General features: G+C 37.6%; 4 protein-coding genes across 5 annotated transcripts; 3 read left to right on the top strand and 1 right to left on the bottom strand.

The window, feature by feature from the left end:
- The first annotated feature begins 12,625 nt into the window (after window positions 1-12,625).
- LOC113321438 (rho GTPase-activating protein 7-like) lies at window positions 12,626-26,213 on the top strand. 2 transcript variants are annotated; one of them, XM_026569349.1, is made up of 22 exons: window positions 12,626-12,969; window positions 13,222-13,258; window positions 15,035-15,111; window positions 16,142-16,212; window positions 16,297-16,375; window positions 16,498-16,642; window positions 16,745-16,864; window positions 17,889-17,966; window positions 18,158-18,213; window positions 18,287-18,356; window positions 19,952-20,039; window positions 20,845-21,085; window positions 21,277-21,498; window positions 21,611-21,937; window positions 22,304-22,353; window positions 23,207-23,267; window positions 23,346-23,429; window positions 24,293-24,406; window positions 24,481-24,617; window positions 25,119-25,188; window positions 25,395-25,604; window positions 25,686-26,213. In XM_026569349.1, exons 1-22 carry the CDS (start codon window positions 12,925-12,927, stop codon window positions 25,872-25,874), a joined length of 2,571 nt encoding a protein of 856 aa, XP_026425134.1. In that variant the 5' UTR covers window positions 12,626-12,924; the 3' UTR covers window positions 25,875-26,213. The 2 variants fall into 2 exon arrangements, with proteins under 2 accessions (XP_026425134.1, XP_026425133.1); XM_026569348.1 differs by having other exon boundaries at window positions 24,481-24,650.
- Window positions 26,214-50,890: 24,677 nt separating this feature from the next.
- LOC113321435 (pentatricopeptide repeat-containing protein At5g52850, chloroplastic-like) lies at window positions 50,891-54,243 on the top strand. Its single transcript, XM_026569345.1, has one exon. It carries the CDS (start codon window positions 51,292-51,294, stop codon window positions 53,713-53,715), a length of 2,424 nt encoding a protein of 807 aa, XP_026425130.1. The 5' UTR covers window positions 50,891-51,291; the 3' UTR covers window positions 53,716-54,243.
- Window positions 54,244-55,244: 1,001 nt separating this feature from the next.
- Window positions 55,245-56,068, bottom strand: LOC113320847. The gene is made up of 2 exons (XM_026568744.1): window positions 55,719-56,068; window positions 55,245-55,619 (listed from the first exon to the last, which is right to left on the bottom strand). The coding sequence occupies exons 1-2, from the start codon at window positions 56,032-56,034 to the stop codon at window positions 55,597-55,599; spliced, it is 339 nt and encodes a 112-aa protein (XP_026424529.1). The 5' UTR covers window positions 56,035-56,068; the 3' UTR covers window positions 55,245-55,596.
- An 8,317-nt stretch (window positions 56,069-64,385) lies between these two features.
- LOC113324254 lies at window positions 64,386-65,108 on the top strand. Its single transcript, XM_026572574.1, has one exon. The coding sequence runs from the start codon at window positions 64,386-64,388 to the stop codon at window positions 65,106-65,108; it is 723 nt and encodes a 240-aa protein (XP_026428359.1).
- Window positions 65,109-72,089: the final 6,981 nt, after the last annotated feature.

Below are 72,089 nucleotides of genomic sequence, written 5' to 3'. Positions count from 1 at the left end.
TGTTGGTTTGTTTTCCTTCAAAGTTTGTCATCGTGGTAGGCTTTCACATGATCTTGCTTGGGCGAACCTTAGCCGTCCTGAGTGTATTGAGATTAATCACATTCGATGACGCTCCTGTGTCGATGAGGGCCCTCTTGAACTCTGAATCCTTGATGCGTGCAGTAACATGTAGGGCCCGGTTGTGACCTTCTTCCGCCATCATATATTCTTCTGTAAATGTAACATTATTCACAGACATCTCTGGTGTTTTTGAGGCTTCTGGACGCAAATGAGTTAAATGCACGTCTAGGGATATCTGGTTGATTGTAGCAAACGTCTCCGCCCGCTGATTCTTCCAGAGGTGTAAAAGTTCGCATAAACTTTCCACTAGAGAAGTCTCTTCCTGATCCACCGGCCTCTGGTTCATAGTGAAACTATTGACTTGAGGAGGATCGTTGCGAGGATCAGTCCCTAGTGTAGAAATCTCCGTGACAGGAGAACCGCTCATATCTGATGTCATCTTGATGAGGAGATCGAGTATGCCGTTTATTATTTCTTTGATCAGGTCCATGTTCTTCGTGTGAATCTCCTGCACCTGTGCTAACTTGATCAATGTTGGGATTCTTCCCATTACACCATCGGATACACTGTTGGGAAGAGGGGTATCTTCATTGGAAGAACTTAGACCGGGATTTGAAATTGGTGGGGGAGTCCTGAGACCAACCATTTTGAAATCAGCCATATGGGATGAAGAAATTGACTTTACAACCGAGAGATTAATCTCCCAATGTGGTCGCCAATTGTTTGAGGGTGAAAACTGTTTCTGCTGATTTTGGTAAATTTGGGTGTGTGTGGATGAGAAACGAATATAAACCCTAAATAAATGCACTGCACGGAAGTACTTTAGATTCGGGAGATCAATCTGTACAATTCTGGCCTAAACCAAGAAATGGCCGTTCCAGACTTGCTTCGATCACAAAGTGAAAGAGACGGGGTTGATCTTAGGGAGGGAAGCGAAGAAGGTGTTGAGATTGTGAAGGTGTTGGCTGTTTATGACTCGTATCAGAATGTTGAACTGGCTTGCATGATGTAAGCTATCAGTTCTGGGTGTTTCTGGATACGGTGTTAACAACAACTTGGTTTCTCGTCCCTGTTGGAAATAGGTGAAGGACATATTTATACAAGTCATTAAGCGCAACCCTCATCTCGTAGGAAGTGGAGGAGGTGAAGTGATGGAGTAATGGGGTCGTTTACGGATAATGATTGTCACACGATCACATCTTTGCCCACTTCCCTCATAACTGTTAACTTCCCATTGATAGGTGTCTAAAACATCTTGATATTTATCTATTGTTTATGCTTTCTTCGCGAGTTTTCTTGTAAATTAGGTATCTTATGTGTGTTTTTGAGTTATTCAGGTACATTGGAGTCATTTGGAGTGAAAGAAGAAGAAATTACTCAATTGGAGCTAAAGTGGCAAAGAGGTTGATCCACAGACGAGTGATCCATGGAGCCAGATGAGGTTATGCAGCAAAGGAGGTGAAGAATAAGCTGTCAGTTCCTCGCAACTGACAGTTGAGCAAGAAAAGAATGGAGTTGTCAGTTCTCTGGAATCGACAAGCCATTTATGAACTGCTTATCCCATATCCAGATGGTCGGTTGCCCATAGTAGTTCCAATTTTATTGCAAGCCTAAATCGAGAGATTTCCTTCTCTCAAGTCATTCATTTCACTCGGTTCCCAAAAATTGAGAAGGAAAGCAGCCGTTGCTGTTGTTGTGTCGAGAACAGCTGAGAGATCAGATCAAGATATTCAAGGAAATAAAGTGGAAGGGACTGAATGGGTGTTGAGTGTAAATCGATTCTGGTTTTGGGCGATTTGATGGAGAGATTGATGACATAATTTGGGAATTAGGGTTTCTGCTCTAGTGGAATCTGATGATGTTGTGACCATTCGAGATGGCGAGATTAGGGATGATGCAAATGCAGTTTTGAAGGTAGTTGTTGGTAATGAACCTGATTAATGAGTCTGTGTTGTTGTTAAGCTCAAGATGAGTTGGTGCTTGAACTAGTCAGATGGGAACTGCAGGATTGAGAAGGGTATTACTAGAAATAGGGTTTGTTACTGTGATTTGATAAAGATTGTAGTGAGAGGGAAACTGAGATTCAAGGTCTGTGAACAATGGGTTTGGAGTTTGAAACCGAGAAGCTTCAAAAATGGGTTTTGGTGGATGAATTAGGTGGTGATTGTGTTGTTGGCTGATGCTGATTATATGTTGTTGCTGCTATGGGATATTGAAGTTGAAAGCTGGTGGAGTTCTGAAGCTGCAAAGCAAGAGGAAAATGGGTGTTTGCTGTTGCCGGTTGAGAAATGGAGATGTTGCATTGCAGGTGGTGCTGGCTTGGTGATGCTGAGATGTTGGCTCAAGATTGTGGTGCTACTGAGAGCTTGTGTTGAATTGCAGAAGAAGATAGATTTGGAATTGAAGGTGGCGAAGCGATGATGATGCTCATAGGACCTGGTGGCTTGATTGAGATGGTGACAAAGAAGGATTTGCCAGAAAAGAATTGTTGGTTGCAGTTGGGTTTCTGTAGTTTGAATGGTTAGGAATTTGTTGGCTGAAAGAATGCACTTATAGAGAATGGTGGAGTCAGCTGTTGTGTGGTTGTAGAATGAGCTGCAGCTGCAATTGCAAGTAACTGAGCAAGTCAGAAAGAAGCTGAAATGTGGACTGAAGTGCAGTTACATGGATGTAGCAATGGTTATGCAGTGTGAATTACAGGGAATGTGCTAGCATTGTGCAGGTGGTGTTTGAGGCTTTGAGCTTATGCAGTACAAGATGGAGTTGATTGAGTGTTAGGAAGCTATAGGTTGATATTGGCCTAATTGTGTACTCTGGAGTTACAAGGATGGTGGTGCAGTTCAAAGCGAAGAAAGGTTGTTGGTGCCTGTTGAGCCTTTATGTGACAGGAATGGATGTAAGAATGGGTTTATAGATGAATGTTAGTATCCATGTACAAAGTGAAGTGGCAGAGATTCAAGTTACAAGATAAGAGGATGTTGTCGATGTTGTTCTTGTTGAGTCAGGATTGAGAAGCGCAGAAGATGTTGAATGAAGCAGTACTGGACAGAGCTGAAGGTGCACAGTCGAGAAATGGAATATGGCAGTACAATGAAAGTGTGGCTGAGGTTGTATGCTTCATATGTTTATGCGAGGATTTTCAAGGAATGCAGCGCCATCTTGGCGCGAGATTGAGCAAAGTCCTGTGGTGGTTCTGAGGTATGAACTGCAGGGGTGCTGGTAGTGATATATTGAACTTGAGTTAAAGCTGCAGAGTTGGGTTGAGTTTGGTTGCAGTTGAGCTGAACTGAGACGACAAAGGTTCTGGTGGAGTGATGCACCGTCATGGCTGGCACTGGAGCTGTTTATGGTGAAATTGCAATGAAACCGGTTGTGTGTGTGATGATTGGTTTAAGAATGAAGGGGTTAGTGATTTGTTGGGTTAGATGGAAACTGGATGAAGAACAAACATATGGGTGGACCTGAACTGTTGCCGTGGTTGGATGTGTACAAGGCATGATTGCCATTGGCTAGGAGTTGGTTTGAAGTAGGCTGTCGGTTCTTTAGAACTAACAAGTTAAATATTCAGTGAGCTAATGGGTTGGACCGGAATTGCCAGGAGTTGTGGGCCAAGTTAAGACAAGTATGTGGTCAAGTTTTAAACGTAACCAGTTGAACCAGTTAGGAGAAAAACAGGAAGTCTATAAAAGGATTTCACATCTCATATATGCAATATCTCTTCTTCTACTTTTGTTCTAGGGTTTAGACATGGAAACTCTTCTTTTCATTCTTGTTATGAACTCCAAAAACATGAGCTAGAATTTTATCATTGGTTAAAGAATAAATTGGATTTCCAAGCATGAGTTTTGTTCAATAGATTAGTTTTGTCTCATGTTTTATCGATTATGATTCGCTAGAAATATCGCCATGTATGATTGATTGTTAGTTTTGTCAAGTTGCAAATTGGTAGAACTTGTAATCATATCTATTGCTAGTTTAGGGTTTATATACGTAAACGTGATACACCTTGAATACAAGTAGCATAATTGTGATTATTGCTTGTAGTGATACATCCTAGTAGTCACAAGTGAGTTATAACCTTTGTTAAATCGGATTAGTGCTTTTACACGTTCGATTGCTTTGATTGGCATGATTTCATAGAACTTAATGCATCTAGGGAATTAAACTTGATTAGTGCTTTTACACGTTAGGTTGTTCTCTAAGGTAGAATTCATACTCGCATCTTTTAATGTGTTTTTTGATGAAAACAGGAGATTTGCGGGATATACTTGCGATCAAGGTATCTTAGGGCCTTTGATAAAGGAGAGATTAAATATCAATTCTAGTTATTGTTAAAAAACATGTTTGTGAATGAAGATGAATCCTTAACCAATATCTTTACATCTTAATTTGTGTGCGTTATTTGCTTTTATTTTAGTTTACTTTTAAAAAATCAGAAAATCCCCCATTGGTATTTATAGGAAACCGAAACAATTTGACAACCTTAATCCTCTCTGTGGGAATGATCCTTTCTTGCCCTTGCTATATTTTATATTTTGAGTAGTGAGAAAGTAATTTATTTTTGATGCGTACGACATCGATCACCCATCTTTTCCTGACACGTTCTTGTAATGGCGTGTTGCACGCTGTAAACCGCAGGCCAATAACCCAGTAAGTATCCCCCAGTTTGTGACATGTTTGATGTCTCGAATGAGCGGATCGAGTCGTGGGACCCACCCAGGAAATAACATACGGTGCTACTAAGTTAAATAACTAAATTATTTAAAGAATTGATATTAATGAAATATCATGTATGATCGATGCATGTAATGCATCGAAAACAATCAATATGCATGAAGCATCACTGTTTTAAAGCTTAACTGAATAAGTCGCAGATTAAGCGTCTTAAAACGGCAGCATGTCCAACCATCTTTAAGTGATCGTTTGGAGGCCGCATGGGCAGGCCACCATCTGGTCGATCACTCACTGTGGTAGAGTGGCAGACGGTGATCACTGATGCGCTTCATTGGTCACCTAACTTTAAATCTAAGCCGTCCGTCCAAGCTGGCAAAGTTGGACGAACGAGATGATTTACGGCGCATGTTTGCTGCAGTTGATGGATTTTAGGGTTATAAAGAGGTGCGCAACATCCCCTCTTTGGATTGATTCAATTCAAGCATGGGCGCTGGTTTTGGTGGGACCGACCGGTCATGCATGGAGACGGCCCAGTGCTGTGCACGTCTACACCTCTCGGTCCCATGAAGGTTCGATATAGGCCACTCGATTTGACCGGCGAAGATGGATGGACGTGATCGAACTATGACAGATGTACATTGCCGCAAACCCTAATTAGGGTTTTGAAACAGTCACGCACTCGTGACTTTGGACAAATGATTTGGTGAGATGCGCTTCTCCTTTGGGAAGACCGATCGTGTGGGGCACACGTTGGGTTAACGGTGAACATATGTGCACCTTCCTGATGGTCCTAGGTGCGATCTAAGCCATCCAAATATGCTGGCTAAGTTGGATGGTTGTGATCAATTTAAGACACTAGTGGAACTTCCACGACCCTTTAAAGCATCACGACAGCCATGTTTTGAGCAAACGTTTCATTGCTCCATGGCTTTGCTGTGAGAAAACCGATCGGGTAGGGGAGAAGTGGGCCTCCCAACGTATGTTTTAGCGCTTCCCTGATCATCCGCGGGATGATCTGATCCGTCCAACCAGTCTGGAGAAGTTGGACGGTCGTGGTGGTTTTAAGACTGCCTTAAACAGTCTTGCTCATTCGAGCCTTTCCCAAAGCAACGCTGACATCCTTCTTCGGACCGGTGTTTGACGGGTGTTGGGAGTGTAGTGTGGTGTTCGACCGGCTAGGGCATAAACGGGCCCACCAGTGGTCATCACAGTGATCGCCTACCCCTGCCAGGGTTTGTCTAGGCTGGTTAAATCATGCGGCCAACTTGTGTGGCAGTGATCGTTTCTGAGACTGACATGGACAGTCTAGATTTCCCTTAAGGAATTTAACCGCGTTCAATCGCGCAACTTTTAATTAAAAGGTGTGCGAACGCGCTGACCTCTTTGTCAGAAGGTGGTGTAGCATATGTGAGTGTTTTCATGCAGGTATCAATGCTGACACTTCGGGAAATTCATGCTACTCTGTTGCGAGCAAACATTTAATCGTCATGTCATGCAAATATTGAGAGTACGCTGGGAACATGGCATAGGAAAACACTAGGCAGGCCATACATTAGTGAATAATGCTGGTGCAAGATAAAATTTATTGAATATTTGGGATTGTTGCTACATGCACCATTCTGAGTAAATTTTATACACATACATATATTGAAATTCTCAATACACATATGAGTGAAGAGGCTTAGGCACTCAACACTTTTAAATGGCTCCATTTCATTAGTGAATAATGCAACTAGGAGCTTAAATACTCGTTAGGCTCTATACTAGTGAACAATTCATCTAGGAGCTTGAGTTTCAATACAATATGAAGAGCGGCATGGGCACTCATCAGATTTTGATATATTCTTCAAATTCCTTGCGGAATATGGACATATCAAGGTCTATTATTTTCGATGTCGGGTCAGGTAGATAGACTTTTACAATTTTAGCCCTGAACTAAAATCCACCATCAACATTAAGTCCCCTGCCTAGCACATAATGGTTGCACTATTGTGGGGTAGGCATTAGATGGTGACAAATAAAGATAAAACTTTTGAGACAAAGTTAGATGCTACCAGGAGAGATGGGTCGTCCTGTCCTTGGAGCATGTCACGTTCAAGAGGCGTCCCGGTGAGCGTTCCCCCTAGCATGATGTCGGTTGGCCCCAGGTAGATTAGGTATATGGTTGGTTGGATTCTCAAACTATTGATGACGATGTCGTAATCCTCGAATCTGATGAGGACGATCCCTGTCATGAGTAATATCCTTAAAAGTCTACTAAAACAATTTCTGAAAAATATGTTGAAGCAGCTCCCAAAGAGAACGTCGATGTAGCTTCCGGAAAGCGTGTTGAAGCGGCTCAAGAGGATGTTGAAGCGGTTCCGGAGAGCACGTAGAAGCAGCTTCTGAAGCGAAGTTCGAGGCGGCTCCTAGAGAGAGCGTTGAATCAACTTCTGGAGCCAACGTCGAAGTGGGTCCCGGAGAGAGCGTTGAAGCAGCTTCTGGAGCAAACGTCGAAGCGGTTCCCGGAGAGAGTGTTGAAGCAGCTTCTGGAGCGAACGTCGAAGCGGGTCCCGAAGAGAGCGTTGAAGTAGCTCCTCTGGAGAGCGTTGAAGTACTGAAACACCTTCCTCTGGAGAGAGAGCTGAAACACCTTCTTATGGAGAGAGAGATGAAACGCCTTCTTCTGGAGAGCGTTGAAGCGGGCTTCTTCAGGAGAGAGCGTTGAAGCTGCTTCTTCGGTTGGAGAGAGCGTTGAAGCGGCTTCTTCTTCAGTTTGATTTCCCATTGCGAATTACATGCTTCTTGATTGACCATCTCTCTTGTGTTGAAGAAGTTCTTGACTGACGGCGAAGGAGTTTCATGCTGAGCCTCAGTCCCCAAGCGTGATTTATATGGTTCTATCTTGTATGGTCGGTGGGTTTACCATAAAGATATCGCCATCTCTCCTCCGTGACTCTATTACTTCTCCATGGGAAAATAAAATATGCAGAAAATCGGATTACCTCTGTCCCCAACAGTTGTTGTTATGATGAAGCTCGGGCTGGTATCAACAAACAAGCAACAACGGTTCTTGGCAGCGGCTGTGATCAGAAAAGACTGGCAGGGAGAGGCGTGATATCTAGGGCACGAAGTTGGCAGTCTTCATATAGTGGTAAAGCTTGTCTCATTGTTATAGGGGGAAGCTAATGATGGAGCCGATAGCTTCCTTGATGTTGCCTCATGGAACGGAAAAGAGAGAGACAGTCCCCTGCCCACGAATATCCACTGAGCCTTCGATTTGATAGATGTTTCACGTTGGGTTCATGAGGTCGTCTTTACGTCTGCATTGCGTTTCATAAACGTCCAGGAATATCGCTGGTCTTTGACAATACGTCTGCTTTCTTGAGTATATCCCCGTCTTTGGACATCTTGGAATCCTGATGATAGCGTGCTTGCATCTTTCTAAATTCGGCATCTTTGAGATGGGCAGTGCTAAGCAGTCCCCAGTCACACTCCTTTTCCATTATTATCTTTGGATCGTGTCTTTGAGGACTAGGGAAGTTCCTTCGCGTGAATGATTTAACTAATAGGCTATGTAAATATGATGAAGCTCTTTTCCCATGGTTTTGTGGCGCACCTGGAAAGTCTCCTCCCATGATCTTCTGAAATTATCCTGGATCTCTATGTTGGCAGAATCCAATTGGCCGCTCTTCTGCTGCTCCTTTATGATGTGGTTGCGTGCTCCGTCAGCATCCTCATTGGTAGAGGCGCAGGCTTATTCCAAAGATTTAACATACTTCGTATTACTCTTTAATTTGGCGGGATCCTTCGGATAAGCCTTTGCTGATTCGTCCAATAATCGTCTTATTATACTTTTCAGGATACGAAGCGTCTCGTTTGGCCGCCTGATAATATCTACTTTGTTGGAAACCATATCCTCTAGCATTTTTTTCATGTCTTCCACGGTAGTTGGCTTCCAGCTATTCATTGCTTCTGCAAGGTTCGAATGACCCGAATACATCTGGAAAGAATCTTTGACTGAAATGGGTTTCAATTAACGACTGAATTGGGACTAACACCAATTGGGATGAAAATGAAATTGAGAATTGAATTTGCAACTGGGAGATTTAATCTCCCTCCGTGGTTGCCAATTGTTTGTGGGTAAAAACTGTTTCTTCTGGTTTTGGTCAATTTGGGAGTGTAGATGAGAAACGAGCCTAAACCTTAAACAAATGCACTACACGGGAGTACTTTAGATTTGAGAGATCAATCTGCATAATCCTGTCCTAAACCAAGAAATGGTCGTTCCAGGATTGCTTCGGTCACAAAGTGAAGGAGAAGGATTGGTCTTAGGCAGGGAAGCGAAGAAGTTGTTGAGACCAGAATGGTTAATTCTGAAGGTGTGGATATTTTATGACTTGTATCAGAATGTGGAACTGGCATGCGGAATGTAAGCTATCAGTTTTTTGGTGTTTTATGGATATTGTGTTGTTGTTAACCAAAAACTTGTTTTTGGTTGAAATAGGTAGAACCTATTTATACAAGTCATATTGAACGCACCCTGATCTCGTAGAAAGTGGGAATTATTGAGTGATGGAGAAGAGGGTAATGTGTAAATGCCAGAGACCACGTTCCCACTATGAAGGAGACGGGTTAGTTTACACCCACTACTTCTTGCCGCCACTAACTACCCTTCTTTATGACACTTTCTTGTAATGGGCGTGTTGCACGCCGCACGCTGTAAACCGCCAGACCAATACCCTGGTGAGCATCCCCTAGTTTGTGACATGTTTGATGTCTCGAGAGTTTTCGTGGAAAACGTGTAGCAGTTTGATATGTGTGGCAAGTCAAAGTCAGAAGACTTGCCGTAGGAAAATTGTACGTGACGCTATTTAGGCTTGCCTTGGCTGGTCGTCTAAGACTTGCCACAGGCATGTCAATTCGGTGACGAATTTGGACGTCTGAAATTGTAACTCATGAGAAAGGGTGGCCATTGATTATGACCACATTCTGTTGGCATCTTTTAATAGCATAGTGGAGCCATTGGCACATGCCAGTGACATGGCCAAGCTAGGATTTGGCACCGTGGCCAAAATTAAGGCTTGGCGGCACGACCAAGCTAGAATTTGGCACCGTGTCCAAAATTAGGTCTAGACGGCATGACCAAGATAGAATTTGGCGCCGTGGCCAAAATTAGGGCTTGGCGGCATGGCCAAGCTAGAATTTGGCGCATATTGGTGTTAGACCCAAATATAGCTTCGGCAATACTGGCTCCAGTTTCCATATCAAACTTAATGCCCTATGGAGCATTACTTGGCGTGACAACCTTAGCTAAGTTAGGGTTTGGCCGAAACCCTAATTTGCGTGTTTGGCATGTGACCGCGGCGCGGTGATGTTTTTTGTGCAAACGACGCCATGGCCACGCCAGAAGAATTATGGTGAATCCAAAACGTGGGGATGGTCACAGGAGCAAGGGCGGATATGAGTGGCCATAATATGACGCCATTTTTAGGGTTTCCCGGTCCTACATGGCTCGTGGCATGTAGTGGGGCCCAAAGTGGCGTAATTTGGGCCACAACCAAAGTTAGGGTTTCAACTAATGCCACTAAAGGAAATCGTGTTCTAGGAAACCTTGACCAACTCTATTATGGCGTTGGCCACTAACAGAAAGTGGGCTAGCACGTAGGCGCGCTATTTATGGCACGTTGGCACGTTCGGCATGCTGCTGTGGAAAAGTGACATGTTTGTCATGTTTAGTACATTGACGCGGCATGACATGTTTGGCATGCCATTAGCATGCGGAGCGGGATGGCACGTTTGGCATACATGTTTGGCATGCCATTGACATGTCAGTGCGGTTTTGGAAATCCAATTTGGCATTGTGACCATCTGGCGATTTTGCCTCTTTTAATACCGTGGAAAGTTTAGAGCGACCTGATTGGTCGATAAAAAGAGGGGCCGGCCAAGCATGGGCGTGGCCACACTTCTAGGTGCACGTAGAGGATTTAAAGCGACCTGATTGGTCGGCGAGAAATAAGGCCGGTTGGGCAACAAGGGATATGGCTATTTGCAACTTTAGTTAATAAATCTCTCTCTTATAAAAAAAAGATATCAACCAACTTAGTAGTTGATATACTCGCTAAATATGGAAGAACAAGTTTAAACCGTACAAGTTGTCCTGTTATTAATTGGGATACTCCTCCAGATATTGTAAACCCTGTATTAGAGGAAAATACATCTCATGTACAACTTTAGTTAATAAATCTCTCTCTTGTAAAAAAAAAAGAGAGACCAACTTCGAACTGCAATTTGGGGTACGGGAAAAATTCGGAATGACAAAGGTATGTTTATTGTTCGTTTTGGCGGAATGTAAATTTCGATCCACTATTCGGCCAACAATTTGTGATTCGAAGATAGTTCAGAACATCATACATATATACATATAACTCGTTTTAGAGATTCGAATTCGGCGTATATTAATATAATCTCTTCATAGATACTATGATTTAATGATTTAAATGAACTATACATATGATATATGCATTACAATCGACAAATAATGTGTATGTTGGTGGTATTAGAATTAGATTGGTGTATGTAAGATTTTAAAAGTCAGAAATATAATAAAAAATGATAATTTGGATATGACGTGACAAAATATATACGAATCGTATGATTCGGTAATTCGTAAATACACGTATAACTCGCTTTAGGCTGGAAATTCTCAAAACTAAATCGGGTTCTGGACGTAGCGAAAATATGTACGAATTCGATTTATACAGACATATCCGCCAATTATACTGATATCATCGACAAATTGACTAACTAGGATCCACATATTATCCAATCGAGATTGACGTTCCTACTTCCCACTTCCTCTTTTACCTGGGATTATTATTATTTTTCTAATTTTTTTTTATATTTATTTTTTTTGTCAAGTATACATCAAAATGTTGATACATCGTTGATGTGTCAGTGTCACGGGGTCATTGTCATCTTGAACTGGCCAGCTAAAAGAGTTTCATGGGGGTCCAGAGTTGGTTGTTTATGTGGCCTAAGGCCAAAACAAACAAAATCAGGTTGAAACAGTGCTAGCTGTCCGATACAAGAGTAAAACTCAATGCTCAATAGCAGAATAGTTTAGACTACGCACCACTAATACACCATTGCACCACTAGAAGAAAAGAATAATCTTCTCCTTATAAAAGACTAGGAAAAAATCCAACCATAACCAGACCAAATTATTACTTACTTGCACGGCTCTTGCGCATAAACATTATACTCCAATTATAACTTTCCAGTGGTTGAAGTGATCCAGTTTTTGACAAAGATACATAGTTTCTTCAAATGGTGAGAAAAGGTTTAAGAAAAAGTTTTCCAAGGAGTTTTCGTGAAAACTAAAATTACCTTTAGAAACCACAAGTTTTCTATGATAATTACGGATTGCTTACTTTATATTGCTCCACTCAAGTGTTTTAAGTGCTTGATTAGCTGCATTTGACTATAGCAAACTAGCTTATCTAGCTATTTGAAGTGGGAAAAGAAAATGATTTTAAAACAAAGTCCACCTAAACTTACTCGAGCACAAAACATACATTTTTAAACCGTACGAATGCTCGGATACATTTCAATAGTAGCTCATCCGAAAATTGGTTTAAAAATGCATGCTGATTTTGCAATCGACTGACGTGATAACACGAGCCAAACACTCGACGGACGTGATGACACTAGCCAAAATAAAATAAAATGGAATTTATAAATTCTTTACCCGTAGGTTTTGGAAATTATTACCGGCCCAGAATAAGTTGTCCAATTTCACGGGACAAACCACGGGTAGTGGTATAGTGGGATAGCAACACGTCTCGCTGAGAATTTGGTATACCATGCTGTAAAATACCTAGTCCACGCACTTTCCACCGAACCTACTGAAAGAAAATGAGAAAAAAAATAAAAAATACGATAAACTTTCTAACAAGCCTACTGAACTTTGAAACAACACACGCGAGTAGAGAGAGAAAGAAGACGACCTGATAAAACTTACTACCTGTTCTTCTTCTTCTCTCATTTAGTGGTGCGGATTAAAGATTGAAGTTTCCCCTGATTGATTTTGATACTTGGGAATCTAGAGTTTCTATTGATTCAAATGTTTGGTATCCAAAGTGGTTCTTCTAGTATTATTATAATCAATGACCATTTTTGATGCCCTAATTTCAGTTGTTTTTTTGAAAAATGTCGGCCGAAAGAATAAGACCTGGAGCTGGAGTTATGAATACTGTAAGATTTTTCTCATTTCACTTTGAAGATCTAGCTTTTCTACTCTTTCAATTTATGTTTGCTTTAGGTCTTAAACCTCTATAATGTAGAATGTATATGTCTTTGTTTCATTTTTCCTTTTTTTTTTTACTTTTTTTTTTTTTTTATAATTTTTTTTTTTACATATTCATTTGAAGCTTAGAACTGTTTACTGATGCTTGCAGTTTGTTTTTGAAGGTTTTGTTTCTAACTCAACGATATATATTTTTGCAGGTTTTCAAGAGTGGTCCACTTTTCATTTCGTCAAAAGGTTAGATGATAATCTTTAATTTTACTATGGACTCTAGATTTTCTTTTTAAAGAATTTGAATGTATCTTAAGGAGTATGCCCTAGTTCGTAAATGCTAGTGATTTCATATTTCTTTAAGAATCAGTGGACTATAGTTTGAGAATTGTTTGACAATATTATCTCAACTTGCAATTACAACTTCAAAATTGATTGGCCACTGTAGTTTGATTATTCATTTAAGTATTTGGTCGACAATACGAACGACTTTCTTTCTTTTGTGGGGGATTTAGTTGCAATGGCAGTCTGATGCCCTCCTTCGTCTGGGTTTTTGAAATCATCAGTGCAAGGCTGAAAGTCGAGTAGTTTAACTGCTTACGAATTGTGTTGAGAAAGGAGGATGCAGACAATAGCTAAGGAACTAAAGATATCAGCTATTCACTAAGATTAATTAGGTGGACTGACAACTTCAATCAGCTGTCATTTACACGCAACAAAACACCAACCCATTTTCTATGACCGGAAACAGTAATTTACGCCCAATTAGGGAGCAGGTTCTTGGAGAAAGAATCTGAACACTTCTATAGTATTCAAGTACTCGAATACTATTTGAGAGGATAAGAAATGGAAAACTATTTGATGGTCAAACACAAATATAATATTATAAGGACACCACTGTAGAATAACCATCTATTCATTACAATTAAGATATTGATTTCGAAGCGGCAACATATACCAGAAGGGGGAACCGAAACCAAGCAAGTCATCGAAAGGAAAGATGCTTACGTGAGTTAGAATGAGGTCTAACTTGAACAACTCCACAAAGGATTCGTTAGGGACTTATTGACGCAGACCTTGTAGTCATAATACTTACGTGGCGCAGACCTTGTAGTCATAACACATGGTAACATATTAAACCTATTAGATCACTTAAATTGATTAAAGCTGTAGGCATAGGTATCAGGTATGTATATGGTGGCAGATCCTTTAAACCAGCATGGTTTCTGTTGACTTTTGCTTAGGAATGAGTTGAAAATATTTTAAGTGATGTTTATATCGTGGCCCTTATATCTCCACTGATCATGTTAGAGAACTAGTTGTTACAGATTTGTGCACTCAAGTATACCATACTCGAGCAATAGTTGAATAGCTTGCCAAAGAAGTACTCTCTGTTGCCTAAGGTTGTTCAACTATTTAATTCTTGCATCATGAGATTTTTCTGAAATTGTCCAGTCTGAGAAAAGAGGAAGTTTTCTTGGGATTGAGAATTGCACCATGAAGTTAGTCAGTTATAGCTTCTACTAAGATCTTCTTTTGGATTGTAAACTGTTGCTGTAAAGAAAGGTCTGCCTGTTACTTGAGATTTATTCTTTTTTACCTATATTGATTTGCAACTTCTAACCAGTAAAATTCTTTATAAACGTATAAATAAATGTGGGAGTTCCGTGTAACATTTGTTATCTAAAAACTGACTCTGAGATCTCATTTGAATTTTATCCCATTGTCCAAGAGAAAACTAAATCAGTAAAGTTAGTTGAAATTTATCCAAGTTGTTTAGACCAGTCTATATGGATTATTTGGCTTAGGGTGGTAGTGATGGACTGATAAGCGGAAGCCATCTCCATATTGCTTGTTCAACTGTTTATGTTTCATCTACTGTTTCCCTTTTTGACTTGTATTGCTATGGGGTGAAAGTGTTAGATTTGGTTCTAGTCTAACTTTCTAAGGTATGTCATAAATGTTCTCTATATCTTGTTTTAGCTGCAAGGATCCTGATAAATTTTCTTGCTGCACTTGCAGGGATAGGATGGAAATCTTGGAAGAGGCGTTGGTTCATACTCACTCGAACATCTTTAGTTTTCTTCAAAAATGATCCTGTAAGTATCAGCTCATGATTTCCCTGTCAAAATAATAGTGTCACTTCGTTATGCTTTTCACTATCTTTGATTGCTTAATTATTTGTACTGCTATGATATGTGCTTTCCTTAGTGCTTGATACCGTGATGTCTAAGTCTCATTGATGTGGTGCACATCCCATCTTAGATAAATAATCATCATGATCTGCTTAGTGCTTGCCCATTTTAATTGTTTCACTTATTGGTTAAATGTCTTTATCTAATCTGTATCCAAAATATAAACACAGTTTCAAAAAGCCTATTCTTTGTTGCATAATTTAGTGGAATCACCCATTCTTGGTTACTTAAACTTTTCTACTTTAAAAATAAATAAATTCTATTAGGGTTTCTACCTGGGTTACAGTGGTTAATTATTTTGAATAATGGACTAAAGACACTTAAGTGTCTATGAAATGGTGGCCTAGCCTCTTTGCAACTTAAGATGACGCTCAATGTTTCATTGGAATCTGGGAACTGTGTTTCAGCTGCCAAAATTGTCTTTCAAGGTCTGAACATGGCATATTTGTGATTCTTTGAATTCCTGTATAATTTCCAATCATCTGAAGTATAAATTCTTTTCTGTTATCTTTTTAAGTTTTTGTTTCTACTTAGATATAGGGTTCTGTTCTCTCTAAAGCTTTTCCAGTTTGATTTATCTATTGATCCATGTTGAAGGATTACAGTTATGATATGGATCCGAGAGGGTTAGAGTTGCATCACCTGCTTACAGAACCTAAAAATGTCTTCATTCTTAAAAGAGAAAAGTTCCTGACAATTTCAAGTTAAAATTCCTTTTCTAGGTTTACCGTGATTGTATTTATCAAGGCTAGTTATATAACCACATCTTATTAGGGTAACTCAGTTTTCTACTTTCTAAATTTGTATCTAGCTTTGTTGTCTCTTTAGTTTACTGCATATGCTTTAGCTAGAGACAGATGATTAGGAGAAGAGGCAGTTTTTTCTGAAAGCTGCTTGATGCGGATATACATGCATTAAAATGGTTGTTTTGTAGAGTGCTCTTCCCCAGAGAGGCGGCGAGGTTAATCTGACTCTGGGTGGTATAGATTTAAACAATTCAGGGAGGTAAGCACATGAACATAGTGAGATATTTTAGTAGGAAGTTTGAATTCTTGGGCTGACACATGATAACATGAATATTATTTGCAGTGTTGTGGTCAGGGAAGATAAGAAACTCTTGACCGTATTGTTTCCTGATGGGCGCGATGGGCGAGCGTTCACCCTCAAGGTGTGGCCTCCATTCTTTTGTGGTCATGTTGTATTATGCGGTGGTGCAATAAGTACAACATGCTCCTCATGCCATCAGTGTACTTATGCTTATATTGATACTTTCTCCTTTTCTGGTTCTAGGCTGAGTCGTCAGAAGACTTGTACGAGTGGAAGACAGCACTGGAACATGCTTTGGCACAAGCACCAAGTGCTGCACTGGTCATGGGACATAATGGGATTTTCCGGAATGACACAACTGATACAATTGAAGGATCTTTCCAACAATGTTAGTAGTATTTAGTAAAGTTTTCTGTTAGTAGTTTTATGCCGGTCGGTTGCCTTATATTGTAATGTTAAATTACTCTAAAATTTTTATGCATTTAATCAGTGAGAGATAAGCGGCCTGTCAAGTCGATGGTTGTTGGAAGACCAATTTTGCTGGCGTTAGAGGATATTGATGGTGGTCCTTCGTTCCTAGAAAAAGCTCTTCGCTTTCTGGAGGTATTCGGTGAGTTTACATGATTATGGCCAAAGTTTTTGTTGTTCAGACTCCTCACTGGTGAATTATGTATTTTATTTTTGAGATCTGAAGCTGGCTTGATTTATTAATTGGTTGTAGAACATTCTTGTGGTTATATTCTGTGCCTTTATTTCGGATTAGAATGAAGAATTCTAGTCAAAATTGTCACTAAAGTCCATCCTATGCATTTCCACTGAACACACCAAAAGCACCCATGGTACTTGCCAGGTTAACAGCTAGGATCGTGCCATAGGGGAAAAAATGTGGTAGGATCCAACCAAGTTCCTTTCCAACAGGGAAGACTCTTGGATTTGGAAGCTTCTTTCTTTTGGAGAGTTTTTAGCAGATCATTTTTTCCGCTTGACCAAAAGTCTAAAACAAAGGGATAGTTCCCTCTGGATCAATCGCCTGATATTTATTGTTTAGAATTTCAATTTTAGAGTTGTTAACTGCCTAGTATAGCACGGTATATATCAGAGCACTATTCTGAAAGCCTTTATTGCCAAGTTTAATGTTAAATTATTAATTGTCTCAAATTTTATGTATAATTTAATCTGCCAAGACATCCCCAAATTAGGACTTTTCAGTGTCTCCATCCTTACTCCTTCTTAAGCTCTTGTCCCCGCTTCTGATTCACAAGGGTTTACCTCTTCAAAGGTATAAATGTTGGTCAGTGTGGTTAAAAGGGCATGCAGCTACGCCCTTCAAGTAATGTAATAGAATCAGAAAAGGTAGAATGCCTCTCTTCTTACATGGTTCATGACATGTAGTACGGACTGTTCTGCACTTGGAAGGAAGATAAGACCACATATTTGCATGCAGCATAGTATTAGATAAGTTGTATTCTCACAGATAAGTTACAGTGTTACTGTCATTCTTCCTCTTAACAGCCAACCTACTCTTGTGCTGTTTATTTTGGTTCTTATGGTACTATGCAATTATATAGTTGGCAAAATTGTATTTTACATTGCAATTAGGTTGTGTTGCAATTGCTAATTGATTTGCTTAACAGGAATAAAAGTTGAAGGAATCTTGCGGCAATCAGCAGATGTTGAGGATGTTTATCACCGGGTCCAAGAATATGAACAAGGTATAACTATTAATTGTTTACTATTAATAGTATGATCAGGACCTACTATTATTAGTCAAACTGTTACTTTTTTTTTTTGGGTCCTGTCTGCGGGAACCTAACTACATAAGAAAAAACAAAAGATAGAATGTAAATATTTGTTTGTAACTTCTTCCTGCACATGCCTTAGTTTGAGGATCCATTGTTTTCAGGGAGGAATGAGTTCAGCTCTGACGAGGATGCACATGTCGTCGGTGACTGTGTTAAGGTATGGTTTATTTCTCATTATCCTGTCAAGTCTTGTTTTACGTCATGGTTACCCATATTTTTTTTATCCACAGCACGTGCTTCGAGAGCTACCCTCATCCCCGGTTCCTGCATCTTGCTGTATTGCGTTATTGGAGGCATCCAGTAAGTTCGTCTTATAGCTATACTTTTCTAATTATACTTAGATGATAGTTTAGCATGCATGTGACAGTTAGGACCTTTAGGTTCTGTGGTTTGGTAAGTAAAAGGCTACTAATTGTTGTTTCCACTTCACTCGCGCTGTTGGTCTCTCGGTGAAGTGAATATAATGGTTCCATTTGAATCTCATTGTTGCGTGCTGCTTTGTTCACTAATTTGTGGTGGCATCATAGCACTTGTTGTTTCTATTTTTCACCTGCTCATTTGATCTCTTGGTGAACCCAATAATGGTGCCTCTTGTCGCATCTCATTGTCCATTTTACTGTTTTGCTAATTTGTGTCAACACCCTGAACATGTGAATGTGCTTTATTTGTTGGGAGCATATTATTGTATAGAAATCAGGGTCCAAATTCGCCACTCAGCTTTCATCTAAACCTTGAAATGGTCATATGCCAACTGTTGCCACCCTAGCAACTCGCCTCCTCTCTCTTTTTAGCTATTGCCTTAACTCTGAAATTTCCTTCTAAAGGGTGGCTGGCCCCATGTCTTATGCCGAGGTTTCCCACCATTGAATTGAATGAATTCTCCAAGTAGAGGGAGGGGGCATGCTGTAATTTGCATCCTGTGTTTCGTGTAACATGGAATGGACCGTCCTCAGGCTAAAAATCCGATCATACACCAGGTTTAAGCGGGAACACGTACAGCGTGTCCCTTAACTGTCCTTTATTGCTTCTTCCTTTTGAGAGGGGGTATGCGACAGGGAGAGACTGTCCTTCAGGATAAAACACTCTATTGCTCACTTGTGCCATGTATGCGATATTCATACTAGGTGTAGCTTCTTGGAAGAATGTGCACCTCCAAAAATATCGCCTGAAGAAAATCTGTACAACTAGCCTAATCTGAAATATCTGGCTGGTGAAGCTCTAGGACATCCAGATTGGCAAAATGAAAAAGAAAGTACAGAGGAAATAAGAGAAGGACCTTATGTGGGTTGCCGCAGAAAAGTTCCAGATGGAATAGAGTTATACGTGACTCTGTGGAAAGTGTTCCCAGAGAATCTTACATTTATTACTCATCTAAACCAGTATCATCCTCAATCCTCCCTCGTTTTCTAAAGCAGTTTCATGCCTCATTTTTTTTTTCCGGTGAATCTTCGAACGGAAAAAGAACATACCTATTGAGAAACGACATTTCTCGGGATTTCATACTTGTTGCACTGCAGTGTGCATTAAATTTTAACTTTGAATGGTAACCAGGTGACTTTGTTTGAATAAGAATGACTCTACAATATTAATGGTTATTGGTTTGTCGACTAACAGTCAATGATGTAGGTCACTTTGGTATTTGACTGCTGAATTTTTTCTGTGGTAAACCACATATTATCTGTCTCTTTACATCCTTTTTCCTTCTGCCAATCTGGATGTAACATCAAAATCTCAGCTAAGTTTTATAACATTTACATGGTTGCCAAAATTTGACAACTGCTGATCACTTATGATATTTCTTATGTTTCACCTTCGTCATTTGTGTGATTTTCGCGGTTATGACTTCTTACATCGTGTGTAATACTTTATTGTTATTTTGGTGTTCCATTTCATAGGGATTGAGCGAAAGGAGACTAGGCTTAATGCTCTGCGCTCTGCAGTATTTGAGACATTTCCGGAGCCAAATAGGCGATTATTACAAAGGTGATGCATATTTTGTTCTTCTAATAAAATGACTTGCCAACCATGCCCATTTTTTAGCAGTCTTTCTCTTTGCAGCCATTACACTTTAGGGGGGACATTGATGCATGAGACGAAGTAGCTTGTTGGCATCGTGAAGGGTCAAATTATGACATCTCTTAAGTTACTAAATAAAATACATTAATATTGTGCATGCAGTTCAACAATCGTTTTAGTATATTTCTGTTGTGGTTGTGTTATGAACAAACATATACTAAGAAACCTTTTTCGATAAAAGCACCGTTGGAAACCTAACAGATGGTCACATAGAGCTGTATGATATCTTATGTAACGATATGGCCGAAACCTAAAATTTAGAAAGCTAGATACCAGTATAAGAAAGTGCTATTGTATTGTTCCAACTTACACGAGATCAGTTCATCATTTTGAATAGGTCCATTTTGAAATCCAGTGGTCATCCTAAGAGAAGGTGTGCCTGAAAGTTTCTGGCTTTCAACCTGAACACATTAAATAGCGTACAGAATGCCTGACCGCATGTAGCATTCCCTCCATTTTATTTTTGACCATTAACTCGTCATTCATCTTAACTAAGTTCGAAAATGTGACCATTTTACCACATAGCATCTTCTTAAGCGTCTACTCCCATTCGTTTGCTGATAATTCTTCAGTGAACAATAGCTTGGCTTATAAAGTTATAATTATGCCTATGCAATCAGATGACTCTTCAATGATTAAAAATTTGACTTGACGCTCAGGCCTTTACCAGCCCCTTATATATATATCTCACTGGCATTTTACTTGGTTGCAGAATTCTGAAAATGATGCATATAATTGCTGCTCATTCTTCTGATAATCGGATGACTCCTTCTGCGGTTGCTGCTTGCATGGCACCCTTGTTACTGCGACCACTTTTGGCTGGTGAATGTGAGTTGGAGGATGACTTTGACATGAGTGATAGTTCAGCTCAGCTTCTTGCTGCTGCGAACGCTGCTAATAATGCTCAAGCCATCATTACAACTCTTTTGGAGGATTATGACAATATCTTCGATGTAAGTTTCGACCGGTTCATTGACTGGGTATGTAGATAGATAGTTGACTCTAGTTTATTACCAAATAAATTAAGAATAATCAGTTAGTCAAGAGTCTAAAAACTGTAAAATTATAATGTTCACGAAAAGGTTAGTTTGATTTGAAATTTCTCTCTCTTGGCGATGCTCACTTCATTTTTGTTCTGTTTCAGGATGATAATCTGCAAAGATGCTCTTTTTCAGCAGATTCTCAGATGGGACACAGTGAGTCTGATGAGTCATCTGATGACGAAAATTTGGATATGAAAGATAGTGCATATCATGATACAGAAAATGAAGATCCTCCAGAAGTATATGATGATCCTGACCGTGTGCTTAGCGGAAAGTTTAGTGGCAGCAGCGGCTATGCTGGCAATGATTTATATAGTTATAAGGTATTAAAACATAGTATTTTTTTTCTGCCGTGTTATTGTTTATCTATTTATCTTTTGTAAACATAACTTCTGCTAGTGTTAACTACTGTATTCATTATCTCGTCGGTTACAGGCTTTTGAAGGTGATGGTGGTTCAGATGTTGAATCTACTGGGGAGACTAGTGGTTTATCAAGCCATAAAGCCCACAGAGACTCCAACTTTCAATTTAATGAGAAAGATATATGTAAGAAAGAGAGTGAGAGTCCGACTGAGATGCATAGTCCCACTGATTTACCTGCCAGTGGATCTCACCAATCGATGGCAGACCTTCTGTCCTCTAAAGAATCTGGTCTTTCTCTACCCATTGCTGGTCCTCATTTATCTGCAGAAAAATCCTTGAGTAAACTAAGTGGTTACGGTCTCAATGTCAAGCGCCCATCCTTTTGGGGTAGAAATAATGTGAGTTGGTGTACTTTTTTTATGGCCAGTCTATTCTGATTTCTTAAAAGAGTTTTTTTTTTTAATTATTTATTCTTCTACACGTGGGTTTGATGATATTCTTGTGTAGTCTTTCATTTCGATCTTATAATGTCGAACAAAGCCAGGCCCCACAGATTTAGGTTCCATTCATGTCAACAGCCAAATTCCACCCGTATACCACCTTGTTTGTGAAGTCAGTGACCTTTGATTGACAGATTTAGGTTCAAATTTTACCTTCATCCTCTAGGAAGAGAAATCCGCTGTTGTCAATTGACTGTAGTGACAACCTCTTTTCACTGCTTGCTTCCTACTTGTCTGAGATTCATTTTATTTTTATTTTTACAGACACGGAAGAATACCACAGTGGAATCTGTTGACTCATCCGGAGAAGAAGAGTAAGTCTCTCTCGCCTGTATATGATTTTATTATTTTTCTTCTTAAGTATCCTGTAGTGGCTCTTTCTGTCTTGTTAAATGCTTGTCACTAAGGCAACCCAAACTAATGAAGCATAGTAATCCGTATTAATGCGTTTGGTTAGATATTGGGTGTCACTCATTATCCTCCAATTACCTGAACCTAATAACCTAAGGCTTGACTTGGATGTTGGAGTTATTTGATTTCTTACATTTATACCTGACATTTGTACATATATAATAACTAGGATGATACTTCATCCAGACTAATGTTTAGGACACTTGGAGATAGTTCAGTGGATGATATGCGGGAAGGATGTTTTATTCACATGTAGACCTTCCAGAATGACCCTAAAACTTCCATGCTTGCTAACCATCTTTCAGGGAATTCATGGTGTGGTTATTTTACCTTTGAGAAATGTACGATGTTTTATGGGTTTAAAGGTTAAAGTACGCTGCATCAGATAAGATGTGTTATATGGCAGGGATAACATCCTTAAAATCATCCCTTATACCATCTCCACGGGGCCTTAGTAAGACTGTTAAAGGATCCGTGCTCATAATTGTATATGTTACATAAATTCTTGTTAAGCATTTGGAACTTCGTCTCCTGCAACTTCTCAGTGATAGCTGAAGCAAAAATCTTATTTCATATGCTCTTACTTTCAAGGTTCCGAAGTCCCAGTTTTGCACACCATCACATCAATTCATAATTTTGACAGCATTCATCTAATGACAAGCATACATTTCTGCTGTATTTTTGAATTTCCTTTCTCGTTTTGCAATTTGTTATCATCTCCTATATTTTAAACTCATTGGATTACATGAGTTGCAGGCTTGCTATTCAGAGGCTAGAGGTTACTAAGAATGAGTTGCGCACCAGGATAGAGAAAGAGGTAACATTCAGTGTTTGAACTTTTATCTTGGAACTTACTGTGGGAGCCTTTACTTAGTTCGACCACCTTCTCTATCAGGCTAAAGGGAATCAGATTTTGCAAGCAAGTTTAGAGAGAAGAAAGCAAGCTTTGCACGAGCGACGATTGGCACTTGAACAAGATGTATGCAATTGCTTATCCTTTATCTGCTTTAATTTCTTTGTTTGAAAGTTCGAAAATTTAAAGGAAATAGCCAAGATGCTGGATAGATCGAGTAAGGTAAAATACAACTGCACATGTTTAATCAAGGTAGGATATAGTATGACCGGAACAACTGCGCACATGAGGAGATGGGTAAGCGTTGGAATATGCACGCAGAGTGGTTTTTTTTTTTGTGATGATCAGGTTGCTTTCCAAAGTTAGCTGAAAACATCTAAATGTACTAGGAAAAGAAGTCTAGTTCGACACCTAGAATGTTACTAAATGTTTGTACTGATGAAGATTAGAATAAGACGATTGTTCTACACTTAAAACGGCTTGTTTTCTACACTTGAAGATTCCTCTTTCATCTGTTCATCCACCACTAAAGCCTCCACATAACAAACCTTGCTAGTTGTGGACTCACAGAGTAATACACTTTTTGATACCTTGTTCCACATCTTGAGAAGTTAGTACAGTAATGGAGAGGCACCGGTAAAGAGAATGACTAGCCTATTTGTTAAATTTTGTCTAAGTGAGAAAAACCTTTCACCCTTCCGTCAAAGAGAAGGTCTTTGACAATTCAACCCCTCCCTTGCAAAAAAGTGGCTCAAACTAAATCAAAGATTACCAGGTTTATATATTACTTGCTTGCTTTGCTGAACAATCTGGGTCATTAACCTAAGACGCTGTTGCTATTTATCTCTGTCAAATGTTTGTTTTGCAACTGGCGTTCCTGCATGTAAGGAAGATTCCCTCAAACATGTGTTGGAGATTAGCCGAGATATGCAAGTTGCGTTTTTGAGTATGCTCTCCCTTGTCTTATATATTGTATTCAATTGTCACAGGTTTCAAGACTGCAAGAGCAGTTGCAAGCTGAGAGAGATCTTAGAGCTGATTTGGAGATCGGTCTGAATATGTCTTCAGGACAGTTTTCTAATCAACGTGGTATGAACTCCAAGGTTGGTGCTGTTCCTTTTTCTCTTGTCTTACGGTCGCAGTAGTTATCTTAATCCTAACAATCTTATTTCTAAAGACGAGGGCAGAGCTAGAAGAGATCGCTCTTGCTGAGGCAGATGTAGCTAGGCTGAAACAGAAGGTCACGGAGCTCCACCTCCAACTGAACCAGCAAAGCCAAAACCATTATGGTGCCCTTTCTGAAGCAAGCGATCGGTACCAGCATTTACAAAATCTACATTCACAACAGTGAGATGTTTAAATAGATCACTTTCTTGCCAGCATGCTTATTGTGTTTTTATGCATATGATGATGGACGTTAATCGTTGTCGCACCGAATTTATAAACTACTTTAAAATGTTTTATCCCTCGAGATACAGAGGGGTTGCTCTACTGGGAGCAGTTCAGACACTAAGATGGCCGCATCAGCATTTTGTGTTCTCTTAGATTGACCAAATCTACATGCTGACCAAAATTTTGCTATGTTAAAAAGCACTCATTATTTAACATGAAGCTCTTTGTTGCCTCTGGCAATATGTGTCAGGCATAATTTTGTCTGTATGTAACCTTGCCTGCTAGCATGACATTTCTCTTTTCACATTTGATTTTACTGTCTGTATAGTGGAGCTTTTCTCTCTTATACTATTGGGATCGATGGAAGAGTTTTTGTTCATTAGTATATTGAATCATGATTACATCTAAACTTGTCTTCTGCAGGAAGTATCTTCAGCAAAATTTCGATATGACCCTTGCATTTTGTAATCACGAAACGAAACAAAGAAATGAGGTATATCCTTGAACGTTTTCTCTTTATGTCAGTGTTGTTAGAATTTGACTAATCTGTAGGTGTCTGGTTTCCCAGTTTTATATACTTCGGTTATGTGTTTTATTTTTCTTTATGGATGACAATTCTTTTTCTGGAAACCGCTGTTATATTGGCAGCTAAATTGATTCTATTCTTTCAATAACTATTCATATATATGGTTGATACAGGACCGCTCATTAGGAACTGAGAGAAAAAACAACGTCAAGGACCAGGCAATGTCGTCTACCAGCAACGCCAAACAGCTGTTTCAAAAGCTGTATGGTGATACAATAAGCTTGAGTGATTCAAAAAGTACAGAGGCATCTACTAGTTTTTCTGCAGATGATCTCTCGGCAATTGATTCCTCTGCGGTGGCTTCTACTTCAAGGCCAATGGAGGTAAGGGCTAGTTTACCCGCAAGTGCTGTTAAATTTTGCCCATGGCCTAATGACTTACATATATTATAAACAATGTTACAGGCAATGGAATATACACGAAATCCATCCGCAGCATCTTCAACATTGGTAGAATTAACATCGCGTCTGGATTTCTTTAAGGAGCGACGAAACCAGCTTATGGAACAACTTCATAACCTCGACGCAAGCTATGCTACAGCTACTTCACAAGGCCTGGTGTATAAACAACCATCATCACCCCCATGGAAATAACATCATGATTGGTGTGAGAGGATAACCTCTGATGCATTTCCATTCTTCGCCTTCTGTATATCCATGTACTGTTGTTCATTGTTGTAATCTTGTTTATTGCATTTTCTCTTGGCTGAGCCGTTTTCTCCATTTCCTTTGATTTTTATTCCTTCTCTTTTGAGTGTATTTTTTTTTTTGTCCGATAAACGTTGGTTACATGTATTAATAATGTATATGTGACTTGCGGGTTCAATTTATATATCTCTCTAACATCAGGAGTGGTAATCTATGTATTAACTTTTCCTCTCACGAACCTTTCCTACTCTTTAACCCTATCAACATATATTTTGTTTGGAAAAATTCGAAATGCCTGAAGTACATTATTTGTACCTTTTAAGGTGCCATTATATTCTATAAGATTTGTTTTACTGGTGTAGATTGATTTGTTATGTCCGAGTTGTTATTTGTTTTGCAGATACTGTTATGAGTACTCTATTTTTTGGCACCCCTGATTTATACATGGTACTCAAATTTGATCGTTTTTACACTCCACTTACATCACCAAATGTGACCGTTTTTTCTTACCAAAAGGAAAATATACTCCGTATCATATAACAGCTACATCATTAGCCACCGTTATAGAGATATTAGCCGGAACATTCCACCATTCTCCTATGTTATAGAAGTTGCAAAATGATTTGGCTAGACAGGCACCAACTTTATCACACACTTGTGGAGTGTATGGCTATAAAGGCACTAACTTTGAGAAATCTTAGAGTAAAGAGGTGAAGAATAGAATTGTATTGAAAAACGATATTATGAAAATTTACAGATTGTCCTGTTTCAGACAATATTAATATCTAATATTAGAGCTGGCAAACAAGCCAAAATCCGTGGGTTTGCCCGGACCGGCCCGTAAAAAACCCGTACCCGGCTCGGTTGGTGTCTAAACAAGCCGGGTTAGGGTTGGAGAAATGCCGGCTTGTGAGGAAACGGGTTAACCCGTCCCGTCCCGTAAAACCGCGGGTGCAACCCGTTACCCGTATAAATATCATATATATACATATTTATGATTTCTTAACCCTAATTTTTCTTTTTTCTTCAGTATCTCATTCTCCACCTCTCGGTTGCGACAGCACAGGCTGCACAGCAACAACAACCTTTCTTCTTCTTCTTCTTCTTCTTTTTTTTCTTCACCACACCATTAACTTCTTCTTCTTCGTGTTCTTCTTTTCTTTTTTCTTATTTTCATTAAAATCGATTTGTGTTTTTGATTTTTTTAGGGTTTACTCAAATCAATTTGTGTTTTTGATTTGCCGAAGAAGACGCTATGGTTGAATCTGAGATGGGTTTTCTAAGATTTAGGGAAGAGATGATGCTGCCATGGATCTCAAACAAGAGAAGATGTTGATACTGAATCTGGGATAATGAGTCTGTGGTAGAATTGGATTTGGGGTTTTGGTAACACTAACATTTGTTAGATGTTTCTCAATTGGTTAATATGCATGCAACTCTTATACGAATTATTATATGTTTGCAAGTCTGTTTTGATCTTGGTTCTCATGACTCTTCAGATCGTAACTGGTAATTTTCACTTTCCCCCAATTTAATTTTTGCTGGTTTCGTTTCCAGGTTTGGATTTTTATTATTTGTTTGTTGTCAGAATTATGAAATTCTAGGGCTCTTGTTTGTTCTACTTTTGCTGGTTTCGTATCTGTTGTGTTGTGTTTCTAAGGGAAATTTGATGTTTTTGTTCGCTTTGGATGTAAATTGAGCTAGAAAATGAAAAATCTAATGTAGAGATGATGGTGGTTATGAATGATTGAATGATTTGTTATGTGTGAATTGTCTGCAAGGGAGGAGAACAAATATGGAAGAAATCAAATACCCAAGGTGCAAGGAAGCTCCATCCATTACCAGTCTGCAATAACAATAATATACACTACAGGTGTTTGAAAAATTGCCTGAATTACCATGTTCTACATGTTGTTTCAAGAGTTCACATCAGAAAAGTATAGCCCCCTATGGCTAGGTGAGAAGTGGAGCTTTTGAGATCAATGGCACTGATGGTTAGAGATGGTTGATGGTAGTAAATAGGAGGAAATGGTTGAGCTTGGTTATTGTTTGATGGAAGAAGATGGAAGCAATTGAGTTTGTCGAGTGGTAGCAGACATAGCATTTGGTTTATCATGATTCATGGACCATGGTGGTGAGTCTGGAGATGTGGAAGAACTCAAGTGGAGAAATGGCTTTTATTCTCCATATCTGTTTTAGATTAATCTTTGTAATTATTTTACATCTTGAAATTTGTCACAAATCAAGTTAATTTAATTTAATTTTTTTTTTAATTAAACAAGCCGGATAACCCGTAAGCCCGCAAGCTTAACCCATTACGGGTGCGGGTTGAGGAAATGACCACCCGTGAAGAATATCAACCCGCAGGTTTTGGCCCGTGTTAACCCGAATCCGTGTAACCCGTAACAAGCCAGCCCCGGCCCTCCCGTTTGCCAGCTCTATCTAATATATTACAATCACAGTCCTATTCAGACAATATTAGTGTAGTTGTGTAGGGCTGGACTTTGACTATTTGACTAGTATAGGAGACCAAGACCCGTCTTGACTATAACTCCTAATAGCTTCCGTCAAGATCATACTGGTAAAAATAGTAAGAGTTTGACCAAACAAACAACTTAACAAATAAAAGAATGAACATCTAAACCAGAAAATAAAGTTTCCTCAGTGTCAGAAGAAAGATTTTCTTTAACAACAGCAGATGAAGAATTCTGACACTCTGCAACACCATCAGAACTAAATGAAGTAGTTCCCATCAGTTGATGAAGCAATGTAGTAAAAATAGGTGAACATAGACCTTTGGTAAAAATGTCTGCAAGCTGACTTTCAGAGGATACATGTTGAATCTTCACAAAACCCTTCACAACCAAATCCCTAACCACATGATATTGTACATGTTAGAGCACTGCTCGGTCGAACTCGTAAGCGTTGCTATCTCAACCTTGTTCGTCAAGTTTAGGTGATCAAAACTATAAGTCTTGATTTCTAGCCTACTTATAGCTATATCTCGGACTAGGATATGATGTCTAGTTGAGCTTTATACTTCACGACATTCATCGATTGAAGACGAAGATCTACCTGGGAGAGCTTGGAGGAACTTCATCAACAAAAGGTATGTGGAGACTAAAACTTATCTATGACTCAGAAGTCTATTCTATTCTATCTCCTATTGAGACTAAATCGTATCGCTATATAGACTTTACATTATACACATTTGATATTTCAAGCTGAGCTATATAGACTTTATATTATACACATTTGATATTTCGAGCTGAGTTTAACTCGCTTATATCTTTCTCGAAATATGTGTTGGAAATCTTTTTGCTTTAACTACGTTCATCATTATTCTTGTCGAGTTTAGTTGGAAACGATTTATTTGTTGGAAACTAAACAATGAGTCAAAAGATGATCATGTGAAAATTGCCTTGAAACATCTTACATGATTTGTGTGATCATTTGATGTAGACTCAAAATGTTTTGTATTGATCATTCGATCATTTGAAAATTATTTATAAGCTAATAGTTTGTGTGAGACAGCTACTGTCGTCTTCTAAGGATGTTCCAATGATTGAAATGGGAGTTTAGAACAATTAATCATTGTCGGGATATACCACAGTATACATACCAGTATGAAAACTGTTGTAGTGTGATTCAGGTCCGGGAACCAGGTATGCGTACCAGTATGCGAACACTTTTAACTGTCAAAGTCCGGGAACCATGTTTTCATACCCGTTTGCAAAGGGTTTCACCTGAGCTCGGTCCGGAACGACAGTATGCGAACCCATTAGCGAACTGTCGTACATGACCAATGTCCGGAACTGTAGTTTGAGTACCCATTTGCAAACTAAGTTGGTTTAAGTTCTAAGTTGGGTTAAGTATGATTTCATACTCATGAACAAATACATATATAAATGTAGGAATGCAATCTTTGCAAACCGTGGCTAAAATGTTCATGAACTGATTCTTTTGAATCAATCCAATTTTGCTTCAATTATGTCTTGTATAGTTCTATGAGAATATAAACAATTGAACAACTCTATGAGTAACACAATTAGATTCATTTGATTATCATTTGATCTAGAACTGTTAGATGAATGAGGTTTATAGAAAAGTGTTTATATGGCTAACTTCGGTACTATTGTTGAACCAACTCAATATACACGTTTAGGTACGGTTACCCATATCTAAATGAAGGTATATTTCATTTGTGTATAACAAGCTAAGACCATATAACGGTAGAGAGATATTGCTTTGGGTTTAAGCAAACTTATCCTTGAATCTTAAATCAGGATTTTATCTAACAACGAATATTGATTGCTTTGTTTCAAAGCTATCAAACCCTGATTTGAAGACTATATAAGGGAGAACTCTAGCAACTGGGAAACCTGATACGCACACCTCATGTGTGATACTAGTTGCGTACTAGAGTCAATTCTACTTTAACCTAGGTTTTTCCTAAAACCATTATAGGTTAACGACTTGAAGACTTTATTAGGATTCTGAAGCCAGACCCGACTATTTTCTCTATAGTTGCGTGTTCCGATCTTACTTGTTCTGTCGTATTGAGTACCATCTTCTCTAAGATTGGCTCGAGATTTATCTCCGATATGTAAGATATAAAAAATAATCACAAAGCTCTTCATCTCATTCTTTCTGATTCCACAATAACATGTTCTACTACCATATATAGTTAAGTTATTGTGAGGTGATTGATATTTCTAGGATGTTCTTCGGGAATATAAGACCGGATTATCAATTCGTTTATGTTCACATTTATCAAAAGGCGGAACAAAAACTCCATAGGTATTTCCGCGGGAAATGATCAATGCCTAATAATGCATAATTCTAGATCATTTTGTTGTCGTTTATCCCATCTCTAGTGTCTTGGTGTTCTATTTTATGACAAATCTTGTATTTTATGCACATCTCCGTTAAAGGTTAATTTTATCGGAATAATCTCATTTTATAATGTGTTATAGGTGGTTGAGAAAATGGTGAATAGGAGATCAACTGGACGATGAATGGAGTGTAAGAAAATTAATTTGGATGCATTAGTTGGGTCAAGGAGTTGATAAAATGATGAGTTACAAGGGCGTGGAGATCTGTAGATTTGGTGTTACAAAGATGTTGGCACATGTTGGTTCAATTATAGATTGTTTTTGCAAAGTCGTGTTGTTAAATGATAAATGAGGCAGGGGAGCATTCTTGGCAGTCATGTGAAAAGAAGAAATGGAAATGCTGGTTCATATAAAGCTCCAGAGTCCGAGATATAAAAGCCAGTCCAAAAAGGTCATCAAGACCCACTCAACTTTGGATTCACACGTGTAATGTACCTTACCATTTTCTCTAGAAACCTAACTTCAGTACTCTACCAAATCATGTCGACAACACCCTAGCATTCACTTACCCAATTTCTTCCTCTCACTCTCAAACCCATACCTCCACCACCAGCCCCGAGAAAGCTATTCTTCCCCACTTATCTCAGATTTTGTCTAATAGCCTTTTCCCATCTCCAAATTCTAAACCAAAACCCATTCTAGTTTTATTGTTAGAACCATCAACTTCCTCTTGTCGTTGTAACTTAGCGATAGGTAGGGTGGCTTGATTGATTGAGCAAGAAGGAAAAATATATGATGGATTATGTCCGCTGACGTTATACTGGCAACAACAACAACACAAGACATGGCTCTCTGAATTAGTAATGGTGAGGTGTTTCTAGTGATCTAGTACTACTTATATTTTATTGTTTATGGATTGGTGAGAATTGGGAAATATGGCTATAAATTGGGGAGTAGTCTGCATTTTGAAGGAAAGTCCGGAGTCGGCGCATGCCGTAGTTTTAGGTTTTGGGTTTATTTCAATGTTTTTTATGTTCTAAAATCTCTGTTAGGGCAAAGATGAAACCCTTTAATAATTAGAATTCTCTTATTAGATTTTACTTGTTCTTCTACCTGAAATTTTATTGATTAACATGTCTTAATTTCCGAATTTTGTCAATTTGCTTTCACCTTGTATGTCAAGCATCCAAGGTAGTTTGGTTAATTTTTTGTCAAAATTCAAGCCTATGTGAACTGATTTTAGTTCAATCCTCGATTACTTGTGCTTTAGAAAGACAAGTAATGCTAGGGATTGACGTATTAGCCGATGTTAAGTCATATATGTGTACAAGTGATTATATCACATCTTGAAGGTAGTTTGAGGCTAGCATCTATATAGCTCCTTGATTAATAGAGAACTATTATATCAAATTAGGATTCTATGCATTTTTGGGGTGGATTCAAAGCCCCGGTTTATCTTTCACTGCTTTTTAATCTTGTTGCTCTATTATAATCATCAATCTTTTCGTCGTATCGACAAACACCATCTTTAAATTAGTACTGGTAGAACCTTAGAAGTTTAGTTTCACTAATCCAACTCCCCGTAGGATCGACCCGTATTTGCTATTGTCTGCGTTATAGATATCGTGTGCTTGTGGTTTATAATCCTAGGTTTCTAGTCCTACCAGGAGACATATTTATCTATCTGAGTATACTTTTTTGTGGGAGACAATTTTTTTTTATCAAGTCTTCGACTTTGGGTCGTAGCAAATCTTAGTTGTGGGTGAGATCAGCTAAGGGAATCAAGTTCGTAGAGTGATCAGATTTTATATAGTGGTAAATAAGGTTGTCGTTCACTCGGACTTTGTTGAGATTGATTCTAGGCTTAAATACTAAAAATAAGAAAATATATACAAAAAATGTCACAGGATGAAGAATTTACTGGGACTCAGGATTTCACTGTTTTTCATATTCAAGTGGTTCAGAAATTAATCCTAGACAATTATAGCTCAAAATAAAAGAAATATTAACTCTATTCTTTGCCAAAGTAGATTTCATAAAACATTAATTGTAAGTTGTGAGCATGACGCATCAAAAGTAATCAAAACTAAGCATGTGACATCAGACAAAATAACAAATAATTAATTGAAATCATAAAACAATTAAATTCTATGCACATAGTTATAAAAGAATTAATTTAATTACCAGATGGGTGAAAAACAACTTCATTCATCGTCCCAGTGATGGGTTTAGCTTCTCATGATGCAAACACACTCAAAAAGATAATTCATTGCTCAAAAGCTGCTTACAAGGATGATAATATTGGAGAAAATAATTAAAAATCGGGTTTGTAACAGTTATAAGTGTTACAAACCAGCTGTTACAGAGAACGATATATGTGAACTGTCACTGATGCTGTAGCATACGACCCTCACCCCTCTGTCATTGTCACTGTTGATAAACGACTGTCTCTGCGCGTCTAAAGTTCTTCGTGTTCTTCACAGCAGCAGAAATGGTGATTTCTTCAACTTGATTTTCTCGACTCTGTGATGCTCTGTAATCTCCCCAAACTCTCCATCCCCCTTCTGCTCGACCCCAACAACCTATTTATACACCTTTGGACCAAGAATAACTCCTCATTAATCCAAGAAATCTTCCCATTACTCGGCAGTCGATGAAAATATTCCTGAGAAGTTTTCTTCTCATTCTTGTCTTCTTCATGCGTCTGTTGTAGTCAACCTCCATCCAAACACTCTTCTATACATCCCAACATGTATCAAACACGCTCAGGCCACAAGAACTCTTCCCAAACATAACCAGAAATCCCGTGATATCCTCGAGTAAATATCCTTCCCCTGTTTTGCTTGACACAAGAATTAAACCCTGTTTTATCGAGTCTAGAGTGATTACCAACCCTGTTTAGTCGAAACAGGGTATATCCAATCCAAAGAACTCATTGAATCCGGCCAAAGCTCCAGCAAAATCTTGCCTGAAATACCCGTGAAAATTTCACACCTCTGTTTCCTTCCAACTCGAGTTATAGCCAAATTCAATCAACAAAATCACTCATACTATCCCTGTTATGCTCTAACAGATGCTTGCCATCAGTTTCAGCCGTTGAGTCTCCTCGGAAGAGCACCAAAACTCGAACCCTAATTCTGCCATTAAAACACCAAGTTTTCCCGCCAATTTTCAAATTCAAAGGTGAAGAAGTTGACCTCCCCCTAACCAAACCGGGGGTACAAATAGCAGGTGCCCAACTTAGGTGCCCCTTATCCAAAGTGAGGGTGCCTTTAGTAATTTTCTCCGGGTGTCCGAAAAGCACTTTTCGAGCAACTTTTTCCATACAAGTGTACTTCTCCAAAAACACCTAAACCAACATAAAAACACTCATAATAAGTATAAAATCAAGCACTAACAATACAGACACTGAGGACAATTCAAACACAAAATTGTGTCAATCAAATACACGTGCAGCAAGCCGTTAAAATTGTGTCAATCAAACTTATTATTTGCTAGTCATCGAGCAAAAATAATATAGAAAATAAAATGACTACACTTAGCACGTGCAGCAAGCCGTTAAACCGCTAGGTGGCCCTAGCGGCGGAGTGTTGTCTCCGGAGGGTTTACCAGAGGTGTACCCACAAAACCTTTACTCCAGACCCTAGCTATCTACGTAGAACCTTGGTAGGCACTAAAGAATATCCTTGGTTGGCATACAAACATTGACTATAGGAGGAAGTACCCTGATGCGAAATTTCAATTGTTGTACACGAGTTTGCACTCAACATACTATAATTCATATATAAGTGACAGAGCTCTACTCAAATAGTTTCTAGACATCATAACCGGAGTCAACCAATCACATGGAAAGATTAAGAAGATGGATAAATAGAAAAATAGATGGGTTAAAGTGAACGGTGTTTCCCATATCTGTCTAAAGGCCTCTGCCAAGATGAACCTATCCTAATGGACTGAGATACCGGTCTGACTAATATCAACACAACTGGAAAATACAAGGGAAACACTGGTCGATAAACCTAACTCTAGGTCAACACAACTGGCATACACAAGGGCACCAGTGGTCGACTTTATTGAATTTATTCCGGTTGGTTTGATGGTCTGGTCTCAATTTTTTTTGTGGTATCTCAATCACTATATTTCACCCTAGCAATGGTAACAACTTGAATCGTGTGCCCCACCAAATCACTTTAAAAAATAAAAACAGAAGGATTATGATTCAACGAGATATGGCGAAAGTACCATGTTTTTTTTTTTTTTTTTTAAATTCTAACACCTGAGCTCTGTGCTTTTATGAATAGACTCTTTAGATGTTTCCATCTAATCAGATTGGTTCCTCAACTCCTACAACCAAGATGTTCCCATCCACTTAGATTGGTTAGTGCCATCCTTAATAAACATAAATTTCTAGGCTTTGGAGTTTATTTATTGCAACTAAAAAGTTTCTCCCATACCCCCAAATTTAAACCTAACATTGTCCTCAATGTTCTAAAAATAAAATTAAAAGCATGAACAAGGAGAAACTGTTTACCACTCGAAGCAAAAGAGTTAAGGAAAGATATTACCGTGTTGCATGAGATTGGGTTACCTCCGAAGAAGTGCTAAGTTTAAAGTCTTCAGCCAGACATCGGATGGAATTAATCACCTCATAGAATCATAAAGCAGTAGCCGGAATAACTGTGGGTTATCTGGATCAAAAAGTGCTAACCACAAGAAGAGAAAACTACAACAAACCAAGAGGACATCGAAATTCCCTTGTTTAAGACAACTACATCTAGTTGTGGTTCAGGTTCAGGCTCTATAAAAGGGTCTAAAAAATATTTCATCAGTTGGATTTCCTCAAAGGCATTCTGAAGATCAGGCTGAAGAATCTGGAAATACTCAATTAAGTACTTAGAAGCGCATAACAAAAGCCTGAATAATTGGGGATCCTCTAAGTCAATCATATTTGACTCACACAGCTGACCACAATGAAAGAGTTGGTCTTCCTTAAGAAAATGTGTCGACCCTATTTTCCTAAAGTAATTAGGTTTGGTCTCAAAACTTAATAACCGACACATCTGAAAATCATATGTTCCCACAATTGTAAGAAATGTTTTTGGTGGGAAAACAAAGTCAATCTTGGTATCATTGCCTGGGTTAACCATATCAACCAGAGGATGAGTTTCTAACAACTGAGCTCTCTTATGGACACAACTAGGTTAAGGAAAAAGTGTATTAAGATAATCTTGTAAGATGGTTGAGGCACAAATGTCAAGTCCTACACGAGGGAACTTTCTAAGAGTTAAAGGTAAGGCACCAGGAAAGTGATAGTCACCCTCAAACTTAGAGTTTTCAGTGTCTCTAGGTAGACTAGTCACAATTTCCCTAATTTCTAAATCATTAGATTCCTGAAAATGGTCAATTGATTCTTCTAAGTTGTAATAAGGTGCATCCTCACTCATTTTTACGAGTTCACTTTCTTTGTCTAAAACTGTTGTTTCTAAATCGCTAGATTCAAAATAAACTCGTTCCTCTAAACCATCATTGGCTTCATAATCAAAAGGAAGTAAAACTTCGTCTAAAACGGTATTATCTCTAGTCAAATCCCCTTCCTTTTGAATAGGTGGATAATAATTAAAATTATCGGGATTTGAACCAGAAATATCATTATCACTATCAAGCTCAATAGGAGTAACAAATTCCTGATCACCATGCCTAAATACTTCAGATTCTTCATCAACATTGTCCACATCATACTCATCATTATCATAACATGGAAATGTCTGAACCTCATCTACACAAGGAGTGTCACCAATTCTAACCTCGATATCTTGATTATGCAAATAACTATCCTCATTTTCAAGAGTATTATTGGATACACTATATCGGAAATTCAAGTAATTTCGAGCAATACTTTCGTTCGTCTCTAACTCAAGTCTACGTGTCGACTCAACTATCCTCTCTTCTAAAGAAAGCTCCCTAAGTGTTGGATCTAAGTTTTCAGTTAACCTATTGAGGATATCTTACAAAGAAGATTCGGTCGTTGCTGCAGTTCTTTCGTCCATAACTATGTTGTTCACCTTATCTAATTTGTATGTCGATTCAGCTAACTTACGTGATGACTCAGCTAAATTCCTGAGAGACTCTTCTAGAGAAGGAATAGGAACTGAAGGATCATAAAAAGGACTACTTTTCAATAGTTTGATTGTATCCTCTAAAGACGAAGAACTAGTATTATAATCTTCTTGCCCGTATGACCGATGCGCGTGTGGATAGTAATTGGGCTCACCATGGTATGACCCAAAACCTTGAAAAGGTTGGCGTGCCCAACCACTATTCACACTATTATCATAAAAAGAGTAATGTCCATGTTGTTCAGTTGGATAATCATTGTATTGGCTATACCAGTTCGACATCCTAACTGCAAGGGAATTCTAAAAAAGCACAAACAAGGCTGACTCGACCACAACAAGCCTATTTTATCTAGAAAACAAAAAGCATGATGGATCCACTTAGATTGTTTCTAGACTATCTTCTATTCTTTCGAAAAGGAATTCGTTACAATATGAGCAAACCTCTCTGGAATCAATCCGAGTTAAAGTAAGTTGAATAGAGACGAGGGAAGCTCAGTGGAGATTTGATACCCAAGGCCTCACCGGCGTTACAAGGCGGCGTATTCAACTCACAGAAACTATCATGAACTTCAAAGTATGCTCAAAAGAGTAACCAATATTTTTCGAACGACTTTCCTAATAAGCTCGTTACCCTATCGGTCTCGTTCTAGTCCAAATTTTAAGGCTTAGTTTTGCGTAGGTTACGTGTTCCTAAGGCGTGCAAGAAGGAAACGGTGATGAAATACGAGTCCTTATCTTGATTTGGACAGGCCTTTCCCTTTACTAGAAAATTAAATCCGATTTTAGGTCCTCAACATATATGCATACAAAATCATCCAGTAAACCCGCTGACAGGGGTTTCACGGGTGTTTAGAATTCTTACCTCCCGTTCCAGACGGGGGATGAACTGTTGAAGTCGACTCGGGCCACCGACTCCAATGTCAGTGTACGAACCCGAGGGGCCGAGGCGATATCGTAATCGCCGTCCTTCCCTGTGCAGTTTATATTTAAACTAACCCTTCCTTAGGGTTTTAAAAATAAAGTCCAATGTTCAACGTCCAAAAGAAAAGAAAAAAAATGTCCAAAAATAAAATATTACAAAAATAAAAACCTTAATTACATTTTCTAAAAAAATAAAAATAAAATTATTTACAAAATCTTCTTCTTCACTCCTTTTGGATTTATCTTCTCTTTCCTTTTTGGGCTTTTCCTTTCTTTTCAGAACTTTCTCTTTTCCTTTAGCTTAGATCCAAAACTGAAAGCAAACAAAAATACCAAAACGCGTAAAAAAAACAAATAAAATAAAACCTAAAAACAAATCTATAAACAAATCCGCGTCGGCGGCGCCAAAAATTTGATCTGATTTTATATAGTGGTAAATAAGGTTGTCGTTCACTCGGACTTTGTTGAGATTGATTCTAGGCTTAAACACTAAAAATAAGAAAATATATACAAAAAATGTCACATGATGAAGAATTTACCGGGACTCAGGATTTCACTGTTTTTCATATTCAAGTGGTTCAGAAATTAATCTTAGGCAATTATAGCTCAAAATAAAAGAAATATTAACTCTATTCTTTGCCAAAGTAGATTTCATAAAACATTAATTGTAATTTGTGAGCATGACGCATCAAAAATAATCAAAACTAAGCATGCGACATCAGACAAAATAAAAAATAATTAATTGAAATCATAAAATAATTAAATTCTATGCACATAGTTATAAAAGAATTAATTTAATTACCAGATGGGTGAAAAACAGCTTCCTCCATCGTCCCAGTGATGGGTTTAGCTTCTCATGATGCAAACACACTCAAAAATATAATTCATTGCTCAAAAGGTGCTTACAAGGATGATAATATGGGAGAAAATAATTAAAAATCGGGTTTGTAACAGTTATAAGTGTTACAAAAGACAATATATGTGAACTGTCACTGATACTGTAGCATATGACCCTCACCCATCTGTCGTTGTCACTGTTGATAAACGACTGTCTCTGTGCGTCTAAATTTCTTCGTGTTCTTCACAGCAACAAAAATGGTGATTTCTGCAACTTGATTATCTCGACTCTGTGATGCTCTGTAATCTCCCCAAACTCTCCATCCCTCTTCTGCTCGACCCCAGCAACCTATTTATACACCTTTGGACCAAGAATAACTCCTTATTAATCCAAGAAATCTTCCCATTACTCGGCAGTCAATGAAAATATTCCCGAGAAGTTTTCTTCCCATTCTTGTCTTCTTCATGCGTTTGTTGTAGTCAACCTCCATCCAAACACTCTTCCACACATCCCAGCATGTATCAAACACGCTCAGGCCACAAGAACTCTTCCCAAACATAACCATAAATCCCGTGATATCCTCGAGTAAATATTCTTCCCCTGTTTTGCTTGACACAAGAACTAAAAACTGTTTTATCTAATCTGGAGTGATTACCAACCCTGTTTAGTCGAAACAGGGTATATCCAATCCAAAGAACTCATTGCATCCGGCCAAAGCTCCAGCAAAATCTTGCCTGAAATACCCGTGAAAAGTTCACACCTCTGTTTCCTTCCAACTCGAGTTCTAGCCAAATTCAATCGACAAAATCATTCCTACTATCCATGTTATGCTCTAACAGATGCTTGCCATCAGTTTCAGCCATTGATTCTCCTCGGAAGAGCACCAAAACTCGAACCCTAATTCTGCCATTAAAACACCAAGTTTTCCCGCCAATTTCCAAATTCAAAGGTGAAGAAGGTGACCTCCTCCTAACCAAACCGGGGGTGCAAATAGCAGAAGCCCAATTGAGGTGCCCCTTATCCAAAGTGAGGGTGCCTTTAGTATTTTTTCTCTGGGTGTCCGAAAAGCACTTTTCGAGCAACTTTTTCAATACAAGTGTACTTCTCCAAAAACACCTAAACCAACATAAAAACACTATAATAAGTATAAAATCAAGCACCAACAATACAGACACTGAGGACAATTCAGACACAAAATTGTGTCAATCATAGAGTCCTGTTGGGATTCAGAGGCGTGAGGAACGCAACTGTACCTTAATCGGTGTGAGACTTGGTTAGGAATCAACTACATTCTAGTCTGAAATTAACTTGTAGTAGGCTAGTGTCTGTAGCGGCTTAATACAGTGTGGTGTTCAAATCTGGACTAGGTCCCGGAGTTTTTCTGCATTTGCGGTTTCCTCGTTAACAAAACTTCTGGTGTTTGTGTTATTTCTTTTCCGCATTATATTTTCTATATAATTGAAATATCACAGGTTGTGCGCAGTTCAATCAATTGGTAAATCCAACCTTTCATTGTTGATTGAAATTGATTGACACTTGAACATTGATTTTTGATATTGTTCAAGTTATTTCTCATATCAATCAGGCTCACAGATTTCCATCTATTCAATTGCAGATTGTATTGAGAAATTAAGATATAACTCTTGGATGTTTTTTCTTGATTGAGTCTGACTGTCTAGTTGGTTCTCTTGGAATTATATTGGAGTTAGTCTATACATATTGCCGAACGAAGTATTGAGTGTGGTTGTTAGACCCTCGCTTTTTCAGTATCTCTATATGTTTGGCCCTGAAATGAAATACTGGATTAGATGCTAAACAAATTAACTTAAATATTATCACGATGCATCTGTATTGGAAGATTAAAGGAAATACGTAATTCTTTGAATAAACTGAATAACCACTCTAATTCAGAAGCTGTGACAGATAAGCATTTATATTCTGCTTCAGCATAAGACCTAGAAACAATTGGTTGTTTCTTACTTGACCATGAATTAAAGAATCTCCCATAAAAATTGCATAACCTGATGTAGACCTCCTAGTATCAGAACACCTTGCCCAATCAGAATCTATATAAGCCTTAATGGAATAAATATCACCCTTTCTCAAACTAAAACCAAGACCAATAGTTCCCTTTAAGTACCTTAAAATCCTTTTAACTAATAATAAATGAATGTCTGTAGGATCATGCATAAACTGTGACACATAATTGATACCAAATGCAATATCAGGTCTTGTAATTTTTAAGTATTGTAAAATACCAACCAGTGTTTTGTACTCAGCTGGATTCTGTAACAACACACCATCGTGTATAGAAGCTCTGGATTGTTTAACTACAGGAGTATCACAAGGCTTACATTCAAGCATACTGGCCTTGGTTAATAACTCTAAAATATACCTTTTCTGTGTCAGAACAATTAAATCATCATGCCTAATAGCTTCAATGCCCAAGAAATAACTCAAAGGACCCAAATGTTTCATAGCAAACTCAACACTTAAAGCTTGAATTAATGAATTCATAAGCACAATAGATCTACCAGTAAGAATGATGTCATCAACATATAATAGAAGTATAAGCATACCAAAAGCAGAAGCATAAATGAACATTGAATAAACACACACTGATCTGAAAAATCCAAACTTGAGCAAAAAAGCACTAAATATATCAAACCAGACCCTTGGTGCCCGTTTGAGACCATATAAACTCTTCTTCGAATTAAAATCATGGTCTGGAAAATCAGGATTAACAAAACCATGTGGCTGAGCCATATACACATCCTCATTCAAGTAACCATGTAAGAATGCATTTGACACATCCAATTTTTGTATGCTCCAATTATATGTAACTGCTAAAACCAAAACAACTCTCAGTGTGGTAGATTTAACTATACGACTAAAGGTTTCACTATAATCAATTTCATCTTGTTGATTATAACCTAAAGCCACTAACCTTGATTTGAGTCTATCAGTGGTTTCATCTGATTTGAGTCTATCAATGGTTTCATCTGCTTTGCTGACTGCATAGACATGGAGCAATTAGAAGAAAAGGGTGCCGAATCTTCCTTCCGATTGGAAACTGAATGGAGTGGCTACAATATTACCTTTCAAAGTGACTCGGAACCCACTCTAAAACTGCTGATGGGAAGATACACAAAGGCTAGAGAAGAACGTTACAACATTAATGAAGACTTTGAAAATAACATAAATACTTGTATTAACTTCAAAGCTACTGCATTTATCTTAATTTCAAGATTTAGTATCAGAAAGACAACAAGTATAGCAACTTTTTGTAATCTTAATGCCATCCAACATAATTGGACTGGAGAGAGCCTTTTAGTTATTTTGCATAACCTTTATATTGCAGACTGCCGAAATATTGTAACAATTAATGATCCTCAGATTTCTGAGATTCATTTCTATCAATATATGCTATGAGGGTTCTATCCTCTTTGATGGAAAAAATAAAAAAAAACTGCTTTGAGATTAATTCTATACACCCATTTACAACCCAAAACATTCATGTGAGGTTCAGGTTTTACTAATTCCCAAGTGTCATTATCCTTCGAAGCTTTATGTTATTTTTTTTATAGAGACTTTCCACTGTGGGTTTTTCATTGCACTTTTAAAAGTTTTTGGCTCATATGTAATAGATAATAAAGAAGAGAAAGAAACAGGAACAGGATGCTTAACAGACAAATGCATAATAAAATCTTAATAAAAATTTTGGTTTTGCAATACCTCTCATGGATCTGGTTACAATAAAACTTGAAGGAACAGAAGAGGTAGAATCAGATGGTAACTCAGTAAGAACAGGAGAACAAGAATTATCAGGAGTTGAAGCACCAGTTGAGTAATAAAATTCATGTTATGAAAAGAAAACATTTCTAAAAATATGTAGTTTTCTCAGAACATGATCACATCACTTATACCCTTTGTGCAAAGGACCGTATCCTATAAAAACACACCTGACAGACTTGGGAGATATTTTATCTGCTCTTGAGTGAGCCAAACAAGGATAACAAACAGTACCAAGGACTTTTAGAAACACATAATCAGGTAAAGAATTGTAAAGAACTTCAAAAGGTGATTTATTTTGAAGTACATAAGTTGAAGTTTTAGATAAGTTTCAGCTAAAAATGCATCATACCAGAAATGCTTTGGACAAGATGCATTGCAAAGTAAAGTGTTTCTCATCTCAGTGATATGCATGTGCTTTCTCTCAGCTAGGTCATTTTTCTCAGGAGTCTTAGGACAAGAAATTCTTAAAGCAATGCCATGAGAAATGAGAAAATTTCCTAGTGGACCTTTGATAAGTTCACTAGCATTATCCTTTTGAAAATCTTTAATATTTGTAGAAAACGAATTTTCAGTTAAATTCTTAAAAGGAGTGAAACATTTTAAAACATCTGATTTCAGTTCCATTGGATAAATCCAATGAAACCTACTAAAATCATCTATGAAGAGTATATAATACTTATAACCCTGTAAAGAGGAAACTGGAGAAGAACCCCATTCATCACAAAGAATCAATGATAAAGGATAAAGAGCATGAGATGGTGACAATTGAAAAGGTAACTTTTTGCTCTTTGCAATTTGGCAGGAATGGCATAAAGAAATAGGAAGCTTTGAAGAAGTAAGAACAATTTGTTTAAAAGATTGAAGTTGTTGAATGATTTTTTTAGATGGATGCCCTAATCTATTATGCCACAATTCAGGAGAATTCGAAGCATATAAAGCAGGAAAAGCATGAAACAAAGTAGATGAAGAAATTGGATAAAAATTATTAACTATCCTACCTTTTTCCAAAAGTTCATCAGTGGAAAAGTCCATAATCTCACACGCTGTTAGATCAAGCCTAACACTTATTATATGTGGTAAACTGTCCTACTGACAGTAAGTTATGCTTTATTGCTAGTACATGAAGAATATTTTGTAACTGAAAACTAGTATGAGGGGTATGCAGACTAGAATTACCAGTTAAAGAAATAGGTAAAGACTTACCATCTCCAATTCTGACACTCTCCTTGCCTTTGTAACTAGAAGTATTCTGCAGAAGTGATGAATCACCAGTCATATGAGCTGAAGCACCAGAGTCTGACAACCACAATGCTGAACTAGAAGGATCATCATTATCATTGACTGAATTCACATGTAAACTAGTAAAGGATTGAGTAGTACAATTTCCATTTGTTGAAGATTGAGGATCAGTAACACTAACAAAACCATAATTTGGTGGAGGATAATATCTAAAATGACATTTGCTTGCATAATGCCCTTTCTTTCGGTAATTATGAAAATAAACTTGCGACAAATCAAGATGAAACTTTATTGGTTCACCATTTGATGTAGACCCATTCCCACTTTCAAAGTTATTAGTTGAAACAATACCATTCTAAACATTTTTATTTCCATAACCCTTAGTATTTGCAAAATTTGACCCATTCTTTTTCTTGTTACCATTGTTATAGCCATTTCCATTTCCCGAATACCAATTTCTTGCATAAAACCCAGAAGGATGTTGGTTATCAAAAGTAGTACCACTATCTTGATCTTGGTCAGATAACCACTGTTCATGTTTAAGTAACCCTGCCTTCAACTCACCAAAAGTATATGGAGTTTCCCTATTCTATGCTGAAATGAAAAAGTTGTCATACTCCCTTCCCAATCCATTTAACACATGCATTAACAAGTCGGAAGTACTCACTCTTTCACTAATAACAGCTAATGAATCTGCAATGGTCTTAATCTTTTGCAAATATACCAAGATACTCAAATTTCCTTTCCTTATTCCAAATAATTGTGCTCTTAGCATATTCTTCCGAGCAAGATACTGAGATCTACTAGATTCAAGAAATTGCCAAATTTCTCTTGCTGTAGTTAAACCAAAGACATCACCAGATATGGTTGCAGTAAAAGTAGCCTTTAAACAACTAACAACAAACCTATCCATCCTTATCCAATAAACCCATCTGGGAATTAAACTAATAACACCCTCAATCATAAATTTTTCTTCAGGTTCTTGTGTTTCATCAGTGACATGACCATATTAATCAGTTGTGATTAAAATTGACTCAAATTGATCACGCCAAAGAAGGAAATTTGAATTATCTAAATTCAATGAAACAAAATTTGTAATATTCGTGAAAGGAAGAGAGAAATTTGTTGAATTACCAGCATCTGTAGGTTCAGCAGCGGAAGACATTGTTGAAGATGTATTGTTGTTAACGTTTTTATTTCTTCGTACATAAACTTGCATATCAAGATCAACAAAGTAAACAATTAAAGATCAAGAACGTTGATGTTCTTGATGAAGATCAGAGATGAATTAAAGATATTGAGAAAATTATTGTTTGAAATCAGCCAAAAAAGGTTACTTGCAAAGATATTAAGCTGGATTTATAAAATTGATGAAAATTTTCTAGGTTTAGGATCTGAACCTATCTGATACCATGAGAAATCTCAGAGTAAAGAGGTGAAGAATAAAATTGTATTGAAAAACGATATTCAGAAAACTTACAGATTGTCTTATTTCAGATAGTATTAATACCTAATATTACAACCATAGTACTATTCAGAAAATATTAATAAAAATAAAATTGACCAGGACTAGACTTTGACTATTTGACTAGTATGGGAGACCAAGACCTGTCTTGACTATAACTCCTGATAAACTTTATTCCTGTTGTACAAATTTGTGCTAGGTGGCTGATCTACCAATAGATACACATGCTAAAAGTGGGACCCACATCAAAACCTTTAAAAGTACCACATGCTACAACACGTGTCAACATTGGGTTAATAGTAACCTTAATGAATGGTCATGTTTATCCCTTTCATTATTGAAATAAATATCCAGTGAAGATCACATTTTGTGTACGTTTGTGCGTATGTACGAAACAGTAAAGAGAAATAACAAATCTCATTTACATCGTCTTCACTTGCTGTTCTTAAACATGATAATTAATTATTCTTCGCACTTGAATATTATAGTTCACATTATTAGTATCCATATCAAGAGAATTTCAACACGTTATCAGCACGAATTGCTCTGCAATAATCGATGTGGGGCGGACGATACGAAATGGATAATTCTCTTCAACCCTTGCATCTTTCATACAACTTTTGTTATGTCTAACTCGATTTCTGTTTTAATCAGGACTCGTTAAAGGAGATGTTACACATCTTACATATCCTGTTTGTGCTATTGATAGCATAAATAATTATTATGGTAAAGGAAGAGATATCCAAAATAGGTACGTATTTGCAACGATTCATATTTGTGACATTATTCGATTTTCCGAATTTAGCCAAATATTTGAGTTTTGTAGCGTTTTGCTATTTTCCGCTTTATCCAACCAACAGAAGGTTTCTCCGCGTCCTTTTGGATAGCGTAGAGAATAAAAAGTTCCTTTGTTGGTACACCAATGATTTTTGGTGTTAGCGGTTTTAATATCAGAGCGAGGAATTGTTGCATCCTGAGGGATAGCAAAATTTTATATTCCTTTGTTATAATAATCTCCAGAATTCAAAGTAGTTCCACCTAAGGAGTGGAATGCGATAAAAAATGGACACCGGGTTAACAGGGTTAGCCAGTCTCTATCAGCGGTTTTTGAAATGACATGCAGTCGGTATCGAGACGATCTCTTTTAAGATATAAAGAACATGTTCATATTTCTACTTTGATAAATTAATATTTCGTCGACCATAATAGACGAAGTTGGAGATTTGTCGGTATTGTGTTAGACCCGTATATATCACATTTGGAATGTTTTCTTCCTTGTTTTCACCATTGATTTTCGTGGTAATTAGTTCGGCTTAATTTTGGAGAAGATATATGCACCGTATACAATGTTGGGGTGAGCAATAAGGAGAGCTGCATATTTTGCGCCCTTATGTGTTCCCGCTAGCTTTACGACGTGCATTATATGCGCCAATTATATGCATCGACAAGCTTTAAAGAGCTAGTGCTTAATTTGCACTTTGTATATATGTTGTGTTAACAACAACGAGTGTTGCATATGTTAACTGCACCTCGTAGATATACAAACATCGAGCGATTATGAGTGTTGCATTTTTATAAATGATATTAAGAGTTAATATCATGTCTTCTCGTCGCCTGAGCTATTACCTAAAATCACGAATTTGGTGAATTAAATTTGCAGCAGTACCTATGCAAATAAGTTTATCTTTGGCAAAGAAGGAAAATACAATTGTGGTAGGCATATTTGAATATGGGAACCACAATATTTATCAGGTTTGAGAATCTGGTAAACCCCGTACCACCGGAAGTGGAGAAATACGAGACGGTAGCATAATGATTGGATGAATAAGATATCTTTGAGCCTGGAAGAGCTCTGCTATCGTTGTGACATAAAAGACACGATACGCGCATTTGAAATGTCGTTCATTTTTGTTGATCTCTATCGGTCGTCTTGGCAGGACTGGTACTGATATTGAGATAATGTCTATGGTCACAGAATTCGTTTACATTTTACTGTTAATTTTACATGGCAATGTAAATTCTTAAAATTATTCCAGCTGGACAGTAAAAGAGAGAGGAAACCTGATCAGTTCCTCTCCTGGGTTGCATATTATTATTGTTTTCTGCACCCAGTTGCTCCATGGATAGGTTGAGTCATGCAGAACTGAATGTTCTGTTGATGAGACATCCCGCCTAAGGATCAGGCGGTGAATCGTCGACGACATTGATTAAATCCAATTATGTCTCATCTAAATTCTCACACCGAGAAATGCCTGAGGTGTTAGAGATTACTCTGTTGCTAGATTTAGCAAGAGTATGCTTGCTTGATTCAGAATATGTTAAAGTCCTTGCAAGGGTTGCCATGTAATCGCAGCGATTGTTTCTTCTGGAAATATGCTTAGAAGCATAGACGAAAACCTCTTGTATGAGGTATGCCAATCTAATCAGATGACGTCCATATTCTCTTTGAGTTTTGAGTTGATATATCTCCTTACGAGGAGCACATCCATAAAAGTTGCGTTGATATCTATCGGAGATGAATATCCGCATACTGAAATATGGTACAAATGGATTAAAATATCCTCATGCTCTTTAAGAATAATGTAAGATCGTTAATTAGCTGATTATGAAATGGTTGTCGATATTGTTCAGAGTAAATACTTAAATTATTGTGGATAGATATCCCCCTTTGCAAAGGAATTATCGACAGAGTTTATGGGTTGGCAAATATGGACCTCGGTCCATATGGTGTTGTTTTCTCCCTTGTACGCTTTTGAGACTTTGGTCTTAGCATTGCTTACAAATTTGGTTCTTATAAGAAAGCGTAATGAGAGAATTAAGGTCGTTTGGTGTATAACGATAACCTTGACAACGAGTTTCCACGGGCACTAACCAGGTTCATGGGAGAATGGTCTGGTAGTCATAAATGACTCGACATATCACCTGGGTGGTAACTGTGTATCTATACTCATATAAATTTTAAATGAAACTCTTGTTTGTCATCCGTTGATGTTGTATCATCCTAGTAATGCTCTGGGCATTGATGGTGAGCACATTTTATGTTCTTGTGCACTTTGAACTTATTACTCATGTAACCATTGTCATGTTTTTCTGTTTGAGACGTGTTATACAAGATTTGCAAATCCGATGAGAAAGTCTTCCCAACGTTTAGGGGAGGAAAGGCTATCGCCTAAAAAACAACGTGAAGTATCCCGGTTTTCACAAAGATAAACCAGGATGTATCTCATCTTGGTGTTTTCATCACTGAAAGACATTCCGAAGATTTGACATCTTCAGAGATTGCAAATCAAATTGCTTCCTTGAGAAGCTGTAAATGTAGTAGCAAGTGTGTCACTTAGAACACACCTTGAGCGTGGATAACTAGTTGACTTAAACTATTCTGCACCTCTTAAAAGGAAGGTCTAGTCACAATCATTGAAAGATAGTGCTCTCAAAGAGACTATCAGTGGAAGATCTAATTTCTCTGAGTATAGTTCTACTAATAAGAGAATGTCTCTGCAAAGGCTGTGAAACCTCAAAATGAGAGGATTTCCATAAGGCATGCATGAAATAGAGAAATTTGCGATCGTAATCTAATGATTGTTGATGACATAGTCAAAGTATCCACTGATACTACCGTAGGTGTCATTGGTTTAAACCACTCTCTATGGGAATGTCATCAAAGGTATGATTGGTTATACCAGGAGAGATCAAAGCAAAATAACAGTTTCTCGCAAAAATGCATAAATTTGGTATTGCATCCTGAACACTCGATAATGTGAGCTACTCTTCTTGGCCACAAACGGGTGTCTGCAGTTACGACATCCGATAATGTAATCCCTAGTGGCTACAGGTGGGTGTATGTGCATAGTGAGAAAGTAAAGTCAACTAATGGCACAAAGTCTTTTACAGGAACTTGAGATGGATTTCTTTGTAACATATTCCATATTATGGATGCAACTACCTTTATGGTATTTGTCTAGCAGTCTTTAAGGATTCGATCTGCATCTAGTTGATGTGGTTACTGCGGATCTGTATGAAAGACTAGATACAGAAAACTGCACGTAAATTCCTGAAGTTTTTTCAGTAGAATTACCATGTCATAGCATTTACTCAATAAGGACGAAAGTGATCAATCGTCTAAGTGAATGCTTATATTACCCAGGGATATGTGAACCATTTTATATGCTCAAAAACTGTGCATTTATTATATTTGAAATATACAACATCTATTTGATTGGAACTCCTAAAAAATTCTCCAAAGCACAAAAATGCTTAAAGTAGGAGTTCGAGATGGAAAATCTCGGTAAAACAAGGGCTCAATTTGATTGAGCATTGTAGCTAGAAGTCCTTTAATTTCGTCAAACATAAAGGTTTGGACATGTTTAAATGGATAAGCTAATCATTCGATCTCTTATTTTTAAGATTGATCGGCTTACATCTCAACCAAGGAGATGTATCACTCTGTGGTTTGTATTACACAAAAGATGTGTAAACTAATGGTACATTAACTGAGATACGTTATAGGTACCCGATATTGGGTCTGTAGTAAACATGTAAGTCTGGTTCTATCCAGCACCAATATCGAGACATTGGTCCGAAGAAAACCTCTTCATCTTCGTGGGTCGTTGAAGCAGTTAAACATTTTCCTAGCTAATAGTATGGTAGTAGAGGAAACTTGTTCATCCTCCGATCGATTATGATTGTTCAGACAAAGCTAGTGAAGAATAAAAGGTTGGCACAACCAAATGATCATTAAGGAATTGCACAGAATAAAATCGGACCAAGTTTCTCAACTGGAGGAAGCTGAAGCTGCTGAAGACATTAGAAGATGGTTCGTGATCTCTATGCGATATGGAACAATGATCAACTAAGGTGGTTACTCATCAGGGGGAGTAGAGCCGTAGAAGACTATGGATATTGGGAATGTTGGGCATCACGACGTGTAATCTTTTTCCTTAGTCAAGGTTTTGTCCCACTGGGTTTTACTTGTCAAGGTTTTAATGAGGCATGCGAGTCAACTGTTATCCGCAGTTCGAAATGTTGTACTCTTTTTCCTTCGTCCTGGTTTTTATCCCTCTGGGTTTTTCCAGGCAAGGTTTTAACGAGGCAACATCTGCGGGTTTATCATTGTTATGAGGAATCATGTTTTCCTAAGTTCAGGTTTTGTCCCTCTGGATTTTCCTGACGAGTTATTTAATGAGATAACAACTTAGAACAATGAGCATCTTGTAAAGAGAAGGTTATCCATAGAATTTTTGGCGGAATCAGTGATCTAATTATCACACTCTACTCTTAAGTCAGTTTTTTTTTACCGCACATGGTTTTTCCTGATAAGTTCTACACAAAGCCAAACAAGCTGCATCGAAAATACTGTTGTGAACTCCCAACGTTCAGGTTTTGTCCTAAATGGTTTTCCTGACGCAACTTTAGCAAGAGGAGAAAATTCAAGACGACCATCATCACTCTAAAGTTCCAAAAGATTTTACAGCGAAGCTTCAATGAGGCAACATTTTTGGAACGGTGGATCATCCAAGGGGGAGTGTTATACAAATTTGTGCTAGGTGGCTGATCCACCAACAAATACACATGCTAAAAATGGGACCCACATCAAAATCCTTAGAAGTGCCACATGCTACAACACGTGTCAACATTGGGTTAATAGTAACCTTAATGAATGGTCATGTTTATCCCTTTCATTATTGAAATAAATAGCCAGTGAAGATACATTTTGTGTACGTTTGTGAGTATGTACGAAACAGTAAAGAGAAATAACAAGTCTCATTTACATCGTCTCCACTTGCTGTTCTTAAACATAACAGTTAATTATTCTTCGCACTTGAATATTACAGTTCACATTATTAGTATCCATATCAAGAGAATTTCAACAATTCCGCTTTTTTTTCAAACTAAGCCTTGGTGGTGTCTTTTTTTTTTTTTTTTAACAAGGAAACCAGGATCAACCCTGGATAAACATACCATTGTCGTTTACATTTCGTCCCTGTAATAGATTTACCAAGAAAGAATTGATACGGGGCTCATCCCACTGCAAGTGTTTGAATAAAGTGAAGTTTCCTCTCACAGAAAACGGTATCTCCATCAGCAGCCGTGTAAAAGACCAGGGAAAGAAAAGAGGGAAATTACTTTCAAATTTAATTAGCTAATATTACATTTCATGAATCTTGCTAAAAGCATTACTGGAAACATCTTCAACCCTTCACTATTATCAATTACTCGAAACCCCAGACTAATCTTCATTCCTTTCTCCCCCAGAGAAACAAACTTGTCATATTTTCTTGAGAAAAAATATCTCCGTTGTATTACTTCAAGACAACCCAATAACATTGCCCCCATTTCAGAAGTATTCTGTACACGTCTTGTCTCTTATTGCAACTCAAAGTTTATTAAAGATGGCATTTGTATCCACAGCCCCATTATCAAGTTGGGTTTTCAAGATAATTTAATTCTAAATAACAATCTCTTATCTTTGTATTCAAAATGTTTTGGTGTTGAATATGCACGTGAGTTGTTCGATGGAATGTCTTATAGAGATGTAGTTTCTTGGACTTGTGTTATATCTGCTTATGTCAAAGATGGTAGTTATACAGAGGCACTGGATTTATTCCGTAACATGATTAATTTATCTGAAGTTCCTAATGAGTTCACTTACTCGAGTATATTACGATCCTGTTCATCTTTGTTGGAATTTGAGCTAGGAATTTGTACTCATACTCACATTATAAAACGTGGGTTCGAGCCAAATCCTGTTTTACGAAGTGCTTTAATCGATTTTTATTCAAAGTGTGGTTACTTTGAAGAATCTCTTAAAATATTTGATATAAAGAACAACGGTGACACTGTTTCTTGGACTACTATGATCTCTTCTTTAGTTCAATCTCAGAATTGGATACAGTCTCTGAAGTTGTATTTGCGGATGATTGAAGGGGGAGTTTCACCAAATGAATTCACTTTTGTGAAACTTTTGATGGCTTGTAGCATTTTAGGTATGAAGTATGGGAAATTGGTTCATGCCCACATTGTTTTAATGGGCATTGAGCTGAACTTGATTATGAAAACAGCTCTTGCTGACATGTATTCCAAAGGTCAAAGAATGGAAGAGGCAGTAAAGGTATCAAACCAGACTCCAGAATCTGATGTCTGGTTATGGACAGCTTTGATTACCGGGTACGCTCGAGTTTCGAATTTTGGTGAAGTAATTTCTTCATTTCGTGAGATGCAACTAAAGAGGATTTTGCCAAATTCTTTCACTTATGCTGGAATTTTAAATACAGCTGCATCTATCCGTGAGTGGGAGCTAGGAAAACAAATTCATTCTCTTGTTATCAAGGATGGGTTAGAGACGAGTGTTTCTGTTGGAAATGCACTTGTTGACATGTACATGAAGAGCTCTGCAGTGGTAAGAGACGCTTTGGGAGCGTTTGAAGAGATAATTTCACCAAATGTTGTTTCTTGGACCTCTTTGATTACCGGTTTTACTCAACGTGGCCTTAAAGGTGAAGCATTTCAAGCATTTATGGATATGCAAGTTTTTGGCTTGCAACCAAATCCTATCACAGTTGCAGAAATTCTCAAGAGCTGTGCTTCAAATGAAGTAAGAAATCTTCATGGATATGTGATTAAATCAGAACTGCGTAATAATGTAACAGTTGGTAATGCTCTAGTTGAGGTTTATGCTAGGTTCGGATCAGTTGGTGATGCTTGGAATGTACTACAAGGAATGCCCTGTAGAGATGTCGTAACGTATACAAACTTGGCTGCTGGATTGAATCAGATGGGTGATCATCAAACGACTTTAAGCATCATCTCCAATATTTACAAGGATCAACTTAAGATGGATGGACACAGTATGGCTACTTTTTTGTCTGCATCAGCAAGCTTAGCTGCAACGGAAACTGGGAAACAACTTCACTGTCATTCTGTGAAATCAGGATTAGGAAGTTGGATATCCGTCTCAAATGCCCTTGTTGATTTGTATGGAAAGTGTGGAAGCATAAATGATAGTCAAAGATCTTTTTCTGAGATATTAGATCCAAATGTGGTGTCTTGGAATGTTTTGATCTCTGGGCTAGCTTCGAATGGCCATTTTTCCTCTGCTCTTTCGATCTTTGAGGATATGATTTTGGCAGCAGTCAAACCCGATCATATTACAATGTTATTAGTACTTTATACTTGCAGTCACGGTGGTCTGATTAATAGAGGAGTTGAGTACTTCAACTCCATGACTGAAACGCATGGAATACAGCCAACCATTGATCACTATATTTGTCTAGTTGATCTTCTTGGTCGAGCTGGACGCTTAGAAGAGGCCATGACTGTAATTGAAAACATGAAGCCTGCGCAAGATGCTTTAATTTACAAAACATTGCTGGGTTCCTGTAGGATACATGGCAATGTGACTTTGGGGAAAGACATGGCGAGGCGGGCACTTGAGTTGGACCCGTCAGATCCAGCAGTTTATGTCCTTCTTGCTAACATTTATGACGATGCTGGAAAAACAAAATTAGGGGACTTGACACGTCAGCTGATGAGGGACAACGGATTGAGGAAGAATCCTGGAAAGAGCTGGGTGGAAATATAGGGAACCTTTACTTAGTTTGACCACCTTCACTATCAGGCTACAGGAAATCGGATTTTGCCAAGCAACTTCAGAGAGAAGATTGCAAGCTTCCACGAGCGAGGATTAGCACTCCAACAAGATGTATGCAATTACTTATCCTTTATCATGTTCTTTAATATTTTTCTATATGAATTTGAAAATTTTGGAAGGAAATAACCAAGATGCTGGATAGGTTGAGTAAGGTAAAATGCTACTGTACATGTGTAATCAAGATAGCATATATTATGTTTGGAACAACTGTGTACATATGAGATGGATAAGTGTTGGAATGTGCACATAGAGTGGTTCTTTTTTTTGTGACATGGTGGTATGGGTATGGCCGTATGGTAAAATACGATGATCAGGTGCTTTTCATCAAACTTTGCTGAACAATATTGGTCATTAACCTAAGACGCTATCGCTATTTGTATCTACCAATTTTATTTTTTTTGCAATTGATATTCCTGCATGTGAGCGAAGATCCCTGTAATATGGCATATATTGTGTTTTGATTATTGCCACGGGTTCCAATACTGAAAGCGCAGTTGCAAGCTGAGAGAGATCTTAGAGCTGATTAGGAGATTGGCCTGGATATGTCTCTAAAGCAGTTCTCTAATTAACGCAGTATGAACTACAAGGTTGGTACTGTTCCTTTTTTTTTTTTTTCTTGTCCTATGGTTACATGAATTCTCTTTATCCTACCAACCCCCTGTCCAAAGGCAAGGGCGGAGCTAGAGGAGATGGCCCTTGCTGAGGCAGATGTAGCTAGTCTGAAACAAAAGGTCACGGAGCTACCTCCAACTTAACCTCCGGCATTTATAAAATCTATGTTTTCAACAGTGAGATATTTAAATAGATCACTTTCTTGCCAGCATGCTTATTGTGTTTTGTATGCGTATGATTATGGATGTTCATATTTAACAGGATGGTGCATGTTAGGGCATATTGTGCTGAAATGTTAACACGTTCGTAATTGCTGTGACTTTTCTGGCATAGCCAGTGGGTAAACGAATATAAAATCTATCTTAATACGAATTGTATCAGTGGAGAAAGTTTACATACTATCTGGTACAGTAAATTGGTAATTAACCATCAATAAAAGGTTAAACTCACCTATCGTTGATTACTAAATTCAAAGGGACCTCCTCAAATTTGAGGGGTTGCTACGTGGATACTAAATTCTGCGCGTGTTTTGGTTCACATTCTTGTGAATGTTTTCTTTCGTGTCCAAACCATGAGAATTTCCAACACGTTCATCTAGCACTAACAAATGAGAAGTCCTTTTCATGAAGTGTTTTTTTGATCAAGAATTTTGATGCAGCGTAGTCCCAATCTTTCTTTCTTCCTTCCTACAAATCTCCTGGGTTCCTTTGCTTTCTGTTTTCTGTTTTCTGATTACAGTGTTTACATGCTTTATAGTTTAACTAGCAAAATATAGCGTGATACTGTTTTATGCAGTCAGATGTAGAAATAGGAACTGGTAACTGGAGAATGGGAGATAGAGAGATAAATGAAAGAAGCTGACATGTAACATTTAAATGACTGACAAACAATGACAAAAACTAACAGGAGAAAATATAGATGAAAATTTAAACCTGCAGGATGCTCTTTGGATCGACACACGATTGATCTGGAAAGAAATTTGAACTCTGGCAACCACTAGAGATTCAAGTGAGCCAATTTCCAAATGAGCATCCAAATTCACACTAATTAAAAAGTTGAACTTAAAAAAAAAAAACAACGACGACGACAAACAACAGGCAGCTGCCTCAGCTCCGACAGTGACATGCATAATTTGATATTGATACTTGAATCTCACTCTCTCTTCTTCTCATTCTTCCTTTTCTTCTGTGGCTAATCCCTTCATGCAGGAGGAATAGTAAAACCTGAAACCAATTGTGAGTATAAAATATTTATTAGCAGATAAAAGTAAAGAATAAGGCCAATTGAAAATATGGGATGAAAGAAAAGGTATGCATATATACTTCCACATTTGCTTCCGTGAGGAAGTGCTTTGCCACACAAACCAGTAACATAAACAACCTTTTCCATGCTAACAATAACTTCAATCTCTTTAGTGGCATGGTTACATAAACAAGGAATATCAATCGTATTAATCAACTCACAGCAAGCCTTTGATGGTGGAATTTTTGCACCTGTCCTTAGTACATATTGTGCACATTCTTTTGCTAAACCTGAAACCTGACTTTGACAACCTCCTTGATCATCTCCTGAAACTACTCCAATTGTTCCAACTATGAAGAGTACTAAACTTAACCATCTTAATACTGTTATTCCCATCTCTCTCTTCTTACTTAATTTCTCTCTGCGTAATGGTTAGCTTGATCTGCTCATCATGTTGCTCCTGTATATATACAAAAATAGATGGAAACAGTAAGACTTACGCGAGGTAAGTCTGGGGCTTTACGTGGGTTGTATTCCTATCCTTGCCAAGAAAGTATGGGCTGATCACCTAGCATGACTTTTTTTCACAAGTATTCCTACCAAGAAAGTATGACATTACCACCTATAATTTGCCATTCTAGTTTTCGATCAAAAAAACTTGAAACATTTGCCATTCTAGTTGGTTGGAATTTTGTCGATGTTCCAACCAACCATAATGGAATGGTAAGAGAAAGGAACACAAGGGAAGGCCTTTCAAGGGAAAGCATCTCTTTCTCCCTCAAAAAGATTTCTGGCAGAAATAAAACTTTTTCCTGCCCAGCGCAGCAACCCGTATCTACTCCAGAGCAATACCATGGCAATGAAACGGATAAGGTTGTTATTGAATTGAAAGCATCAAGTCAGTCAAACTCTTCCACAGAAGCAACTCGTAAATACGCGTCAGGCAGAGAAGCCATAGAAAACAAGTTTGCTGCGATAAGACAACAACAAAATAAACAGGCATCATCAAACACAAAGGCAGAGAAGAACATCACTTCCGCTAAAGTCTTTGTTTGGCACAGTGAATTCCCAGACTCAGAACAGCACTGATAACGCTGCACATTCTGGATTAGCATCAAAGTGGGTGTTGATGAAAAATTACGAGGAAAATATGGAGACCAAGAACTTTTTTCCTTTGCGTCAGGGTCGGGACAGAGAAACTGATTTCTGGTGTATCCTCGTCTGGATAACTGGATTAAATATGATTGAGAAAACCTTCTGAAAGTCATGACCCACTTGCATGTAAACCGAAAAATGGAAATGATTTTGTCGTGGTTGTATTCGGGTTTTAAACACCCTTGGAGCAACTTTAGTGTTGGGGTTCTATATTCCCAAATTGCTATCTCATATATGGCTTTTTATTTGAGAATGAAGGAGGGTGGCGTACTGGGCAGCGCAGCAACATAGTTTAAAACTACGTTTATTTGTTAACGTAATCATTAATCCTTTATGAGCGAAAGGCATTTTATAAAACCGTTAAAGTTAAACACAATTGTAAATTCCGTGTACGAGTCGACGCATTTTAAGACTACGTGCAGAGGTAAGATGATTTAAGAAAAAAACGTAATAATAACAACTTCCAACTATCACGTAGTTATAAATTACTTCAATGTTCAAACCTACTTTATAAATGCATTTTCCGAAAAGTAGTTTAAAAAACCTTTTGATGTAAACGGATTTATAAATCCCTTCATTTCTCCAAACATAATTATAAATTGCGGTTGCGGTTGCTCTTACATGTAAACCGAATAGGTAATGTTTTTTTTATTTTTTTAATTCAAAAACAATCATATGGGTTTCAAGATATGCCCTTCAATAGTATAATTAAGGATTCTAGTTTAGAAATATAAGTAGCAAGATATGCCCTTCAATAGTATAATTAAGGATTCTAGTTTAGAAATATAAGTAGCAACGAAGGTTTATATTACCCGGCTAAATTGGGGCCTATCGAAATTTTATTTCCACCTCAAACAATGATGAGTTGTTTAAAAATTAGATGAAATTACCAAATAACCCTTACTCTAAAATACTAAAATCTAATTTCATTAACTTATTCATAACTGCCTCCTTCACAAAACTGGATAACCAACACCGCCGTTATCTCCATTCTTCACGGCCAACTCCATTATCGAATCACATCATCAATGATTATAGAAAAAAAAAATCAAAAAAACTCTTAAATTAGATTTAACGTCTAAAACCCAATCTCAGATTGGCTATTCAAAAATTACACTCGAACTAGTTTAAATTGGATATAAGATTGGGTAGAACTAACAACTTAATCAAAAAAGAAAAAAACCAGAATTTTCTTCGAAACTGACCAACACAAAAACCAGAATCGGGGGATATGTTGCATTACATATACCGATTCTGGATTTGGGTTTTAAAAATGAAGAATATAGAACCCATAATCGGTATATATATCGCAATGCAACTCCCGATTCTTATTTAATTTCTTCTGTCAATTATTCTACCAACAATCGGTTTATATTAACATGAACAAATGCCGATTTTAATAGTCTACCCACAAACGGTTTATATTGACATGAACAAACTCCGATTTTGACAAAAAATTTTTTTTGCTTGAATCGGCTTATATGTACATCTATATATGCCGATTGATATTTATAAAATTCCAGCACCCCATTATCCAAATTCAGAGCAGCTCCACTTTTATCGTTGTAGTTAAATCATCAAAAAAATTCCAACATCCCATAATCCAAATTCAAAAATAGAAATAACTTGAATTACTAGGATTTTTATTGATTTCCAAATACCGACATACAAAATCACAACAAACAATCATCAATGCCTCTTCAATTTATCTTCACAACCAATAAATCAAGAGTTTACAATACAAATTACCCTCACCCAATTTTCGCAGCAGAAAATTGCATCCCGAATCTTCTCGAATTATTGCCACTGCTAGACGAATTCCTATACGAATCCTTACTGTTACTCGAAGTTTCCATTACCCTCAAAAATCCTAAAATATTGATGATAGGCGAATTTGATTAGGATTCAAAGTGATTGATCCAATCCACGTTTATTACTAAGCTGTGAAATAAAAACGAGCAGAAGAAAAAGAAGCTGAAGATTTGTTGTGTCTGATAAAGAAATGCTTGGAATTTTTCTTTATCGAAGGTCTCTGTCTCAATATGTCTTCTTACCTATTCTTTTCTCTCTCGTTTTGTAAAGTGAATAAGAGAAAGATGCGAGTGCGACTAAATCACTAAAAGGCACACAACTCCGGAAAAAGATGCCACCAGCTGCTTAGACTTCGCCACGTCCTTGAGCAATAGAAGATATCTGAGGGAAATATAACGGAGACTTCGCCGCGTCCTTGAGCATCACCCATATTATAAGTTAGATGTCATAGAGAGTTAGCCACGTGACGACGTCCACTCAGCTTTTAAGCTCACCTAAATAACAAATTCCTCATTTCCCTTATTTCAAAAATGCCGATACTTGTAACAATCGGTCTATACGTGTGTAAATCAAAAACCGATTCTCATAATCGGTCTATGTGGTAAATAACATGTAACGATTCTAGGTGTATTTGGGAAGGGAAATTTTAACCCAGAATCGGTATACAAGTTAGTGAACACATACCGATTTTGGGTAAATTTTTGTCAAATAAAAATATATTTTTGTTAGTTTTTGATGATACACTAACATTAGTTGATTTTAGATTAATTTGACTAAACATCTATTAATTATCTGGATCAACACTAATTAATCAGGGATGAATTAGTCATTAAAAAAATAATTTCATAAGAGGCTTCTCATTTTACTTCTTAATGACCCTATTTTGTCATGTATTTATGGGCCTCAATTAAGTGGCATAGACCCCAATTTAGCCAGGTTTATATTACTCAACTACATATACAAGTAGAGTGCACGTGCGTTGCACATCGGCGAACAACAATATTTTTCATACACATTATGATTGTAATCAATGATTCATTTGAAGCATTCTGGCACAAACATGATGCCGCAGCCATTTTTGAGGGCATTTTCTACCAATATTGCATCTTTGGTGTTGTATATAGTGTTTAACACCAATGCCAACCCAAATGGTCCAGGTTGTTAAGTCATAACAACCTAAATTTCGCTGGCCTATCCCTAGAATTTTAAACACAAATGTCAGAATCAAAAAAAAAAATGAAAATTGTGCCAGATCCATTTTATGCTGAATATAGAAACCTTGTCAAAAACAAAAATTAGATTTCAGAATCATATACGCAATCCCAAGTATACCTCATGAGTCTTACAGGTTCATTTAGTTTCCATAAATGTCCATCATTTAACACCGAACAGTTTGCAATCCAACCATGCACATGAAGAAAAGATTATACACTATCACATCCAGCGAGGTATAGCTAGAGGTGACTTAGGTACTAACCATGACATAAACTGAGCCTATCACGTATAGGTGCAAGTGCAGTTGGTGGCTGCGGATATATCAGGTCACACAACACTGCCTGTACTGCATCTAAATTTTATTTTCCACCTCTCTCAGAAAGGAGTGTTTTCTCATCCTCTGTTCTGTACTCACCTGCAATGAAACAATGAACAAAATTATTAGTTGGTTCCTAATGACACCCTTTTAAAAGTGAATTGTAATGCTGCTAATGCAGCTTTGAGTTAAGGTTGTCAAGTACAGAGGCTCAGCAACCCTGAGTCTCTTGACTATCCCATGAAGAAGGTCAGTTGCGGTGAGATAGAGATCAATCCTGTCATAATTATATTCTTGGCAGTATGGTACTTAAGAGATGGAGATTTATGGTTATACCGGAGAGCTGAAAAGTCACATATTCCAGAATAGCTAAAATTGCCAGTACAACACTTAAAGGCTGAAGCTAAGTTTTTACACTTAAAAGTTAATAATATGTATTCTGTATTATTAACATCAAAAACTTATTTTCCAGGGAATGACATCAAAAACTTAATGGAGGTGTGACGACATCCCAAGCATATAAACGACTACAACACATTCTTTTATAGCATGACCATATGAACAATGTTGTTAACTGTTGGCTAAATTGCCTACCTCTGGTCCTCTGTAGATTAGCTTGTGCTCACTGCACTACCTTCTTAGCAAATTCCTCATTTTCCAAGTTCATTAAACCAACCTACAGTGAACAAACGGAAACAAAATCATTCATCGATTCCCAAAAAAAGGAGATAGCCATAGGGACGACCGGGCACTTTGTCGGTCTATGTTTTATTCATTAAACAGCTGTTCTCGAACATGTTTGTCCCTGAATTGCAGAGCGAGGTCGTGCAGTTTCCATCTGTTGCATCTATTAAACCTGAGTTGTATCCATTTATGATTTAAAAGTAATGTGCGACTAATTTACATATTTTTGCCGCTAATGCTAAAACTTAATGAAACAGATTCGTGAATGAATCGATCAATCAATTTGTCAAGCATAATATGTTGGAGAAAGTACTAATAATGTAACTGAGAAGAAGATACTTAGCTCAAAATAATGTTGCTGATGTTGCTGCACAGAGAATGTAGAGGCACGTAAACTACGCTGTCCTAAAGGCAATATCGCCTGCCACTCCTCTGAGATGCTACAGCAGTTGGCGAGTCACCTCCAGGATACAAAACTACAGTTAGTACCCCTCAATGTAGCATACAAAGAGGGTACCCTTAGAGCTTGGCAGAACTTAAAACAGTAGAAGAGATGTTTACAGAAAAACAGAGGGAGAGTAGAAGAGATGTTTCTCTGTGGTGTGTCAAAAGAGCTCAAGACTCCTCCCTTATATAGTGTTTAAGACGTTACAAACGAGAGGAAAAATGCATGCAACCAAACCATGCGTATGACAGAAATACTGGTAATGTTGGGTTAAAAACAGTGTTGTTTTTGTCAGGCTTAGAGCAGTGTGTTGTCAAGAAGCCAAGCCAAACATGTACGGACAAGAAACCCAAAACAAATACGTACAGACAAGAAATCCAGGACAAACATGTGCAAACAAGGAAAGCAAGACAAACACGTACAGACAAGAAAGCCAAGACAAACATGTGAAGACAAAGAAGAAGATTCTTCTACATGTGTGTAAAACACCCACCAAAAGTTTCAGCAAAAAGATAGGATCTAATGAACCCACACCCACACCCACACCCGAACCCGAACCCGAACCCGAGCCCGACCCGTCCGACGGCGGCGTGCGTGCTTCTGTGCGAAGCACCGCGCGTACGGGAAAGGCAACCTTGCCCTAGTCTAAGCCTTCTCTCCAAGCACAAAAGTCTAATGACCCAAGGGCCATGCCCTTATAGCCAATTCTATGGTATTTATGTCTAAAAATCTTTAGATTTTAGTCAATGTGGGACTATTGTTTTATCTATTCAAAAGAAAAAACAATTAATGGGCAATAGGTCTAGGGATCAAAACATAGTCCATGGAAAAATTGGTAATTTTAAAGCGTTTTTTCTAACAATCCCCCACATGAATGATAAAACATATCGACGAAATACGAGAAAACATAATACATCAATATTAGGCTAAGGTGTCCCAGAGATTGAACCTTAACATAGTGAGAGGTTACCGGAACTGCTTGTTGTTTCGGTGAACACAATGTCTTGAACCGTCAACAGTGAGTGCAATTCAGAAATAACAACCACACTTTGATGTCTCAAAGAAAAAGAAAGCTGCCAAGCTCTTGCCGTTGTGCCCGTTTTGGCCGTCGGCTAAATCCCGGACTTAATGAATGTCTCTAGAGAAAAAGCTCAAATTCTCATAGGAAGCGGCCCCACTTCCAACATCCACATAGGTGAGTCCATTAAGAGTGTCCTGCCACACTCCGCTTTAAGCAAAGCCATGGAACTCATTAAGATCTTGACAGATCATCCTAAAACATGCAGGAAACACTATCATACGGTTACACCATACGGGGGTGATTAGTTCGTAGAATTGGAGCGACCTTGATATTAGTTGGTTATTGATCTCATTACTGTTCTTCCTAAGGATTATTGCTAGCGTTTGAGGTAGGCGCAACACAATCAAAAACCTTCTTTTTATTTAAGTTTCTTTTAATTAATTTTATTTTGTAAGTTTTGATTCATATATGAATGATAATCGATGTTGTGAGTATGATTATGTATGTTGGGCTGCGGTCCATAGATTGTGATTCTTAAAAACAACTATGATGGGATACGAGATATCCTTGGGAACGGTTTTGTTCCCTAAACCCACGTGGGGCTCCCTGGGGCGAGCGGATTTGATGTGATTTATTTGATTGTTCTTATGGATGTGGTGTTTCCATGTATTTGTGATGCTATTAACCATGCTAGTTGTTATAAAAAGAATTGAAAATGTTTGATAAAATGTTTTGTTGCTTCTTTTCCTACTGGGTGTCACAACTCACGTCGTTTAATGACAAAAAATTCCAGATTTTATGGCACCACAAGGAGTTAATGGCGGAAAAGCGTAGAGATCGGTTTTGGTGCTATTATTAGTAGTTTGCATAGGATTTATGATTGGGATTGTAATAAAATATCATCAACTCTTTTAGATGATTTAATTAGTTATTTATTGGTTATTAAAGCTTTAAAGATTATTGGGTTAATGCATAACCAAAGAAAACAATGCTTTGTTTAGACTACTCTATTTGATTGAATAATGGAAATTTCTGGATCATGTCAGTTTGACTGTCTATCATAATTATTATATAATACTTTTTTGTCTCATTCTTTTATGTTAAATGTAAAAATCTCTCAATATGTACATATAAAAATTTCATAATTTTCTGAGTTCCAGAAGTATTTTAAATCAATTGTTTTCACTGTACAAGGATCAGACGTTTTCTGTCAGATTCAATTTTACTGAAGTTGTCTATTTTTTTAAATATTCTATGTCATGTTTTAGACTTTAGAGTCTACTGAAAACTCAAAGATGGTTATTTTATCTTTTCATAATGATCGACCAAAGAAAATTTGAAGTTCTGAATGAATTGATATGATTTTTCTAAAACGAATCGTCACTGTTGTGCGTTTCTGCAGTACTGGTCAACTACTCGTTTGACTATGGTCAAAAGGTATTTAAGATAAACTAAAAATCCTAGAAATTTTATTACTGGAAAGGCGATAAGTTAGGATTCAGAATATATAATTATAATAATTTATGGATTCGTATTGGACTCAGTAAAATTATTTGAGTGACCTGGCGTCAGTTTCTTTTTTATGAATCTTTCTTAAAAACGTAATTATTTTGGATTTAATCTGGAACTTTTAACGGTGAAATTAATTTTTTTGATAAAGTATATTTCTTTAGGGTTCATGTAAATTAAAAATCACGTCAAATTAACGGTTAGATGTTCCGAAAAGAATTTTTATGTATCCGCTGCAACAGAATTTCTGAATTAAACATAAATAAAGATTAAACAAAGAATTAGTCGTTTGGACTTGGGCCAAGTTTGGAAGTCAGGGCCTGATATTTAAGGTAGCATTTTGGATTTTGGGTTTTGGATTTGGGTTGAAATCCAGGCCCGAAATTTGGGTTGTTACAGTTTGGTATCAGAGCTAGTCTGATCCTTTGGGCAGGCTAGTTTCTGAATAAGTCGGTACGTCTATATGCTTGAATGTGAAATTGTTCGTGTATCTGTTGATTGTTGTTGTTTGAATGCGTATTAGGTTACACTTCTTTTGCATAGATAATTCTCTCGGTGTTACTTATAATTTAATGTCCTTCAATCAGGACATGTCTCGTCGTACGAATGGTTTAGCCGTCCCACATGATGAGGGTTTCGGTGAGGTTGTTCGTGCTTTGAATGTTGTTGCTCAAGCGATGCAACAACAAGTGAATCTTAATCAGAATGCACCTCCTCCCCCTCCACCACCTAATCAACGAGCTTTGTTAGTTAAAAGGTTTAGTGAACAAAAGCCCGATTCCTTTAAAGGTAGTCCTGATCCACTAGTCGCTGAAGATTGGATAGATAAGATTGAGAAAATATTCACCCTATTAGGCGTGAATGACGAGGATAAGCTGGATCTTGCTGTTTTTAAGCTTGAGGGTGAGGCCACTCGCTGGTGGGACTTGACTCGTCGTTCTAGGAATGACGGTCTGTTTACCTGGGTAGAATTTCGACTCGCCTTCCTAAATAAGTACTTTCCACAAACTGCACGAAACCAACGCATGATCGAGTTTATGCAGTTGACTCAGAGAAATATGACCGTAGCACAGTACCAAGCCAAGTTTGAAGAACTTTCTCGTTTTGCTATTCATCTGGTGGAGAATGAAGAGCTGAAGGCTTTTAAGTTTCAGGAGGGACTTAGACCTTCAATTAAGGGTAGGTTGTCTATTTTGAAGATTACCTCTTATAATGAGGTAGTGGAAAGAGCGATGATTGCTGAGAGAGACTTTGAGGAAGCGACATGGGAATTAGAGCCTGAAATGCGGAGCAAATATCCTGAACTTTTCTAAGGTAACCTCTAAATTTCGTGACGAAATTTCATTTAAGGGGGATAGAGCTGTAAAGCCCGTCCCAAATTTCAAGGGCATTTTTGTCATTTAGTATATAAGGGTAGTTTTGTCATTTCATGAAATAAGGGTAGTATAGTCTTTTCCTGAAATGATATTGCAGTAACATGTGGTTTTATCCTCTTTGATTTTTTTGTTGTAGTTGTACGGCTATGGATTTTTTTCTAATGGGCCTAATAAGTATTAGTCATTTCTTTTGTTAATGGGCCTTACAAAAGTTATAATATTCACTCGTTTCATTTGGGCCTAAGATACAAGGAGGCCTTGTAGTTTAGCATATCGTGTCGACCACAAAGTTTAGGTCATTAATAATCCTTTTAGGTTTAGTATACTATAAATATATAACACAGAAGAAAACAAAAAAAATAATACGGCGGTGATTAGTTCGTAGAATTGGAGCGGCCTTGATATTAGTTGGTTATTGATCTCATTACTGTTCTTCCTAAGGATTATTGCTAGCGTTTGAGGTAGGCGCAACACAATCAAAAACCTTCTTTTTATTTAAGTTTCTTTTAATTAATTTTATTTTGTAAGTTTTGATTCATATATGAATGATAATCGATGTTGTGAGTATGATTATGTATGTTGGGATGCGGTTCATAGATTGTGATTCTTAAAAACAACTATGATGGGATACGAGATATCCTTGGGAACGGTTTTGTTCCCTAAACCCACGTGGGGCTCCCTGGGGCGAGCGTATTTGATGTGATTGATTTGATTGTTCTTATGGATGTGGTGTTTCCATGTATTTGTGATGCTATTAACCATGCTAGTTGTTTTAAAAAGAATTGAAAATGTTTGATAAAATGTTTTGTTGCTTCTTTTCCTACTGGGTGTCACAACTCACGTCGTTTAATGACAAAAAATTCCAGATTTTATGGCACCACAAGGAGTTAATGGCGGAAAAGCGTAGAGATTGGTTTTGGTGCTATTATTAGTAGTTTGCATAGGATTTATGATTGGGATTGTAATAAAATATCATCAACTCTTTTAGATGATTTAATTAGTTATTTATTGGTTATTAAAGCTTTAAAGATTATTGGGTTAATGTATAACCAAAGAAAACAATGCTTTGTTTAGACTACTCTATTTGATTGAATAATGGAAATTTCTGGATCATGTCAGTTTGACTGTCTATCATAATTATTATATAATACTTTTTTGTCTCATTTTTTTATGTTACATGTAAAAATCTCTCAATATGTAAATATAAAAATTTCATAATTTTCTGAGTTCCAGAAGTATTTTTAAATCAATTGTTTTCACTGTACAAGGATCAGACGTTTTCTGTCAGATTCAATTTTACTGAAGTTGTCTATTTTTTTAAATATTCTATGTCATGTTTTAGCCTTTAGAGTCTACTGAAAACTAAAATATGGTTCTTTTATCTTTTCATAATGATCGACCAAAGAAAATTTGAAGTTGTGAGTGAATTGATATGATTTTTATAAAACGAATCGTCACTGTTGTGCGTTTCTGCAGTACTGGTCAACTACTCGTTTGACTATGGTCAAAAGGTATTTAAGATAAACTAAAAATCCTAGAAATTTATTACTGGAAAGGAGAAAGTTAGGATTCAAATATATAATTATAATAATTATGGATTCGTATTGACTCAGTAAACATTATTTGAGTGACCTGGCGTCAGTTTCTGTTTTATGAATCTTTCTTAAAAACGTAATTATTTTGGATTAATCTGGAACTTTTAACGGTGAAATTAATTTTTCCGATAAAGTATATTTATTTAGGGTTCATGTAAATTAAAAATCACGTCAAATTAACGGTTAGATGTTCCGAAAAGAATTTTTATGTATCCGCTGCAACAGAATTTCTGAATTAAACATAAATAAAGATTAAACAAAGAATTAGTCGTTTGGACTTGGGCCAAGTTTGGAAGTCAGGGCCTGATATTTAAGGTAGCATTTTGGATTTTGGGTTTTGGATTTGGGTTGAAATCCAGGCCCGAAATTTGGGTTTTTACAGTAGAACTCTGTAGAGAGCATTCCAGTGATCCTGCCCAGGGTTGCAAGTGTACCTGCTTAATCTACTCACAGTATAGGCAATATCAGGTCTTGTACAGTTCATTAAATACATAAGACTGCCAATAACACGAGAATACTCAAGTTGATAAATACCCTCACCCTTGTTCTTTTTCAATTTGCAATTGGGATCATAAGGAGTAGTTGCAGGTTTAGCATTTTCATGATTTTAAATCTCTTAAGCACAGTTTCAACATAATGAGATGACTAAGACTATATCCATCAGACATTTCTGATTTTCATCCCTAAGATTACATCAGCAGGCCTAAGTCTTTCATGTCAAAGTTTTCGTTAAGCATGCTTTAGTGGTATTAATACTATCAAGGTTACTACCTAATATGAGCATATCATCAACATATAGGCACACAATAACATGAGAATCATCCACAGATTTAATGTAAACAAATTTATCAGATTCATTAACCTTGAAGCCATTAGAGATCATTACATGATTAAAATTTTCATGCCACTGTTTAGGTGCTTGTTTTAAACCATACAAAGATTTTTCAGTTGCATACTTTATATCAAAACCTTTCACAACAAAACCTTCAGGTTGGTCCATATAAATTTCTTCATTCATTCACCATAAAAAAAGCAGTTTGACATCCATCTGATGTATATGCAAATTAAATAGAAGCAATAGCAATCAGCATCCGGATAGAAGTGATTCTAGTGACCGGTGAATAGGTATCAAGAAATCTAATCCTTCCTGTTGTCTGTACCCTTAGCTACCAACCTAGCTTTGTTTTTCTATAGTTCCATTTGTTCTAAGTTTCCTTTTGAAGACCCACTTGCAACCTATGGTTTTACTACCAGGAGGTAAGTCTACAAGCTCCCAAGTTTCATTTTGTTGAATGGAATCCCACTCATTATTGAAGCTTCTTACCAGAAGGGAGCTTCCGGAGAAGTCAAGCTTCCTTATAGGTTTGTGGTTCAGACTCTACCGTAAGAGTCACAAAATCTGGACCGAAACCTTTCTCGGTTCTGACCTCTTACTTCTTCTAGGTTCGGTTTCAGCATCTAGAGACGGGGGTTGACTAGTCGAAGGAAACATCTGAGAGATCATCGCGGACCCTTTTATGAGGTCCAGACCCTAAAGGAAAATGTGTTCGAAAAACACTGCTCTCTGGATTCCATTATGGTGTTCTCACCAATTACCATGAACCTATAAGCACTAGTGTGCTCAGGATATCCTAGGAAAACACAATCTACAGTTTTAGGTCCTAGTTTGGTTTTCTTGGAACGAGGAGTGGCCACCTTGGCCAAAACCCCCACACTTTAAAGTATGCATAGGACGGTTGTCTTCCTTCCATAACTCATATGGAGTTTTGTCGGATTTTAAATGGAACTCGGTCAAGATATAGCAAGCAGAGAGAATTGCTTCCCCCCACAGGTTCGAAGGTATCCCTGAACTATCTAACATAGCGTTCACCATATCTATGAGTGTTCGGTTTTTCCTTTCAGCTACTCCATTCGACTCAGGTGAAGAAGGTGCAGTAGTTTCATGAATGATGCCATTAAGTCTGCAGAATTCTCCTATAGGTATCACATACTCACCGCCTCGGTCCGACCTAAGAGTTTTAATAGTAACCCTCTTTGGTTTTCTACTTCAAGTTTATATAATTTGAAAGCGTATTAGGCTTCATCTTTACTTCTAAGAAGATAAACCTGACAGTATCTTGAGTGATCATCTATAAAAGTGATGTACCATTTTTTACCTCCTCTAGTTGGTGTTGATTTCAAATCTCCCAAATCTGAGTGGTTAGTTATAGGGAGTTGTACTACGTTCAACCTTTTTGTTAAAGGGTTTTCTAGCATATTTAGATTCAACACAAATTTCACATTTATGACCTCTGTCAAAGTTTATTTTAGGAATGCAGACTAATTTATCAAGTCTTTCAATAGATTTGAAATTAACATGTCCTAGTCTATCATGCCAAACATGTGAGGAGTCACAAACATAAGCAGAAGAAGATGCATTATCATTCAAGTTCAAAGAAAGTACACTAAGCTTAATCATGTTATCAGTGACATATCCTTTTCCTACGAAATCACCACCTTTAGAGATTACAACCTTGTTAGACTCAGCTACAAATTTAAAACCTTTCCCAAGTAAGATGGTTTCTGAGATAAGATTCTTGCATATGTCCGGGACGTGATACACGTCATTCAATGCGAGAGTTTTTCCTGAAGTGAGTTTCAATTCAACCTTGCCTTTTCCTACCACTTTAGAGGTAGAAGAGTTTCCCATAAACAATTTCTCATCGTCTCCTACTTTGTTATAGGAGGAGAAAGCATTTCTGAATTTACAGACATGCCTAGTGGCTCCAGAATCAAGCCACCAGTCTCTCACATTGGTCACATTAGAGACAAGGTTGACTTCAGACACCATGCCAGTAAAATATCCAGAATCATCTACTATGTTTGCCTTATTTTTCTGTTTAGGATCATTTTTGGTCTTTTTAGGTGCCCTGCAATCTTTGGACATATGACCAGTTTTCCCACAGTTATAGCAGTCGCCTTTGATGGTGTTTTTGGAGACACCACCCTTTGGCTTAAGATGGTTACCTTTGGAGTTACGTTGTTTGTTACATTTACCATTTTTGCTGGATTCTCCTTGCCTTTTCTTTGACGCAGCATTATCGTCCAGGACATGAGCTTTGTTGGACATGTCTTTGCTCAGCATCAGGCTTTTGTCCTTGCAGCACAGAAGTTCCTCCACCTGGATCTTTTTCCCCAGCTCCACCATGGTGATTTCGCGATTCTTGTGTCGCAGCCTCCTCTTGTACTCGTTCCATGAGGGTGGTAGCTTTTCAATCACTGCAGATACTTGTAGAGATTCATCAATATGCATGCCTTCAGCAAGAATTTCGTTGATGAGTAGCTGGAGTTCGACGAATTGTTCTACAACAGGCTTTTCATCAGTCATCTTATATTCCAGGAACCTAGCCACCAAGAACTTCTTGCTTCCAGCAGCTTCAGCAAGATATTTTTCTTCTAGGGCTTCCCATAAATCAAAAGCAGTAAAATTCTCTTTTGCATTATAAAAGTCGTACAAGGAGTCATCCAGACAGTTAAGAATATGGTTTTTGCACATGTAATTTTTCCTAGTCCACCTATCCAGTCTATCTTCATAACCACGGTCATGAAGCCTTCTTGAGGGTCTTTCTAAGGCAACTTCATCTAGCCTTTGGTCTTTTAAGAAGAATAACATTTTGGACTGCCATCGTTTAAAGTCTTTGCCACTAAACTTTGGGGGTTTGTCTACAGTACTCTTTCCCATGTTGTTACAAAATATAGTAAATATGATATTTCCTTTAGATTGTTGGAGAAATTACTAATAATGTTACTGAGAAGAAGATACTTAGCTCAAAATAATGTTGCTGATGTTGCTGCACAGAGAATGTAGAGGCACGTAAACTACGCTGTCCTAAAGGAAATATCGCCTTCCACTCCTCTGAGATGCTACAGCAGTTGGCGAGTCACCTCCAGGATACAACTACAGTTAGTACCCCTCAATGTAGCATACAATGAGGGTACCCTTAGAGCTTGGCAGAACTTAAAACAGTAGAAGAGATGTTTACAGAAAAACAGAGGGAGAGTAGAAGAGATGTTTCTCTGTGGTGTGTCAAAAGAGCTCAAGACTCCTCCTTATATAGTGTTTAAGACGTTACAAACGAGAGGAAAAATGCATGCAACCAAACCATGCGTATGACAGAAATACTGGTAATGTTGGGTTAAAAACAGTGTTGTTTTTGTCAGGCTTAGAGCAGTGTGTTGTCAAGAAGCCAAGCCAAACATGTACGGACAAGAAACCCAAAACAAATACGTACAGACAAGAAATCCAGGACAAATTCTACTTCTACATGTGTGTAACACCCACACCCGACCGGACGGACGGCGGCGGCGTGCTTCTGTGCGAAGCACCGCGCGTACGGGAAAGGCAACCTTGCCCTAGTCTAAGCCTTCCCTCCAAGCACAAAAGTCTAATGACCCAAGGGCCATGCCCTTATAGCCAATTCTATGGTATTTATGTCTAAAAATCTTTAGATTTTAGTCAATGTGGGACTATTGTTTTATCTATTCAAAAGAAAAAACAATTAATGGACAATAGGTCTAGGGATCAAAACATAGTCCATGGAAAAATTGGTAATTTTAAAGCGTTTTTTCTAACATAATATTCATAGATCTGTAAATTGACGTCAATCTGTAACTGGTTGACAAAACAGTAAAGATATAAAGCAAATGGATTTCTTGCTTTCTTGCTTTCCGTCAATTCATCGCCAATTTAGCTAATAAACAAAACCAAAGTGACCACCCACCAAAGGTATGACACCAAAAAGTTTCTCAATCAGATAGAGAACTCCAACAAAGTGCAGCACGGCTAGTAGAACTAAAATTATGACACAGTTCAACTAAAATTTTAAGCCAGAATCGGTATACAAGTTAGTGAACATATACGGATTTTGGGTAAACTTTTGTCAAATAAAAATATTTTTTTTTAGTTTTTGATGATACACTAACATTAGTTGATTTTAGGATTAATTTGACTAAACATCTATTAATTATCCGGATCAACACTAATTAATCAGGGATAAATTAGTCATTAAAAAAATAATTTGATAAGGGACTTCTCATCTTATTTCTTAATGACCCTATTTTGTCATGTAGTTATAGGCCCCAATTTAGCCAGGTTTATATTACTCAACTATATATATATATGGAAGTTGCAGATTCATAATTTAACAATAACGCGCGGGTTACAGTCCCATGGCTGTCGCTATCGGTGTAAGATAGGTCAAACTAGGGCTGCACAAGACCCGCCCACCAAACCCGCCCGTACCCGCTAAATCCGTGGTTTTTTAGTCCATACCCGCCCGTTGTG

This window comes from Papaver somniferum, chromosome 11 (assembly GCF_003573695.1).
Source record: "Papaver somniferum cultivar HN1 chromosome 11, ASM357369v1, whole genome shotgun sequence".
NCBI lineage: Eukaryota > Viridiplantae > Streptophyta > Magnoliopsida > Ranunculales > Papaveraceae > Papaver > Papaver somniferum.
Note: the sequence above shows the minus strand (reverse complement) of the source record. Positions and strands in the feature narration are given on the sequence as shown.

Excerpts from the sequence above, each read along its gene's own strand:
- LOC113321438 (XM_026569348.1), top strand. The coding sequence starts at position 12,925 with ATGTCGGCCGAAAGAATAAGACCTGGAGCTGGAGTTATGAATACT. Across the intron at positions 13,259-15,034 it reads ACTTTTCATTTCGTCAAAAG|GGATAGGATGGAAATCTTGG; the intron begins GTTAGATGATAA and ends CTGCACTTGCAG. Across the intron at positions 18,214-18,286 it reads TCGTCGGTGACTGTGTTAAG|CACGTGCTTCGAGAGCTACC; the intron begins GTATGGTTTATT and ends TTTTATCCACAG.
- LOC113321435 (XM_026569345.1), top strand. The coding sequence starts at position 51,292 with ATGAATCTTGCTAAAAGCATTACTGGAAACATCTTCAACCCTTCACTA.
- LOC113320847 (XM_026568744.1), bottom strand. The coding sequence starts at position 56,034 with ATGGGAATAACAGTATTAAGATGGTTAAGTTTAGTACTCTTCATAGTT. Across the intron at positions 55,620-55,718 it reads TCACGGAAGCAAATGTGGAA|GTTTTACTATTCCTCCTGCA; the intron begins GTATATATGCAT and ends AATTGGTTTCAG.
- LOC113324254 (XM_026572574.1), top strand. The coding sequence starts at position 64,386 with ATGTCTCGTCGTACGAATGGTTTAGCCGTCCCACATGATGAGGGTTTC.